Source organism: Silene latifolia, chromosome 5 (assembly GCF_048544455.1).
Source record: "Silene latifolia isolate original U9 population chromosome 5, ASM4854445v1, whole genome shotgun sequence".
NCBI lineage: Eukaryota > Viridiplantae > Streptophyta > Magnoliopsida > Caryophyllales > Caryophyllaceae > Silene > Silene latifolia.
This window is the reverse complement of record NC_133530.1, coordinates 19,461,164-19,532,353: the sequence shown is the minus strand read 5'-3', so window position 1 is coordinate 19,532,353 and position 71,190 is coordinate 19,461,164. Positions and strand designations below refer to the sequence as shown.

The following is a 71,190-nucleotide window of genomic DNA, read 5'->3' as shown; positions in this document are numbered from 1 at the left end:
TCACTTCCCTGGCAGCGTCTTCGGCCAGATCCCGGAATTCGGCGCACATGTTAGGGAGCATGTCGGTTTGGAGCATCTCAATGTCGTCCTCCTTTTGCCTGATGATGGCCTCCTTGCTCCGAATCACCTTCCCCGGATCTCAAACCGTTCCCGAATTCATTCCTCTGCTGGAGATAAAGGTCGGCGTGCCTCGAACAAGGTCACACTTCGCCAAAGAAGCTTTTTCAATTCCGGCCGCAGCAGACTCGGCCTTGGCTCTCTCAAAGAAGGACCTCCTTTTCAGCGTCCTCCCCGAGCTTTCTCTCGGCCAAGAGCGCTTCTCGGCCTCCCCCTAAGCCTCTGCTCATTGAGAAGATCCAGCTTCGCCTTCGCGGCCACCTTCTTAGTGGCATTAAGCTCAAAAGCGGATTGAGCCACGGCCTTCTCCCGCTCCATGATACGAGCACCGGTCGCTCGTTCCACCTCGCCGATCTCTTGATCAACCTCGCTTTCCGCTAAAAGGCGGGAGGGGAAGCCTTCGGATGAAGAGCCGGTGGCGACGTTTCGATCACCAACTGCGGGACGGGAAAGGGAAACCTTCTGGATGAAGAGTCGATGGCGACGTTATGATCACCACTGCGCGGGTTCTCCTCCGTTTGTTTGCTCAACAAGAGCGGCGGCCGACAATGGGCGATCTACAAAATTTTAAAAAAAAAAAAAAAGGGGGCATCGGTATCAACATACATAGGCATGCAAGGGCTGTCATCGCAGCGCCCGATGAGCCGCTAAATCGAGCCACCGGATAGATCAATACCGTGCTTGGCCTTCTTGGCCGAAGGGCGCATTTTCGTCGGCCGAAGAAGCAACGGCGGCGGTAAAGGCTGTCGCTTTCTTTTTACGGACAAGGGGAGACCCCTCCTCCTCACCGGAGTCATCCCCATTGGAGATATAAACGACTTCCACCGTCTCCTTCGAACAGGGGGTGGAAGGCGGAGCCGATGTCGACGCCATCATCGCCGAAGGCTTTGTTTTTCCAGCGTCGGCGCGGCATGTTACTAACAACCTTCGCCTGGCCTCCACCACATTCAAGCTTTTCACCGCTGATCCATGAGATCATTCGGCGACGTCCCCGCGGTCATGAATCAGAGCCTTGGAATGCAAGTTAGCAACGGTTTTGTCTTTGTGCGGCCCGTCCTCCGGAGGATATCCTCAGACAAGTCCGGTCCAAAGTGGTCTGCGAAGGAAACAAAGCAAGAATTAGGTAGAAGAAATAAATCGAAGTTCGAAAAACAGGAACATTGAAAGCGGTGATAGGCCTCACACCGACCCCACTCACCCTGTGCTAGGGCCGGTATGAGGCCGACGTGGCAGAGCGGCTCATCCTGTAGAATAATCTGCGTTGGGGGAATCCATCTTTTCGGCACCCCACTCTTGTCCGCCTCAAAAAGCCTCATCGCCAGCTTCTCATCCTCTTTAAGAAGGACCTTGCTGGCATCCATCTTGAGCTTTTTCCGGGTGACCCATCTGTCATGTTCCGCCTTAGTCTCACACCGCAAATTCACCCGGTGCTGAAAAGAAAGGGGCAGCGGATAGTCATCCGGCACCTTAACATACACCCACCGATCCCTCCAGTCTTTGCAAGAAGTAAGTTTGTCAACAGAGACATAACCCTTCTCCATGTGCACACTGTACCAACCGACGCGGCCAGAGATTGACGGCTGGAGATAATGAAGCCGGCGGAATAAATTCACCGTCGGGGCCTCCCCCTTGAAGAGACAAAGCCACACAAAGCCGACTATCGTCCTCATGGCCAACGGATGCAGTTGGGCCACAACGACGTTCATAGCTTTGATGATAGCCATGACGTACTCGTTCAACGGAAACCGGAGCCCGTACTCCAAGTGTCGCATATATACACCGGTATGGCCCGGTGGAGGGCAACAGACGGCCTGACCTTCCTCAGGGATGACAATCTTGTATCCCCTGCCAAAGAAGAAGTGGCCCTCGAAAAATTTCTCACCGGAACAACTGGCCAACTTATGGGTCCAAGCTCGGTCAACGCGTACCTTACAGACGTCACCGTGATCCATAACGTACTGCCTCCCCTCTTTGGGACGAGCCTTTTCAGCATCATCACCAAAATCGTCTGCGTCATTATCGTCATCCTCCCATTCCTCCAAAATTCGAGGATCGACTTCAGGAGAAGGAGACCTAGGGCCCCCAGGCCTTATCAGGAGGGCGTCCAACTTCTCCTCCTCATCAAGACGCGACGGGGAACCCCCCGGCGCCGGTTTACTAGGCCCGGCATCAGTAGAAGACATGTTTACAATAAAAACTTACAAAGTTAAGAAATTGGGAAGTTTGTTTGTTTACCTTGAAGAAAAACACTCGCCGTAGTAACAACTCTGAAAATTAGAAGACAAAGAAGCCCTTGAAAGTTTAGAAAGAAGAAAATTTTGGAGAATGAAATTGGTGGCCAATTTCACGGAATAACTGCCCTATTTATAGGGAAAAGCCCATGAAGAAGGACCAATCAGAGAACAGCCCATGAAGCGTCATCCAATCAGCGAACAAACACGTGTCAGACATGCAACCACGGGATGTCAATCGTTGCAACAGTTGAACGTCAATCAATGCAACAGTGACCAAGCGTCTTCAACACGCCCATTCATATCTCTCCGCCTATTCACCTTCCTCAACAAATTCTCAAGCATCTGTTCTCCGCCGGCCACATGATTAACCAAGCTAAGTAGCGCTGGCCGGGGGCAATCAAAAACAACCGGCACTCTCAACCCTGGTCTCGGCAAGCGTCACTTTCTTTTCCACATCGGATGCCCTTTACACATCCATGTGGAGGGGGGATATGGTACGACCTAAGAAAGACCAGGCCGAGGTAAAAGAAGCCGCCGCAGAAGAAGCCGATCTGAAATTTTTTACAAATTACTTATGCAGAATATACGCTCAAACGTACATCGGAGCCCATACCACGGCATAGACTACGGCTGGGGGCAAATTGATGGGGCATATTCTCGCACCGCGACCAAGTCAACATATTAAGCAAGGTCAAAGATATCCACAAAGAAGTCAACGACTTAGGCGACCTAGCCGATCGACCCCATCGGCTCATCGTCCACAACCTGGGCCTCGGCATGGCAACCTGCCAGCCGGGACACATACCCGCGTACTCATATCCAAGACCCCTCGGCGGTGAGTCAACACGGCCCGCCGGCCTGCCATAGGTCCCTCGGCCAAGGGGTAGATCAGTCTTTCCACCTGCTAGCCACTTGGCCACTTGGCCACTACGTGACAAAAGGTGAAAGTCTATAAATACTCCTCAACCTTCATTGAGGAAAGGATCCACAACTTAACCTAAGAAACACTATTCATCTGGTATTATCTTCCTTATCTCTCTACATTATACATTCAGCCAAGTAACAACTTATCCCTTAAGTTTACTGACTTGAGCGTCCGAGTGGGTACGCTTGGCACAAAGCCAAGCCCTCAGTTCGTTCATTGTTGCAGGAGAGGCCGAGAGGAACGGTAAAGACAAGAAGGGTTCAACTCAAGACATTATTCTACAAGCCACGGGTGGTAACAATACTTGCTCTGGAATTACACCCGGAACAACCACCATAGGCACCATTCACCACCACAACTCACCTTCTACGTTACCACCACCGACACATGACCTCACCGAACTTCAATCTCCACTTCTTAGTTTTTTCCCCCTGAACCTTCCTCGTCCTCTGGCTCTCCTTCAACTCGACCTCCCACTCCCCCGTCGTACCGTCCTTGTCAACGAAAATCAACACGTTGCCTCATAACTGACATACTACAAATTCGATTGCCAGCCTCAAACCCCCAATTTTTCGACATCAAAGCCCATAAAATCGGATCAGACCTCTGTAAATACCAACCTCAAATTATATCGACTAACCAACGATTCGATGCCAATTATTTCACCCAAAATTGCCACTATCTCTTTCTCCATCTTTAAACATTTTCAGTCGCGTTTTAGGGTCGTGACCTTGATTTAGTATCGTGATTACTGATTAAGATGGATTGATTTGCAATTTTTTTGGTCAATATATTGATTGTAAGCAGAAGCTCAAGAACTCACTCTTCATAGTTGGGGGAGTTGGAACAAGTTTCTTTTTTTTTTAAAACTGTAGAAGATTATTATTCTTAGTAAAGCGGTAGAAATTAATGGAGAATTGAAATAGGGAGAAGAAGGAGATGGAGAAGTAAAGAGTAAGGACGCAGGGAAATTAATGGCGGGTGAAGAGGAAAAAGTAAGAAGTCAGGGGAGAATGAAAGGTAAGAAGGTGAATATGGGACCCACAGCTATGTTACCCTTTACATTACCCCTTGTCACCTGTTAAAAATTGGAGAAGTTCAATAAAAGAAAAATAAGCCCATAAGTCAGATTATTGTGAGTTAAATAGTAGTTTGGGTTAATATGAGAAGGGAGGTTATAGTTTGGATTATTTTCATCAATTAACCCTTTAAATAATACAATTAGAATTGTGTTAAAAAAATATTCTATCATTAGAGTATAGGTTCTTATCATTTGCACATATTTTAATTATGATAAAAAATAGAAAACAAACGTCCATGGTAGCATGTGTAATCTATCAAAGTTCAAGGTTACCATGAGAAATTTTCAATATTATAATGATATAGTTAATTAAATTTGCATTTAAAAGAGAGATATCCGTACCAATAAAACAATAAAGGGGGTATTATTTTTTAATTGTTATTTTATTGTCACGCCATCAAACATAACATCCATTTAACAGCCTTTACATTAGGGGGTACCATGGGCAAAAAAATGGAACCTCAAGGGTACCATAAGCAGATTTTTAAAAGTAAGGGTAACATGGAAAATCTAACAAAATTAAGGGGTACCACGAAAAATTTCCGTATCTCAATTATGTTAAATTTTTTTTGAATAAAAACAACGTACAAATATTAATGGAGAGTACTTGATCATATTATTAAATTTAAATATAACTATTAGATATAATGAGTAGCAATTGTCTGTATTCGGTATTCGAGATCTGGTTGGATGTCGAACTAAGTGCAAAAAAGATGGAGTAATTCTGAGTATGTTATTTGTCCACATTAAAAAATAATGCAGGTTTGATAAATATATATTACATATAAATATTAGAATTGTCCCACATCAGAAAAAAAATCCAATTTTTGTGAATATATTACTTATAAATAGTAGAATTGTCTCACATCGAAAGATTAGTATAAGGTGAGGTGATTATATGATTATAAATAAGAGTTAACCCCCGTATATATTAATCTTTTTTTTTTTTTTTGAAAGAGATATTTTAATAATATGTAAACAAATTATTAGACATATAATGTAAACATTAAACGCTTATAACGTTTTTTTTTTGCATTATAAATAAGCTAATTACCCCGTTGCAACGCACGGGCATTCAAACTAGTCAATATACTAATTTCATGTGTTTGATTTATGGCATGCTCAAATACCATATTAGCCGGAATCTACTATAGGCATTGTTTGGTAAACAATATATTCCGTATTTATTTTATACATAAAAATGGTATATTTGTCATAAAATTTGCTAATTACCAAATACATATTCTTAATTCTACTAATTTAATTTCATGGCAAACATGCTAAAAAAAATCTGTCAGCCGTATTTTGCTAACGTTATCTGCTATCGTAAATCTGCTTCAACCGTTTGTCAAACAGAGCCTATGTCGTTCTTTGCTTGGTCATTGTGCAAAAAAAAAAAAAAAAAAAAAAAACTCCAAAAAAAAACTCCATAATAGATAACTATTGATCGAGATGGGGAATAGTTACTTGTTATGTGTCTTGCTCAGGTCCCCTCCATTTTTATTGGTAGAACCAAGTAAGTCTTCGATTTTAGCTAGAGAACAAAGAAGATGAAAGCATAGCTTGAAATTGTGATGGCAGACGGAAGAGCATTTGTCAATGTTCACATTATAATTTCTTCCTTAATTATGGCTAAATAGAACCCTTGCAAAAGACAAATCACCCTTATTCAAGGACCTTTAGTAGTTACTCCGAAATTACGTATAATACGAAATTATTTGCAGAAACACGACTTTTATATTAAGGTTATGGAACGCTGAAGAAGACTCCCACCGCCGACCGCCGTGGAGCCTATTAAGCCCAATTTAGTGAAAATAAGGGAACATTTTACTATGTGCCAACAGTGCATATAATAGTAAAATGATGGGAATCATGAGGATTTACGATTCCGAGCTTTCTTTGGCGTTAACTAGCACTATTACACGACAGGAGATGAAATCTAGGACCTCTTCTATTCCTGGCCTATTGGATCAGGATTACAAGAATGCTCTAGATGGAAATTGGATTTCGTTTATTGGTTTTGCAGGATGCTGCTCGGAAAGACGATTGTAAAACAGGAATTCACTGGACTTTCTATTTGACGGATAATATTACTAACGAAGGATTCTCGGGAGACACAATGCATTGCACCCTTCTTTCTGAATCAGCAGAACAAGCAGAGGCCATAGGAATTAAGCAGGTACTCCTTTGGGCGCTTCATAAGAGCTCCCTTCATGTTAGTATCTCCTCCGACTGTCTCCAAGTTATCTTGCAGATCAATGGGATCGTTTCAAGAGGTCATCTGCTGCATTCAGTTATGACTGACATTATCGAATTAGGAAAATATTTTCATTGTTTTAATCTTCGTTATGTTCCTAGGTCTTTCAATTTTCTGGCACATGATGTTGCTAGGAAAGCTCGATCATTATAGGAACGATATATTTATCCAACTGTCAAAAAAAAAAAAAACGTACTCCGTATTTTGTTAGAAGTAACAAATTTATAGTCCCTCTATTTCAGTGACTTATTTACATTTATTTTATTTTATTTTATGAGGAAAATAAAATAAATGTAAACTAATAACTGAGATGAAGAGAGTACAAAATCAATAACAAAACAATAGAAAATTTGACAAATTTAAACTAGAAATGTGGGGTGGTGAGATCAGGAGTTCAGGTTTAAGGCTGGATGAGTGAACCTTTGGAAGATATGGTAATTAGAGGGAAAAAAAAAAATTCTTATCGTGTGTCCTTAGGACACACATCCGTATTTTAGATAATGTTTATACAAAATCGTTGTAGACAAGTATATTAGAAATAAAATTGTATTACAAAGATTGCAATTTCAATTTAAAAAAAAAAAAAAAAAAAAGGAAATGTACTATTCTATTGGCTTCCCCTATCCTAGCCTTTAGCAGCTCTGTTTTCAGTTGCGCTTAACTAGTGCGCCAGTAGAAAAACCTTAATTTGCGGCTCCTTATTTGAGGCGTTTTTGTCAAACTTAATTTGTTCATTCTTCATTCAGTATCTATTTCGCTCTTAAAACGCAGCCCCTTCAAATTCAAGGCCTATAAGCCTACACTTTGGCGGACTCTCTCGAACAAAGTCCGTGTATTCTCCTCTTTGGCGGACTCTTTCGACTCCTTGTTCAGACATTTCAATGCATCATTCTCTGAAGTCACACTCTTTATAGCGACTCTTAATGCAAAATTCTCAGAAGTTAAGCTTTTCTGAAGAGCTATTAATGCATCAACTTTCGATGTCAAGCTCCTAATCATAGCTTTTAGCTCCTTATTCTCAGAAATCAATGGATTTACGGGTTGAACCCGAGGTTGGCGTGGGGGTGGCGAATATCCTTCTTCGTCATCCTGTTCAAAAAATTGCGGTCAATTTTGCATGAAATTAATTTTCATATCATTCTACGGAACATCATTTGTAAAATTTGGCATCATAGTCATAGACTCATAGCAAACTTACGTAGTTTAAGTAGTCTGCTTCAACGCGATCTTCATATTCTGGCTGATCATAGGCATTATGGGACTCGTCGATTGAACCACCAGAGTTATAGCCATCTTCGCTTGGGTTGTAGTCTTGATTAGGCTCATCAGCCATTGAACCACAAGAGTCATAGCCACCCTTGCGTGTGCAATAGGCTTTATGGGACTCGGCACATGTACCACAAGAGTCATTGTCACCGATTGAACCAGATTGTCCTTTGCCTAACCGGCGGGGGCAATAGGCTTTTTGGGACTCGGCACATGTACCACAAGAGTCATCGTCTGCTATTGAACCAGATTGTCCTTTGCCTACCCGGCGGGGGCAATAGGCTTTCTGGGACTCGGCACATGTACCACAAGAGTCATTGTCATCGATTGAACGAAATTGTCCATTGCCTACCCGGCGTGGGCAATAGGCTTTTTGGGACTCGGCACATGTACCGCATGAGTCATAGCCATCTTGGTTCGAGTATTGAAGCTTTGCCGTAGATTCCCTAGGATCAACTGTAGCATTATAAATCTGCATCATAAACAATTAAACATCATATGTATATGAAATTGAGTCATGCTCAACAAAAATATACTCGGTAGTCCGTAGATGGTTTGAATGTACCTAAGGCTGTCAATTATATGAGCCGGCTCGTCGAGCCATTGGATTCGGCTCGGTCAAAGCTCGGCTCGTGCTCGGTCAAACCGAGCTCGAGCTCGAACTCGAACCGAGCTCAGTAAGGCTCGGCTTGAAAGCTCGTTTTTAATTTTTTTGTATAATCTTTATATTGTAATATTATTATTATTTCAAATTATATTTTATATAGACATTTATATAAGTATGTTAGAATATAAAAATTTTTAGTAATTTATAATTTTATTTGTTTTTTTAAAATATTTATATTTAGTTAGATTTAAAAGGTGAGAAAGTGAAAATATATAATGACAAAACGAGCTTGAGCCGAGTTCGAGTTTCAATTTTTTAGGCTCGACGAGCTTCGAGCCGAGCCCGAGATAAAAAATTCGAGCCGAGCTCGAGCTCGAGCTCGGCTCGTTTACACCCCTTGTACCACATGCTAAGGCCCTGTTTGGCAAACGACAGAAGCAAATTCACGATAGCGGATAACGTTAGCAGATTTTACTAGTAGGTTTGACTATCGAATACTAAGCGCCTGAAATGGCATATTAGGACTCTTTCTAATACTAATTTACAGATCGTAATTACTCACATATCTTGTTTTGAACTTAAGACAACCGCTATTTAAAGTAGCGGCTTTAATTTTGAATTGGATAAAATAAAATAAGATTTGATCCTACCTGCACTCATTGACGAGAGAAAATTTGAAATGACCACTAATACGAGAATTAATTTGTCAGATTAAAATGGAAAAGCAATCTAAGTACATAATGCTTTGCTATAGAAACTTACGTGGTTCAATTCATCCTCGTCAGAGCCATAGCCGTGTTGGCGTTGGTTGTAGTATGGATGAGAGCCGTAGATTGAACCATCGGTTTCATGATACTCATCTCGACTCGGACTACCACCTCTGCTCATATTTAGGTATACACAATACACGTATAGTTTGTTGTTATGGTCTTTGATAAATTTATCCTACGTACCACTTGGCTAATTTTATAGGCGGGATGATGAAATATCGCACTACTCTCCTGTCTCAGTCAATTGTTAACTATTTCGATTTTGAGGTGTATTAGTTAACTGTTTTTCTTCAAAAGAGCCTTTGCAAGTTGTTACAATATCGTTCTTAACTTGGTCTTTGTGAAAAAAAAAAAAAACAAATAACGTATTTCATAATAGATAACTATTGATTCAGATGAAGAATAGTTACTTGTTACGTGTCTTGCTCAGGTCCCCTCCATTATTATTGGTGGAACCAAGCCAGTCTTCGAAACTAGGTAGAGAACAAAAAAGATAAAAGTAGGAGAGACTTAATGTAGAGCTTCAAGATTATCATGGCAAAATTTATGGCAAGAGGCCAAGAGGATTTGACAAAATAGGATCATTGCAAAAGACAAATCACCCTTAGCTTAAGGAGTTAACTACAATGGAAGGACCCAAACTATTCAACATAGTAGCAATGAGGACCTAATGTATTATTAGGTAGCTTTAAGGACCTACCGTGACTTGCCGTTAGTCATTTTACTCTTGCTTCTTGTTTCACACATGCTTTTTTTTTGTCTTTCATCTGCTAATAGAGATCGCTAAGACCACCTCCAAGCAAGGTCACCAACTAAGTCACTTGGGGGTGGGTCTCCTTAATCATGAATTAATGAAAAAATTAAGAAGACCTTCTATGTAAAAAGGTCACTCCATGTCTTGGGTGGGTTGCCTTGTGACCTTCCACATGTCAATGAGGTATTTGTTGGGCACAAATATTGAGAACACAAATAAAGAGGAAAAAAATGAAATGAATGTTTGTCTTCACTTCACGCATAAATGCCACATGCAACACAAATATTAAGAGATGTTTTGGTGGGATAGAGAATGTGGGAAATGATTGGAAATGTTGGAAAGTGGGAAATGATTGGATTGGTAACCTAGGTCGCGATTTTCTGCGTGGGAGTGTAAAAGTGGGTCAAGATAAATAGGGTGAGATTAAGAATAAAATGGGGTAGTGACCTAGTTAAGGTGACCTTTGCTTGGGGGTGGTCTAAATACAGATAGATACTCATACTCCACTAGTATTATTTAGCACTATTCTTTCAATTGTAATTCAGAGTACAAGAGAATTGTACGGGTTGTCGGTTTGGGTTCGGATTATATTATTAGGGTCATGATTCAAATTACGTTAATATGTATATTTGGTCCTTTTTTTTTTCCGCTTGTCTTCCTTAAACTGAAATATTCGTCTTAATTATAAAACAGGTTTTCTCTAATAAAACCCTAGCCTCCATCATTTTATACAGGGGGCTCCCATCGATTATCAATCGATCGATGGTAAGCCCCAAAATTGTTTTAAATTTCAATCAAATAATATGCCCTGGTGAGAGCTCAAGGCCATCTACGTCTGGCTTTCGTTTGGTGATTGCTGATGATGATTTGATTGTCTCCAGTGCTGAATATGATGATCCTGGACATGGATCTGATGATGGTGTTGCGGGGGTTGAACCTAATCAACCCTCATGTGCACCATGAGATGCATTTCTTGGAATTGTAGGGGACTAAATGATTCGCTCGCCCCTACAATTTTTAAGTTAAGAGCGATGACCTATAATAACCATATGTATGATATTATCTTTCTGTCTGAAACCAAATGTAGTACGATGCATGTATCTTCTATTTTTCGCTTTTATGGGTTTACTCATCATGTAGGGGTTGATGCAGATGGTTCTAAAGGAGGTTTGTGGGTTGGCTGGAAGCCCTCCTGGAACATTGAATGCATTACTAAGTGTCCTAACTTTATTATTATTAAGATTAATGAATGTGGAGGACGTTTCTGGTATGTTTTTTGCATTTATGGATCACCAGAACGAGAAAACCGAGAATCTGTATGGCTTCATATAGAACACTGGATTTCACGTATGGACTCTCATTTTATATTACTTGGTGATTTTAATCAAGTGGAATTTCGAGAGGATAAATTGGGAGGTAACACGGGTTCTATTTTTGGAGCACAACTTTTTTCAGAATGGAAAGTTCGTAATTCGTTGTCTGACATTGCTTACAAAGGACCGAAATTCACTTGGTGCAATAACATGAAAGGTTATAAGCGTATTTACGAACGTATTGATAAAGGATTAGCATCTCCTTTGTGGTATTCTTTGTTTCCTAACTCTGGCATTAAACACCTTCCTATTCAATGCTCTGATCATGCGCCGATTATTTTTGATACGGGTTTTTTTGAACCTCATAAACGGAAATTGTTTCGAATGGAAGCATGGGCCTTTGAATATGAAGATTCATTGCGACTCCTTCAACAAGAATGGTTCATTTATGATAGAGGTTCTCCGGTTACTAGGCTATCCAAAAAACTTCAAAGAACTCGATCTATTTTTAAGGAATGGACGCTTGCAAAACGGAAATCGTGGAATGAAAAATGGTCTTGAGTTTGATGAAAAATTAGAAGATGAACTGCAAAATTTTTTTGAAGGACATAATGAAGAAGGGTATAAGAAATGGCATGCAAATTATCTAGAATTCAACAAAGCTGCTACTATCTATTGGAAACAACGGGCGAAAATGCATTGGAGAAAAGATGGAGATGCTAGTACTCGTTTCTTTTTTAACTCTGTCAAACATAGGCATAACCGAAATCTTATCATAGGGATCAAGAAGGTGGACTCTTCTTGGACTTTTGATAAACAAGAGCTCTCTGATATTTTTAATGACCATTTCAAAGGTATTTATGGTCTCCATGATGCTCACGAGTCCTTTCAACAATATCAAGCTTCACATCAGCCGCTTTTTGGAGCTATTAAAACCGTGTTATCCAGTGATCAACATGATTACTTTTCCTCTGTCTTTACTCGTAAGGAAATACGAACGACCGTTTTTCAACTTGGGCCAACAAAGTCACCAGGACCGGATGGTGTTCCAGCTATTTTTTATCAGAAATTTTGGTGTCATATTAAGACTGAGGTGGAAGATGCTGTTCTCTTTATGCTTAATACTAGGACCATTTCCAGTGACTTCAATCGCACTGCTATTGCTCTCATTCCTAAAATTAATAGTCCGGAGACGGTCGAAAATTTTCGTCCTATCAGTCTTTGTAATGTTATCATAAAGATTGTTACAAAGTGTATCTCTAATAGGTTGAAGAAGGTGATGCCTTTTCTTGTGGGAGATTATCAAAATGGTTTTGTTCCTGGTCGTAATATTGGAGATAATATTTTATTATCTCATGAACTACTGCATCATATCACTAAGAAACGCTTTGGGAAGCGATGCCTTCTCGCTGTCAAAGTGGATATGAGCAAAGCTTATGATCGCTTAAACTGGAATTTTGTGAAATGCACGTTACTTTCCATGAACTTTCCCAGCAAATTTGTTCAACTCATCATGAATTGTATATCTTCGGTTTCCTATGAAGTTTTAATCAATGGTTCTCCGGGGAAAAGTTTTAGGCCAAAGACTGGTATTCGTCAAGGGGATCCAATGTCTCCCTATATTTTTGCATTATGTACTGAAGTCTTGTCCCAATTATTGTGTGATGCACAAGACAAAAAACTCCTGAATGGTATTCAACTTTCACGCAATGCTCCCCCGATTTCTCACTTGCTTTTTGCTGATGATTCTATTTTCTTCATGGATGCTAAAATCTCTCACTGTGAAACACTTATGGGCCTTTTAAAACTTTATGGAGATGATTCTGGCCAACGTATTAATGACGCTAAAACCACTATTACTATAAGCCCTAATTGTACTCTTCGGAATTATCGCAAATGTCTTAAAGTTTTGAAGGCACCTGGTAATAAAAGTATGGGCAAATATTTGGGATTACCTACGGATTTTGGTTCTTCAAAGAAGGAAAATTTTGCTACGATTTATGATAAGGTCCGCTCTAGAATTCTAAGCTGGAATAATAATTACTTATCATCTGCTAGACGACTTACTCTTATTAATTCAGTTCTGTCTTCGCTTTCTCTTTTCTCTCTATCGGTATTTCAAATACCGGTAAGTGTGAGTTCGAAGATTAATACTCTTCTCTCGCAGTTTTGGTGGGGTGGAACTGTAATGAGACAAAGTCTTCATTGGTGTAGTAATCTTTTTATTAATGCTTCGAAGTCTGCTGGCGGACTTGGCATTCGTAATATTAGGTGCCTGAATCAAAGTCTTTTGGCAAAAATTGGATGGAAAATTCTGTTTTCTCCTAATAGTTTAACTGCAAGAGTTCTTGGACCCAAATATAAGATATCTTCCTGCACTGTTTTGAATTCTTCTTTTGTTAAGCAAGGAACTCAATCTTGGGGTGAACGTGGAGTTCATTGGGGTCTTTGCTTGTTACGTAACCATTTGTCTTGGCAGGTTGGTTGTCCATCGTTTCTTGATATTTGGAAAGATAAATGGATCTAAGGGTTATCTTTGGGACAACTTTTAGGCCTCTCCGATCATGAAATTTGTATGAAGCCAGTTCTTAATGTTTGCCATTTACAAAATGCTGATGGTACTTGGAAGGCTGATGCGGTTTACTCTCTTTGTGGTGAAAATATGGCCCCTTATATTCTATCAATTCCCCTTTCTTCTGACGACTTTGATGACAGTCTTTTTTGGGATTTAAATAAAAATGGCCGTTACTCGGTTAAAAGTGGATATGCTGTTGCTTTTTCTTATCTTTGGTCATCAAAGGCTGCAATGAAAGATCGTAATCGTATGGATGCTGCTTCTATAGCATTTTGTAAAAAAAGACTATGGGTGCTTCCCATTCAGGGCAAATGGAAAACTTTTATATGGAAATTACTATCTAACTCTTTACCTATTGGCACTGAAGCTAGTAAGAGGAATCTGCCCTGGAACTATCACTGTAAGTTGTGTGCTACTTTTGACAATCAAATTGAATCTCTTGAACATTTGTTTCGTGACTGTTCGATAGCCTCGCATTTTTGGGCTGGGTCTCCATTGGGTATCCGCAGTTCTATTGGTGCTAACGTTTCTATCCAAACATGGGTGATCAACTGGATTACTTTTCTTATCAAGGATTCTTCACCCATTTCCTGTACTCTCTTTGTTAGTACCTTGTGGAGAATATGGTGTTTAAGAAATGAGTAGCTTTATCGATCAGATTTGGTTATGGATTTCTCTTCGCAAATCAAAATGCTTACGACGGATGCTATCTATAACTCAACTGCTACTAAATGTCGTCTTATCTCTTCTGCTGACATCTTTGTCCCAACAAATATGGACATTGCCTCAATTAGAAACCATTCACCTTTCCTTCTCATTGGGGATTCCCTATGTCCTTGTTCTATTCGTTTAAAGTGTGATGCTTCTTGGCGTTTGGATTTTTGGGCTTCTGCAGGTTGGGTTTTTCTGGATTCTAATGGAAGTGTCATTCAGTCTGAACAGTCTCGGTTTTGGGCGGGTTCGGCTCTTCAAGCTGAAGCTACGGCCTTCTTACACGCTCTTTTGGATGCAGTTAATCAGGGTTTTTATCACATTGACGCACAAACTGACGGCTTATCCCTTGCTCTTCAACTAACGGAGTGTCTTGATGTTCATCAGGAGCTTAAATCAACCCTCTGTTCTATTTCTTCTTTGATTTCTTCTTGTCATTGTTGTTCAATTAGTCATTGTCCTAGAGCTACAAATAGGATTGCTCATCGCCTAGCGGCTAATGCTATGTGTTGATTAATCCTAACTCTCTGTCAAAAAAAAAAAAAAAGTCTCCCTTTTGGTGAGAATCGTTTTTCCGTCCCTTATTTCGGGGTTTTTCCATTTATTCATGGGTTAGTTTCATCAGTAATATAGTCAAGAGTAGTTCGTTGATGGTTTGCAGCGTGTTCTTTCAAAGGGTAAAAGTGATTTGTCAACGATCTTTGGAACCAATCAGAGGTAAATTTTATCTCATAAATCAAACGAAGGATCCCCTCAAAAGCTACATGAAGATAGCGATAATAGGGACGGTACGAATTGTCGATGATCTTTGTTTTGAGATCCCTAGTTTATAAGAAAATTATTTTTCTTTGGTTTCCATTAGATTTGTTTTCGATTATAATTATTCTTTGTAAGTGCCGTATGACGTTCTATTAATGAATTGTTCTTTTCTCTCAAAAAAATAAAACGGTTAAATATTATCCCACATGAGTATATATGACAAATCTTTTGCTTTTCTCTATACTCTGTTTTTGTCTTATTCTTTCCACATGGACATATTTGACCCATCTTAAACTTAAGACGGGTCAAATACTATCCACACGGAATCTATTATTCACCTTCAATTAACTCAATAAAATGGATAGACCGGGGTCTCGGGTCGGGTTTTGCAGACTTATAGCTCAGAATACTGATTGAGTCGATTATGGGTCAAAAAAAATTCTAGGTGTCTTTGGTTCTATAATGTATTTTAACCGAGAAAAACATACTTCGTATGTCTTAAAATTATATTATATACTTATTACTAAACGTACTTAATTAAAGATTTTATAAAATTAATTATTAAAATAATTGATTTTTAATTACTTGAAATAAGTAATATTTTAAAATATTCTTGATCTGATTTAGGGGTGTAATCGAGTCGATTTGAGCTTGAACTTGAGTGAGTTTCGAATCGGCTTGGAAACTTGAGCTTGAGTTCGGAATCGGCTCAGAATTTTCCGAGCTTAAAAGACAAAGCTCGGAATGAGCTCAGATTTGGCTCGAGCGCTCGAGTTCGGTTAAATAGTTATTTTCTTTATTTATTGAACTTCTAAATCAAATTAAAAATATACTTGTATATTTTAAGAAATATGCATAAATAAAATACTTATCAAATATAACAAAAATATAAATATAAATGCTAAAATAGCATTCTATTAAGAACAAAACCAATTGTAAAATGCCAAAATAAATAATAAGTAAAAGAAAAACGAGCCTAAACGAGTTTCCGATTACTCTCAACTAAGCTCATAATCGGTTCGGATTTGGCCACCTCGGCTCAAAATCAGTTTTGAACGATTTCGACCCGAGCTTTGATCGAACTGATTCTGAGTGCTCTACGAACCGACTCAAATTATTTACAACCCTAGTCTAATTCAAGGATCGGGTGGAGTTTTGACTCTAAAATAACATATCACTTCAGACTTTGTATAATAATAGTTTTATTGAGTTAACACATTAGAAACTTGAAATAAAAATAAAGCTTAATTTGGAAGACTTTAAAGTTAATAAGAATAAGAAAAACAAAACGAAGACAACTTGTCCAAAGAAAGCAAAGTTAGCCACATCAGTTAGTAACGGAATATGGAAATTGGGGTCCTTAAAGCTTTGCTCTAATACTTTAGGTCCTTAAAGCTAGTTTTATGTGAAGTTTAGGTCCTTATAGTCCACTTTACTCTTAGCTTAAGCCTTGACTTTGAGTAATTACTCCGAAAGTACACGTGTTACAAAATTATTTGCAGAAAGACGACTTTTATATAATTAATAAGAGTATGGAAGAAGTGAAGATATCGAGAAGGCCCGTTGCGAATCAAGATCGGTTTGGTGAATATAGGGGAGTTGATATAGGTTGACATTTTATTACGCATCGTCAATATTAATACTCCGGGTTTTCGAGTTTTGTTTTAAAAATTATGAGTTTTATTATAAAGTTTATGAGTTCATTAACATAAATATTAAATTCAAAAAATTACAATATAACTCAACAAACATTATATATAAGCTTAGAAAAATTTGAGCTTTGACGTCAAAAAGTTAAAATGTAATTAATAAACTTTTTAAAATTCGGTAAAAGTACACATAAACTCGGTTATATATTAAGTTGATGATGTATAATGTTAGGGTGCAAACCCTTGTCCCACATCGGTAGAATAAAGATGGAAGATCATCTTTATAAGTGTCGAGAAAATATAATAGTACGAGGCCTTTTGGGAAGGAGCCCAAAAGTAAATCCGTGAGGTCTTGGCCCAAAGCGGACAATATCGTACTATTATGGGTTGTGGACACAGATGCAGCAGAGGCCCAACACGGGATATTCACGCTTCCGCACAACATATAATCCTTTTTTTTTACTTTAACAACTCACCTTCCCTTTCATTTATTCACTTTTTAAATAAAAAACTACAAATTAAACAACAAAAAAATGAAAAATTTAAATTAGAAATGTGGGGCAGCGAGATCAGGAGTTATGGTAAAAATTTCAGATTGAGCGCCCTACTAGTCCCCTCGCTCCACAACCGAATTTGCAGCTCCTTGTTTGAGACGTTTTGTCAAACCTTACTTGATTCATTCATTATTCCGTATATATTCCACTCCTAAAACACAGGCCCTTCAACAAAATACAACCCGAGTGAGAACCTCGCGTCTTTCAACTCGTTAGGGTTTTCGTTGTCAAGAATAACGTCACAATTTTCCGAACTTAACAGAAGTTAGATAACTTAGATTGAACTAAAATAAATTAAGGTCGTATTCTTTTCAGCATAACTTTAGTTCTCCTTTAGCTCAGTTAGCTTAGCTCACTTGAGTTTAACTCAGCTCACTCCAACCCAATTCAATTCAGTTCAGCTCACTCGAGTTCAGTCCAGTTTAACTCAGCTCACTCCAGCTCAATTCAATTCAGTTCAGCTCACTCCTCCAGCTCAGTTCAGTTCAACTTCATATTATTAGGTACTTTATTCCATTTTAATTGTTTTATACTTTTATTCACGTCGAATCCATAATTTGTTATTTTATCCCTTTTTCTTTAAACATCTCGAAATAGAAAGTAAAGTACTTAGTATAACATCGTAAATATGATGTTGGGAGTACAAGTTTACGCACAAATAGAAACAACTTTAGTTTTATTCTTAAGACGGATATAAAACATCATTAACAAACAGTTACTCTCTGAACTTTTGCTTCATTCTCTGTTTATTCCCTGTTTCTCTGTTCAAGCGGAAATTTACGCCATAGGCTCCAAGATTGAACGAAGTCTTCGCATTCTCCTCTCTGAATCTCTATCGGACTCTCTTAATTCCTCGTTCATTTGAATCAATGCATCGTTTTTCAAAGAAAAACTTCTTAAAGTGTCTTTTAATTCATCAACCTTGGAAGTTAAGTTTTTCTGAATGACTTTTAATTCAGAAACCTTATATATCAACTTCTTGTTCATATCTTTTAGCTCCTTATTATCCGAAATCAATGGAAGTATGAGTTCATCCGGAGGCTGACGTCCTTGTATCGCATATCTTTCAATATTGTACTCGCGTCCCTAATACACAAATTGAATTATAATTAAAATATTAAGAGAAAATTGTTAATTACAGCCTTTTATAAACCACTTTTTGAAAATTACAGCTTTATAGAAATTTGTTTGAAAACTATATCCAGAATTTTACTTTTCATTAAATGGTTTATAAAAGGCTGTAATTAAATATGTTGTTTACCTAAATTATACCCTGTAAATAACATCCGCTTGTTTGTGTTCATGTAAATAGAATCACGTGTATTTTATATCGTAAATAAACTCTAGAGGATTCGAGTTTTGAATCTTAATAATCGATTAATTTGTCCTAATAACTTTGTATCGATATTTTAATCCCAAACATCAAATTTGGGTTGTGTCATTGGAATCACGCGCTAATCTATGATCCTGTGATCGTGAATTCGTGATATATATGGGGCTTTCTAATAGAAACTTACGTGGAGGTTCGAGTCTTCTTCTTCTTCCTCTTCTTCTTGAGAGCCATAGGATTTCTGGTACTCATCGACTGAACCATCGGATTCATAGCTAGCTCGCCCTGGACTATAATTGCTCATATTTTGGTAATACAGGTATTGTTTGTTGTTATGGTTTTTCATAAATATATCCTATCATTTGGCTTTTTATAAGCGGGATGACGAAATAATGTACTTCGTACTAGTGTATTACTCTCCCCGTCTCAGTCAATTGTGAATTATTTTGATTTTGGGTTTAGAGGTGGTAATCGGCTCACTCGAGTTGTAGGCACGGAAAATTTATTAATGTGCCGAATAAATAAAATAAATTAATTATTTTGCGTTAATACCAAATTTTAATTTAATTTAATTAATTTTGTTCCGATTGAATATAATATGGGTCAATTCGAATTACAAAGGAAGCTATTCGGATCACTGAACCCAGAAATAAGCAAACTTGGGCCAAGTTCACAAGTTAACCCACAAATGGGCTTGTGACCACCAAAGTCCAACAAGGGGGGTTTGAAACTCTATAAATAGAGATCTCCTCCTATTGGTGATCTGCAATAATCCATCTTATTGGTGATCTGCAATAATCACTCCATCCTATCAATAATCCCAATTAAATTCAACCTAAGCACCATACCTTCTAATAAAGAACCAGTTGATATTTTTTTATGTTTATGTGTATCAAATAAACCAAGTACTTGATTCATCACTTGAAAATATTACACATAAACATCACATATACCATCTAGGTTATCCAAAAACTATCAAATATTCCAACATAAACTAAAAAAAAATATCAGCTGGTTCGTTATTAGAAGGTACGGTGCTTATGTTGGATTTAATTGGGATTATTGATAGGATGGAGTGATTATTGCATACTACCAATAGGATGGATTATTGTTATGAAATAACCCTTCATTTAAAGGGTTGGAAATTTATAATTGCAAAGGAGTAAGAAAGAACAAGATACAAGTTTCTACAAATCCTCTCTATCAAAATCATTGCAAGCAGTCAACAAACACATCAAATCGTACTGCCTGCGTTGAAGATTCAATCACAAATTCAAACTTTCAAGAGAGATTCAAGTCATCATGACCTTCTCAAGAAATCAAATCAATATCACGCATAGAGTAATTAAAGTTATCTGCAGCGCACCTCTCACGTGTACCCCGTACACGTACCCCCTACGACATTTAGAATCAGAGAGATTGTACACGTAACTTTTGATATTTAATAATAAAATGTACTCCCTCCATTTATCTATTTTCTTCCCATTTGCTTTATTGCGGTCTCCAAGACGGAACTTTGACTGCATTTTTTTACATCTATATGTTACTTTTTTTTGTCGGGATTTTTTTAAGTGAAAGATGCATTGACAATAAGTGTAAATGTTTTTGTTTTACAAATTTATATATTTTATTCCCCAACTTATCTGCGGTCAAAGTTCGAAAACTTTGACCTTCAAAAAGCAAATGGGAAGAAAATAGGTAAATGGAGGGAGTACTTGTTTCCTTGTTTTGTATTTCAGTTATCGCAACACAAAATTTGCTGTTACAAATTTTGGTGAACCCGACGTGAAAGTCTCTACCTCTCATCTCTACTGCCGTTTTAATCAAGTCTACTACAACAAGAAGATGTCTACAAGTAGAGCATCTCCTCCAGTCCATCCAAGAAGACCACGCAGATATCCTGCAGGATACCCCAAGTGTTGTTACCTCCTCAGCTGCGCAGTCATTTGGCATCTGCATAAGAAGAATGGCGAAGAAGGCTGCTGTCAACGCTGCTGCTGGCAGTCTACGCTCTGAAAGTGTCCCTACTAGGCCACGCAAGATCTCTGTCGCCTCCATAGCTGCTGCCGCTACAACGCTCCTGGCCTCCCTTTCTCCTTCACGTGAGGAGACTAGAAGTGTTAAGGTTGACAAAAAAGCTTCCCCTTGCTAACCGAAGGCGTCGCCAAAGAAGAAAGAAACCACAACTCCTAACGATGCTTCAGTCATGGTGATAAGTGGCGATACTCTTGAGGAGCAGGTCCAAAACATGAATAAACTCCTTGAAAAGATGATAAAGGAGAGAATGAAGAAAAGAACAAGAAAATTGATGAACTCCAAAAAGAGGTGGTGGCACTCCGTAATAGGAAGGCCGACAGCGAGCATGGTGAGACCGACAAGGATGTTAACAATGATAAAGAAGTTGGCGAGGATGACATTGGAAAGCGAAACAATGAGATCAGCGCCTTCACTAAAGAGAAGCTACATGAGTTAATAGCCAAGATGATCAAGTGTTAATTAGATGATAGCTCGACAAGCAGTGGACGCTACATCAAGCCTTGCACTAAGAGGATTGACAGTTTGTACATGCCATCTGGCTACCAGCCTCCAAAATTTCAACAGTTCGACGGGATGGGGAACCAAAAGCAACACATCGCCCACTTCGTCGAGACATGCAACAATGCTGGGACAGAGGGTGATCGTTTGGTGAAGCAGTTTGTGCGCTCGCTCAAAGGGATCGTGTTCGACTGGTACACAGATCTGTACTCTGAGTCAATTGACAGCCGGGGTCGCATGGAAGATGAATTCCTCAACAGATTCTATAGCACCAGACGCGTCGTCAGCATGAGCGAGTTGACAAAAACAACTCAATGGCAGGATGAGCCTGTCGTCGATTATATCAACATATGGCGTGCGCTGAGTCTGGAATGCAAGGATCGATTAAGTGAAGCGTCAACAGTTGAAATGTGCGTCAACGGGATGAACTGGGATATTCTTTACATCCTGAAAGAGATCATGGCGAAGAGCTTCAAAGATTTGGCTATCCGCGCCCATGACACGGAGATCATAATTAAAGAATATGGCAATGCTCGACCAACTTCTTCTAAGGTGCCAAGTGAAAACAAAGAGTTCAAGAAAAATGATAAGAGCTCCAAATCATCGACGAAGGAAACGATGGTCGTCGAAACCAGCAGTGCACCTGTGAAAATCTTGTCAAAGCCTAAATATGAAAAGAATAAAGAGCCATACTCTTACAACTACCAAAGAGACAGGCCTACATTGAAAGAGTTGCAGGCTAAGAAATATCCATTCCCAGATTCTCACTTGTCCAGAATGCTCGATGACCTCTTGGAAAAGTAGGTTATACAATTGCCAGAGTACAAGCGCCCTGAGCAAGCAAACAAGACAAATGATCCCAATTACTGTCGTTATCACAGGCTAGCGAGTCATCCTATTGAAAAGTGTATTAACACTCAAGGAAAAGATCATGAAGCTCTCCAAGGAAGGGAAGATCATTCTTGACTTGGATGACACAATAACCACAAATCAAACTACTGTAGTCCTTGAGCAACCTGATGAGCTAGCTATACAACAAAGATGATGTGTGTTATGTTGCAGTTCGGAAGTCTTGAACCTGTGGCATTACAGATCCAAAGGTCATGGCATTCGCTGTCTCCAACATCACTAAAAGGAAAGCTGACTCCTCAAGAGAAGAATGAAGTTAAGAAAGACGAAGATGATGATGAAGGCTCGACTTTGGTGACGCGCAAGAAATCAAATCAATATTGCGCGTAAAGTAATTAAAGTTGTCTGCAGTGCACCCCTCACGTGTACCCCGTACACGTACCCCGGCCCCTACGACATTTAGAATCAGAGGATATTTATTAATAAAATGTACTTGTTTCCTTGTTTTGTATTTCAGTTATCGCAATACAAAATTTGTTGTTACAAATTTTGGTGAACCCGACGTGAACCATAGAAATTTCCAAACCTGCAATAAACAATGAAGAGGCAAGAAAATAATATGGAAACAAGAATATTTTTGAAAGATTGAGGGCTACAATTTTCGGGACTATCTTGATTCCATTCAAAAGGGTAGGGTTTTGATAGTGCTACGATGGTCTTATCGACGTAATCTCGTCGAGAGATGATGAGGTCGTTTATTGACTTATTCTATCCTACCTATTTGGTATTTGGAAGACGAGATTGTTTGACTTAATCCATCTGTTCTCCTGAAACCTAGAGAAGAGGTCTATATTTATAGTAAAATAGTTTGGAGGGTAAGGCAAACCTTCTAGAATATTCTAAGATATTATCACATTATTTTCTGATAATTATCTCTAAAATACTAAAGATATTATAAAATAAATAGATACCAAAAATGTAAAATTTCTACAGATGCCCCCTCGAGACTGGTTGTAGAGACTTGATGTCGGTTGCAACTTGGTCTCGAACCTCTTCTAGTGAATTTGATCCCTTGAAAATGGAGATGAAGAGCGAAAATTACCCCATCGAGCGTGCCAATTTGTAAACCATAAAAATTTCCAAATTTGCAATAAACAATAAAGAGGCACGAAAATAATATGGAAACAAGAAGTTATTTTTGAAAGATTGAGGGTTACAATTTTCGGCTTGATTCCATTCAAAAGGCTAGGGTTTTGATAGTGCTACGATGGTCTTATCGACTTAATCGCGTAGGGAGATGATGTGGTCGTTTTGTGATTTATTCAATTCTACCTATTTGGTAGTAGGAAAACGGGGTCGTTTAACTTAGTCCATCTGCTCTCCTCAAACCTAGAGAAGAGGTCTACATTTATAGTAAAATAGCTTGGAGGGTAAGACAAACCTTCTAGAATATTCTAAGATATTATCACATTATTTTCTGATAATTATCTCTAAAATACTAAAGATATTATAAAATAAATAGATACCAAAAATGTAAAATTTTGGTGTTTACACGAGTAAGTTAAAGGTCGGGGTAAAACGGATCGGGTCATATCGGGTTCGGGTTGTATCAGGTCAATGACGGGCTCGGTCGGTTCGGTTCATGTCGGGTCATCTTCGGGTCGGGTCATCAATGGGTGGCAAGTCGGGTCGGGTCATTAGCAGGTTAGTGTCGGGTGAGATTATTAGCATATATTTTATCTAATATATTAAATTATTAGATGGTAATTTTATGTCACAAACGATAGGTGTATTAATTGTAGTTTTAAGTGAAAATAATTAAGATGAATGTCAATTTTATTTTATTTAAACCATTCTAGTTCATTATCGGGTCATCTATCAGGTTGAGAAATTATCGGGTCACGGGTCGGGTCGATTCAGGTCGGTTTCGAGCTGGAAAAAGTAAGGCTGCTATCGGTTATCGGGTTGGTTCGAATCAGGTCAGGTCGGTTTCGATTCACCCAATTTTTGGGTTGTATCAGGCCGGGTTTTGGGTCGAGTTCTTCGAATCGGGCCGACTTTTGCTAGCTTTACGTATACTGTGTAATAGTTATCTACGATATTTCTGTTTGTATTAAGTTTTTCTTTGAAAGAGCATTTGCTAGTTGTTATCGAGTATATTGTTATTTCGTTGCTCTTTGTGAAAAAAAAAAGAAAAAATAGATAATTATTGATCAAGACGGAGAATGATTGTTACATGTCTTCCTCAGGTCCCCTCTATTATTGTTGGAAGAGCCAAGTAAGTCTTCGATACTAGCTAGACAACAAAAGAAATAAATATAGGAGAATAATTATAGCTTAAAGTTTTAATTGTCATGGCCATATCCATGGGAATTGGGAAGAGCATTTGTCAATCTAATCGGCTGTTCACACGTTATAATTTCTTCCTAGTGACAAAAATAGGACCCTTGCAAAAGACACATCACTTTTTTTGAAGAGTTAAGAATGATTAACATTTTAGAAGAAGAGGGGGTAAATTAGGTGTACTTTTCAAAAATTTATACTTAGCTAGGTTATTTGATAACACAAGTAAGAATTATTAAGCACAATACTTAAGAAACTCAATCAAATTTAAGTTCACAAGGAACATTTTTACGTAAAGTATCTAGCAATGATTCATTAGAGACTACCCATGAAAGGAACCTGGAAAGTCCTCGTTCTAGGTCTACTCCTAATGATTAATTTCTTAATGCATCTGAAGAATCTTATCGCGCTCGAAATGTGGCAGATAACATAGATAATGCAAATAAGGGTTATCTACGTAAAGTATATAAGAAATATGTAGGATCTTTAAACAATATGTTGATTGAGGTTAGGAAAGCTATGAGAAATGATAAAAGTAAGTCTTAACTCTTAAGTATGCTTAAAATTGTGATGGCCAAAATAATGGGAAGAGCATTTGTCAATGTTCAAACATTATAATTTCTTCCTAGACAAAATAGGACCCTTGCAAAAGACAAATAACCTTTAGCTTAAGGACTATTAGTAGTTACTCCGAAAGTCGATATATTATGAAATTATTTGTAGAAAGACGACTTTTATATAATATATAAGATATAAGATTATCGCCAAATTGGACATGCTAAGAAGGTCAAGAAATGAAGAGATAAAGAAGGCCCGTTGCGAAGCAAGACCAATCTAAATAGTATAAAAGATGGATTTTTTAGAGCTCTCCCATTGGTTGCTACTTTTTAGGGAATGGAAAACTGTTTTTTTGGTGTACCACCCCCACCTTCTTTTTTTGTAATTTAATTACTCTCTTTCTTGTGCATTTCATCTCATTGAGAAAACATTACAATATACATTTAATAACAATATACATTAAAACTATACATTATACAATTCTTAACATTAGATATTATACATTTCTATATTAAAATTTGTATTCTGTTAAAAAAAAAAGAGCATTTTATTAGATTCATACTCAGTAAAAAAAAAAAAATCCCACCATTTTAAATTTAGTAAATCTGATTATTTTCTTTTGTGAATTTTTTAACAACGAAATAAATTGTTGAATAAGAACTGAGATATCCGTAAATCTGAACATCAATATTTTAAAATACAATTCGTACTCCTTAATTTAATGCGTAATTAAAATTTATACCACTTAAAAAAAAATCAGTAATGGTTAAATTTACATTGGTATGATAACTTAAATTCAGGGGGGAAAATTGTCATTTAAAAAATACAGTATATCAAAATCATTATAACCAGATTAAATACAAATCCGGTTCAAAAAAATAAACCTTAGATTGAACAATTTAAATAAATATTTATAAATGCATGTGGTAAGTCTTAACGAAACAATTGTGTGATGATTAGTACTAGAGTTTCAATAAAAAACTATACCTGTAGAATCAAAAAATCATGAAACAAGTAAGAGATCTACACCAGAAATAAATTAAAATTGTAGAATAAAAAAAATCATGAAACAAGAAAGAGAGCCTTTTGAAGGATGAGAATATGAGATTGTTTTAAAGGGGCTGTGTATATGGAAAAGTTTCTTTTCATAAATATGTGTTTAGTTAGGAGTATGTCAAGGAAATTAGGTTTAGTAATTAATGATGGGTTGGGCTTAGTATACTTGGTATTAATATTTCTTTTTCTTTTTTTTTTTGGAAAAGTTTCTTTTCATAAATATTTTTTTTTTGGTACATAAGAAGATGTAAAAACTTAATATGTTGGGGTGGGTACATTATTATAATTTTCAAATATCACATTAAAAAAGCAAGCCATGACTTATAGAGTTAATAGTCATAATATTCTACGGTTTTTCATAGAGCATAATGAAAATATCATCTTCCAAAAAAAAAAAACAGTAGTAGGTCTCTTGAGAGACCGTCTTCTACTAAATTAGTGGGAGACATAACATGAAAATAGAATTAAATAACTATCTCCCCCTCACCATGTTAGAGGTCTCTCAATAACGCTATTGAGAAACCGTTTCTTTAAAGTTTTTGTGACCTGATATTTAATAAAACGAGTTTGCATATTTTAAAAAATATGTATCATTATAAAGTACTCCTTTCTACTTTATGAAATTATAACATTAGTTGATTATATATTTATATGTCAAAAGTATTTTAATTAAATGTTGCAATGACACTAAATAGGAGGAAGTCAGATATTGTAAAAATGTACTTCCTAATTATCTATTCATAGTATAAAAGTAAGGTTCTTTGAAGAGTTTCTATTGATTCCATATTTTACAGGGGTTATTTTTTTTGTAGGGTCCACCACTTTCTTTGGTTGATTTAATTTCTCTGCTGATTAAATAGTTGTTCTAAATTTCATTGAGCAAATATTTATCATATATTCCCTCCTATTCTTAATAAATGTCCCATTTGGAGGAGGGCACAAATATTAAGGAATATTGATAAACAATGAAATGTTAAAGGTTGGGGTAAGATTATAGGAGAGATGATGTTATAATTAAGAGGGGTAATTTGATAATGAAGATGCTAATGATTCCCTCCTTTTTTACACAGCAACTCGTTTCCTACCATAATGAACCAAACTTAGCTGAAACTTTGTTTTTTCATTACACGGTTGCGATATACAGACGGTTTCTCTTACAAATAAAATGACAGTATAATTATTACACATTCTATTTTCTAATTAAATTACATAATAAAATTACATTACCTTGAAATAAAATTACAGCCCACTTACAAATAAAAATACATTAACTCGGGAAAAAAAATTACAGCTCTAACTTGAAATATCGAACGAGAAAATTGGACTTCAGATTAACGTACTTCAACTTATCTTGATTGACGTGTTTGAGTTGTTCCATAAGCCAAGTAAAGTCAAATTGTCAGTCCAAATGTTACATATCCAACTCACCAAGATTGAAAATTGGCACCAAAATTGAAATATGGAGCAAAAATACAAACGGGGAAATATTTGCGCCAAAACTGAAATTTCAAAAGAGTGCAAAGTTCTTTTGTCTATAAATAGAAGGTGTATTTATTAGACTTCATTTACTAACTTCAATCCAAACAACATCTTTCAAATATAGAGTTATCAAACAAAAAATTCACCAACATTCAATGAAGAATCTGACCAACTTAGAAAGATAAAAAATAAATGAAACACTATTGAATAACAACATAAATGGAAAACCAAGACATGGTATTATCAATGAAGTGGCAGCAAGGTTTTCAGTCGACAGGAAAACAATAACAAGGTTATGGGTGGAAGCACAAAAACAGAGAGCTCCATCCTTACCAGTCAATGTGAGCAGTAAAAAGAAAGACAACAAAAAAGTGGGAAGAGCAATTTTAGATGAGGAGAAGCTCAAATCAATTGACCTACTGGAAAGGACAACACAACACTCATTAGCCACGCACTTGGGTGTAAGCCAATCAACCGTTTCAAGATGGGTGATGTCAAAACAAATCAGGTTACACACAAATGCACTCAAACCAGGTTTGATCGATAAAAACAAACTTGCTAGATTAATTTTCAGTCTACAACATTTAGTATATCATGAACACACTAAAAGAATTGTTTTCAAAGATCAAAGCAATATTATTCACATGGATGAGAAATGGTTTTCTAAAACTAAACCTACTACAAGGTTTTACTTGGCTAAAGGTGAAACAGACCCACATAGATGTGTACAATCAAAGAGTTTCATAGAAAATGTGAAGTTCATGTGTGCAGTAGGTAGACCATTATATGGGTCAAATGGTGAATTAATTTTTGATGGCAAAATAGGAATATGGCCATTTGTTATTGAAATACCAGCACAACGAAACTAAAAAAACAGAGTAGCAGGAACAATGGAAACCAAGTGTATTGAGTCTATAAACAAGCAAGTAACAAAAGACATGATAATAAATCGTGTGTTGCCAGCTATAAAGGCTAAATGGCCTTCTAATGTTAGTAAACGCATAATCATTCAACAAGATAATGCTCGTCCCCATTTTAGCAATGATGATCTTGATTTTAAAAGGACAGCAACATCAGATGGATGGGAGATTGAATTGGCCTATCAAACACCCAATTCACCAGATTTGAATGTCTTGGATTTGGGGTTTTTTAGGTCAATACAATCTCTCCAACAAAAAAAAAGGCAATCAAATTGGATGAGCTAATCAACAACATAATCAAGGCATATGAAGAACAAGATGCACTAAAGCTCAAGTACGTCTGGATAACATTGCAAGCATGTATGCTAGAAGTAATGAAAAAAAAAGGTGGCATAGACTACCCAATTCCACATATGCATAAGTCAAAACTAGCAGCAGAAGGTTTATTGCCTGAATATCTTGATGCTAACATTGATTTAGTGAAAGAATGCATACAATATGTACAGAATGTTGGTGATCCAAGCACTATAAGTGAATTAGTTAATTCACTAAACAGTTTGACAAAGAATCCTGAAAATCAAGCAAGTACCAGTGGCACCAGTAATGAACCAACAGGGGACATTGAACCTGTTGGCACCATTACTGAAGCAGGTGAAGGTAGTAATGACCCAACATTGGACAATCCCCATGTTGACAATAATACCCTTATTTCCTCCTTATATTTACGTAAATATCAACTTGTGCCTCACACACCAACCCAATACTACAAGCTTCCTTTCCTCTTTTGCCCCAACTTTTACCCTCTTTTCTTGGTTTCCCCAATTTTTACCATGTTACCTTTGGATTGGTACAGAGGGAGTATCAGAAGAGTTGAGGATAAAATACGAAAATAGAGGGAATACGGAGTATTATTTCACAATATCGTTTATTCCTTTTACACAAGTACGCGTATATTAGAATTAAAATTGTACTCCCTATTATAGAGATTTCAATTGCAATTAAAAAAAAAAAAAAAAAGAAATGTACAACTATATCTTGGTCTTAGCCCTACGCAGCCCTGTTTTCAGTTACTCTCGGCTCATGCACGGGGACTCCTGATTTGCGCAGTGAGGAGCCACTGAGCCAGGGTTCCCGTTAGGGTGGAAAAGTTCTAAAATTTAACTAAAATTTTCGAATTTTTCTATTTTCTGCGGGGAGGGGGCCGAGCGTCTCTACTAGCCCTCCTTTGTTCCACCACTAAATTTGGGGCTCCCTATTTGAGACATTTTGTCAAACCTTAATTGGTTCATTCATTACTCCGTATATGTTTCTCTCCTAAAACACAAGCCCTTCAATCGGAAGAGAACATTATTCTTTTCGAACTCTTCAAAATTCAACAAAATACAACTCGACCGATAACGTCGCATCTTTTGGAACTCGTTAAGCCTGTCGTTGTCAAGAATGTCGCAAATTTTCAAACTTGACAGATGTTAGATAACTTAGATTGAACTAAAATAAACTAAGATCTTGTTCTTTTAAGCTTAATTTTAGCTCTCATTTAGCTCACTTTATCTTAGCTCACTCCAGCTCAATTCAATTCACTTAAGCACACCCCAACTCAATTTAATTCAGTTCAGCTCACTCCAACTCAGTTCAGTTCAACTTCATATTCTTACATACTTCATCCCTTCCATTTTTACTGTTTTATTCACATCGAGTCCATCTTTTGTTATTTTATCCCTTTTTCTTTAAACATTCCAAAATCAAAAGTATAGTACAAAGTATAACATTCTAAATATGATGTTGGGAGTACAAGCTAAGTTTACACAAACGATTATAACGAAATTGCATATTACAGAGGTTGCAATTTTAATCATAGGAAATCAAAACAACTTTAGTTTTATTCTTGAGACGGATATAAAACACCATTAACAAACTCCCTTTTACATTTGCTTAGTTCTTTGTTTGTTCCCTGTTTCTCTGTTCAAGCGGAATTTTACTCTATAGACTCCAAGATTGAAAAAAGTCTCGCATTCTCCCCTCTAGCGGACTCTCTTAATTCCTCGTTCATTCGAATCAATGCACAGTTATCCATAGACAAGTTTATTAATTCGTCTGTTAATTCATTAATCTCGGAAGTTAAGTTTTTCTGAATGACTTTTAATGCACAAGCCTTATATATCAATTTCTTGTTTATATCTCTTAGCGCCTTATTCTCCGAAAGCAATGGAAGTATGAGTTCACCGGGAGGCTGACGTCGTTGTAGCGCATATCTTTCAATGTTGTACTCGCGTCCCTGAAACACAAATTGGGTTACAATTGGGTACCAAGTACAAAGTTGCAAACCTCAAGAGTACCACGTGAATTTTCCGAAAAATTAAATATGTTGTTTGCCTGAATTATATGTAGATAATATCCGCTTTTTTGTGTTCATGTAAATAGTTTCGCATGTATTCTCTATTGTAAATAAACTCTAGAATTACTTTGTCTAGCTTCATAATCGATTAATTTGTCCTAATAACTTTGTATCATATTTTACTCGTAAACATCAAATTCGGGTTGTTTCATTGGAATGAAGGTCTAATATATGATCCTGTGATCGTGAATTCGTGGTATATATGGTGCTTTCTAATAGAAACTTACGTGGAGGTTCGAGTCTTCTTCTTCCTCTTCTTCTTGAGAGCCATAGGATTTCTGGTACTCATCCACTGAACCATCGGATTCATAGCTAGCTCGCCCTGGACTATAATTGCTCATATTTTGGTAATACTGGTATTGTTTCTTGTTATGGTTTTTCATAAATATATCCTATCACTTATTCACTTGGCTTTTTATAAGCGGGATGACGAAATAATGTACTAGTGTATTACTCTCCCAGTCACAGTCAATTGTGAATTATTTTGATTTTGGGTTTAGAGGTGGCAATCGGCTCACTCGAGTCGGTTACGGGTCAGGTCATATTAGGTTTGGGTTTTATTAGATCAATGACGGGCTCGGGTCGCTTCGATTCACGCCGGGTCATCTTCAGGTCAGGTCATCAACGGGTGGGAAGTCGCGTCAGGTCATTAGCAGGTCAATGTCGAGTGAGGGTATTAATATATTATCTTATATATTAACTTGTCAGATGGTAATTTTATGTTCAAACAAACGGTAGGTATATTAATTGTAGTTTTAAGTGAAAATGATTAAGATGAATGTCGATTTGGTTTTTACTTAAACCATTATTATGCTAGTTTATTATCGAGTCATCCATCAGGTTAAGAAAGTATCGGGTTAAGGATCGGGTCGGTTTTAGGTTGGAAAAAATAAGATCGCTATCGGTTATCGAGCCAGGTCAGGACAGGTCGATTTCGGGTCACCTAGTTTTCAGGTTGTATCGGGTCGGGTTTCGATCGGGTCGGGTCGGATCAGCTTTTGCCATATGTTATTTCTTTGGTTTTTGTGTAAAATAAAAGATACTCCCTCCATTCAACTCCAAATGGTACTTATCACTTTTTCACGTTTGTCAACGCGAGTTTTACTCTGTAAATATCTTTAGTTACACATTTGTAAAAATTATAAAAGTTTGATATTTTAAATGTAATTCTAAAGACGAATAAAACAAGATCCCACATGAATATATTTTATCTTATATATTGGAAGGAAATGAGAAGATTTTTCTTACTTGTGAATAGTGTACAAAAAAGATAACTACCATTTGGAGTTGAATGGAGGGAGTAATAAATAACTATTGACCGATCCGGAAAATGGTTGTTACATGTCTTCCTCAAGTCCCCTCCATTATTGTTGGAAGAGCCAGGTAAGTCTTCCATACTAGCTAGATAACAAAAGAAATAAATATAGGAGAATATTTATAGCTTAAAGATTGTCATGGGCCTCATGGCCATCTCCATGGGAACTGGGAAGAGCATTTGTCAATCTAATCGGCTGTTCACACGTTATAATTTGAGTAGGTCTTGCTTAAGACGGGTCGAATCTTGAGACGGGTAGTTACACTCACAAAACAAATATGGGGGACAAGGTGGGGGCACCCCCATGTGCCTCCCACTATCCTCTATTTGGACATTTTGTCTCACAAAATGGTATCCGTCTACAACTTAAGACGGATAGTGCCCGTCTTAAGTAAGAATTTGTGTAATTTCTTAGGATATTTTACATGATACCTCTCAAATTTTTTGACTTTTTATATGTTATCCCCTAGATTGCACGGACACGCCTAGTTTTGAGCGTTCCCGTGTCGGACACCGTATCGGACACCGACACTCGTAGGACACGCCTGAAAACGTTCTGGACACGCCTTAAACCGTGTCCCCGGTTTTTATGTTAAAAGAAAACGTGTCGGACACGGTCCAACATGGTTGGACACGGCCCGTGTCCGCTGGACACACCAAATAAGCAGCTTTGAAATCATAATCTCACTTTATCAATTATCACGACATCTCACTTTTCCATTTTCCTCTTACATCTCACTTATCCTTTTTCTTCTCTTGCATTGTGACGCCTTCCCGCCTCCCCTCGCCTCAGTCCGGCCGCCGTGAGCCTCCCCTTCCCCGCCGTCAGCCTCTGCTCGCTACGTAGCTCGCTTTTTCATTTTTTTCCTAATTTCTCAATCTATATTTTATTTTTATATTAATCTCTATATATATTACACATAATAATAAGTTTATAAATAATCAAATTAATCAAAATCAATCGTTATAATGATTATTATTTTTGTTGTTATTAAATTTGGGGGTTTTAAATTTGGAGAATGTTGATTTTTCGGAAGCTAGGGTTTGTTTGATTTAGGTATAATTTTCGAAAGCGAATAACTGGGTTGTTATTCCCACTTATTGAAAGAAGTTTAATGAATAATTACAATGGTGCAAAGGATGATCCGTGAACTCCCTTTTTTTAGCTTTTGGTGAGCATTGTTGGTCCAACTTATTTCTGGTGCCTTTTAATGTTAAATATATTTTGCGGAAAATATTTGGTTTGATGACTATGGTGAATAGTATTGTAAGACTCGAATTTGGGTTTGTAGTTTGGAACCTTTGATACTTTTTATTAAATTTTGTAAGACTTGAATGCTTATTTAAATTTGGGTTTGTAATTTGGAAATTTGTAGCTTTTAAAACATGTTGATTTTAACGTATAAGACATTAATATTGGTTATCATTTTACGATTTTGTGGCTTTAAAAAGTTTAAATGACCAAAGTTTAGATGTTGCTTATAATGTTCTTCAAATTCCCTTTATTTTAATATGTATATTGATATTTTTTTGCCGTGTCCGTGTCCTGAAAATTTTGAAGTGCCGTGTCGCGTGTCCGTGTCGTGTCCGTGTCCGTGTCCGTGTCCGTTTTCGTGCAACCTAGAGTTATCCCTATACTTTTTAAAACATACATAATATCCCTAATTGTTCTTATTATTACTCCTAAACTTTATTTTGCATCAATTAAACTTAGTTTTAGGCGTTAGGTAATGACTTGGACGCGTAACCAAACTTGTCATTTATTATCTCATGACATAAGGACTCTATTAGACTCAATATCCATCTCGATCCTAATATTTATTGATATGTATGGGCAGTGGCGAAGCCAGGAATGTAAGTCAGCGGGGGCGAAACGGTAATATTATAAGGGTTCCTCAAAAATATTCGAAAATTTTAACTAAAAAATTCGAAATTTTCAAACGTTAGCCCCTCCCTGGCTCCACCACTGTGTATGCCTGTATGGGGTAAATAAAATTTGACGGAAATTTTTTTGATTCTTTGCCAAATTATCACGTCCAAATATGGATATCTAGCCTAATAGAGTCTTTATGTCATGTGATGATAAATGACAAGGTTGGTTATACGTCTAAGTAATCACTTAACGCCTGAAATTGAGTTTAATTGACGGAAAATAAAGTTTAGGGATACACTTAGTGATAATGACAACAATTAGGAGTATCATGCATGTTTTAACAAGTGTAGGGGTACCATGTAAAGTCAAAAAATTAAGGGGTACCATGTAGAATATTCCTAATTTCTTCCTAGTGACAAAAATAGGACCCTTGCAAAAGACACATCACCCTTATCTTAAGGACTTTTAGTAGTTTTTACTCCGAAAGTCGATATATTATGAAATTATTTGAAGAAGGACGACTTTTATTTCACAAATTCTCATTTGCAACATCTTACAACCGACTTAATTAATACGAGTATTAAAAAGAAATGGCAGTTATAAGATGTAATCACTAATTAGTAATCAGTCACTTCTCGCACAAGCAAGAATAACTGCTTTTATATGAAGTATATTGAGATTATCGACTTGCCCGAGTGGGTTAAGAAATGAAGAGATAGAGAAGTCCCCGTTGCGAAAATTTAGTAAGGAAGATCAAATTGCTCATCAAAAGTATTCTCAAAATAGCAATGTAAACAATTAACTAAGACACCCAAAATGGGTAGGTAAACTGTTGTGCGGAAGCGTGAGTATCTCGTGTTGGGTCTCTGCTGCATATGTGTTCGTAATCCATAATAGTACGATATTGTCCGCTTTGGGGCCAAGCCCTCACGGATTTACTCTTAGGCTTCTCCCAAAAGCTTTCTTACTATTATATTTTGTGGATACTTATACAGATGAGTTTCCATCTTTATTTTATCGATATGGAACATGAGTTTGCACCTAACATAAACAAATGACAGAGGTTTAGGACAGAGGGACTGAGGGAGTAGTTTATTACGTAGTTTGGTAACAAAACTTCGATTAAATTATTTGCCATAAAAGGAATGAAAAAGAAGCAGCTTGAAAAATTAAAATTATCAGACATGGAAAGTGAGAATCAAATAGGAAAATAGAAGGAATACTCACTAAATGTAAACAAATGACCGAAAATTATTTTACATTGACGTCTATACAGAATCCATTTACACAAGTATATTAGAAAGAAAATTGTATTACATAGATTGTAATTTCAATTACTAATTGACTAATTGTCTTAGGCTCTTAGTAGCCTCAACTCTTGCTTCCTTCTTTATTCCGTATCTGTTCCGCTCTTAAAACACCGGCCCTTCAAACTTACCACGCTTAGGCGAACTCTCTCGAACAAAGTATGTGTATTCCCCTCTCAGGCGGACTCTTTCGGCCGAGTCCTTGTTCAGATATTTCAATTCATCATTCTCTGAAGTCAAGTTTTTTACAGTAACCCTTAAACCATCATTCTCCGAAGTCAAGCTGTTTACAGTAACTCTCAATGTATCATTCTCCGAAGTTAACCGTTTCTGAACAAATCTTAATACTTCAACTTCAGCTGTCAAGCTCCTATTCATAGCTTTTAGCTCTTTGATAGTAATGTATTGTGTCGGTCTAAGAGGGTGATTTTATTACCCTCGTGTCTTTTAATATGGGTCTTTTGGTACACTTTTCCTAACATTTGGCAATTGGTTATGTGGTGGTAACTTGTGCATTTTAACTCGGTTGGGCACTCAATCCTTAATGCATGGAACCCGAGCGGCAATAGAGCACCTTTCAAAGGTCAAGACAAGGCACAAGAGGATCACTTGTAACCCGGAAACCAGTTGGGAGAAGTAGGAATGAAGACTAGAAGAAATGAAGGCAATTGAAGAGGTCTAGCTCGTGGAAAATAGAAGTCCAAAAATGCGAGCTCAGTGCATAGCCCTCGCGCAAACAAAGTGCGCAGTGCGCACTTTTGCGCAGCAAGAATGTGAGTTGCGCAACTCTTGCAGCTCTTTTACGGGTTTTCTAATCTTCTTTGTGGGCTTCTTAAGTGGAAATCTTTCTAGGTTTTCGTGAAGCCCTATAAATACCCGAGAGTTTGAAGACCTAATTCATATAACCTACCATCATATCATCTCATCTAATCTCATTCTTAGGGGTTTAAGCTTGTAATAATTTAGAAGACAATTTCCATTGAAAGTTGTAATCTTTCTTTATTTCTTTGGGTTTTGAAGACTATGGAAGGCTAAATCCTTCCCTTCTTGGTGTAATTCATCCAAAGTCTCCAACTTTGGTATTGTAAGACTCTTTTAATCTCTTCTTATTTATCTAATGATCTTTCCTTATGCTTAATCTTCATGTTGAATGAGTTTATGTTTGGGTTGGCCATCCATGCTTGATATTTGTTCAACTAATGCAAATTCTAGAGAAATGGTTTAATCTATCTCGAATTAATTGGAGCAAGCTTGTTGTATGTTGATTTGGTTTAAAGGATTCATGCAATAAGTAGGAAATTTCATGTCTTTTCTCATTTGTATGGTTTAATCTTGTGAGAATTGATCCTAGCTTCTTGTCTTGGCATAACTTTAATGCTCATGCTTAACTTGCACTCATGGTTTAATGAATTGTTGGTTAAACTTGAAGAATATACATAGATGGTTTAATTTGTGTATGTTAACATCTTGACTTGAAAGTATTGGGTAGAAATTAAGAGGAGAATTATTAAAGAGTTGAACTTTACCATTGTTGGTTACAAAGGAAGAATTGCACCAAGTTTCTCTTAATTATTGAATAATCTTACTCACCAAGTGTTTGTTATATTGCTTGTTAGACTAAGATTGCAAATTTTACTTTGTTTCATGTCACCAATCAACTCAAAAAACCCCCTTTTCATGTCTCTCTATTGTTTGTCATTGTGAATAACCATTGTTTGTTTATAATCTTGTCTTTAGTAGTCAATAGTTTACAATTCAAGTATTTAGCTTAAAAGACCTTCTCTTGGGTTCGACTCTTACTCCCCTTTACTACTATTCTTAATTGCATAGTGTAGAGTTGAGTTTGGTTTATAAATTGTTAATTTGATAGGTTAATTCTAGCATATTACGACACCTAGTTTTGTCTTACCACTCTTTATTCTCTGAAATCAATGGATCTACGGGTTCAGGCGGGTAAAAGAAATAATTCCACGTACCGTCCTATAACACAAATTTGGACAAATAATTATGCTTTAATTTTGCATGAAATTAGGCGCAAACTTACTCCGTGGCGATCTTCATTTTTTGGTTGGTTACAGACACTCTGGGATTCGTCGATTGAAGCACAAGAGTTATTGCCATTTCGGTCTGGGTTGTAGTCTTGATGAGGTTCGTCGACCATTGAATCACAAGAGTCGTCGTCATAGCTACCACACCAGCTACTGACGTATGTAATTGGATTATTATTGTTCATGATTGAAAATATATAATTTGATATATATATATATATATATATATATATATATATATATATATATATATTATGTTTTTTGATAAATGGTTTTTTGAGTTTAATTATATATGCAATCTTATTATTGTCATGTTATAACAAATGGCTGTTACTTGTGACATGTCTTGCTCAGGTGACATAATCCATCTTAAATTATAACGGGCGAACTATATACCAGATTATATGACAAATTGCCTAGAACAATACAAAAGGCTATTTACGCGTTATTATTGTTTTGTAGTGATAATAATAGGAATATTTATAATGGTTGAGAATATTTATAATGGTTGAGGCCTCAACCATTATAAATATTCCTATTAATAGTTGAGGCCCAACTATTATAAATATTCCTATTAAGCGACATGACACGAATTGATGGGTGGAGTATTTGTCAAATTATAAGACTATTTACGCGTTATTATTGTTTTGTAGTGATAATATAGGACAATGCAAATTAAAAAGCTAATCAATTTCCAACTTAAGGACTTGTATACTAGGTTGCACCAAAACGGATACGGACATGGACACGTGACACGGCATCCCATGAAATTTAGAACATGGGACATGTCATTTAAATTTAATAAAATATATATTTTATAGTTATAACTCCGCCTGTGAGTGTTTTCGGGCATTCACTGCCGGTCTCAAGCCCGGATAAAGGAGAAGGGTTGCGGTAGGTCTGTGGCAGCCATCATAAAAAACTTAGTCACATTTTATGGACATGAATCGGAATTTGAACATCGTTGGGGCGTCTCCTCAGAAGCGACGCGCTGCACTTCTTAGACCCGGCTGTAGTGAAAAGTATGCGAGGGTTGCTAGGTCGTCGCCCTGAAGCGACGCGCCATCTTTACATCTGGGGGTGGTATCAAATAGGCAAGGGTGCGCTACATCTTCTAGACCCGGGTGTAGTGAAAAATATGCAAGGGTTGTTAGGTCGTCGCCCAAAAGCGGCGCGCCACCTTGAAGTATGGGTGTGGTGTCAAATAGGTTTGGATCTAGGAAGCATGGTCAAGAGCGGGTAAAGAAATCAGGACATGACTTTAGGAAGGGTAGTAGGTTACCTTTTGGTACTTGGAATGTTGGCTCTTTGACAGGGAGATTAGCTGAGGTAGGGGAGGTTATGAAAAGGAGGAGAGTGCATATAATGTGTCTACAAGAGACAAAGTGGGTCGGAGATAAAGCAAGGGTGATAGCGCCTTGGGGTTATAAGCTTTGGTACACGGGTAAAGACAAAAGTCGTAATGGAGTGGGTATTGTCATTGATAAAGATTACATTGATGATGTGGTAGAATTATCGAGAAAGAGTGATAGGATTATGAGCATTAAGCTTGTAGTCGGGGATGAGGTGGTGACGGTTATAAGTGCTTACGCACCTCAAGTAGGTTTGGATGCTTCTTTTCGACGAGCCTTCTGGGAAGATTTGAAAGAGGTTGTAGAACGAGTCCCTATTGGAGAGAAATTGATCATTGGTGGTGATCTCAATGGGCATGTGGGTACTAGTCGAGTTGGCTTTGAGAACATTCATGGGGGTTTTGGGTTCGGGGAGAGAAATGAAGCAGGAAGTGACATATTGGATTTTGCTTTGGCATATGACTTGGGTGTAATGAACACTTGGTTCGAAAAAAGACATTCTCATTTGGTGACTTATAGAAGTGGAGGTAATGCTAGTCAGATTGACTTTCTTTTGGTAAGGAATGTGTGGAGGAAAGAGTACACCGATTGCAAGGTCATACCCGGGGAAAGTGCCGCAACACAACATAGACTAGTGGTTCTTGATTTTCGGGGTAAGAGAGACTTGAGGAAGAGAAAGATAATTGGTGAGGCACAGATCAAGTGGTGGAAGCTACAAGGGGGAAACCAACAAGCGTTTTTGGATAAGGTTGAAAGGAGCGATATTTGGTCGGATTGCGAGGAGAAAGATATTGATGCAACGTGGGATAAATTGGAGCATGTTGTAAAGGATTTGGCGATGGAGGTGTTAGGGGAATCTAAAGGGAATAGACCATCAAGTAAGGACACATCTTGGTGGAATGATGTGGTGAGACAAGCGATAAAGACTAAACGTGAATGCTATAAGGTTCTGGGGAAATGCATGAGTGATGAGAACTTTGAAAAGTACAAGGAGGCTAGACGAGCCGCTAAAAAGGCCGTACGGGATACGAGGGCAAAAGTTAACCAAGAAGTGTATGCCAGGTTGGACACGAGAGAAGGAGAGAAGGATATCTATAAACTGGCTCGCATAAGAGACCGAAAGACGAGAGATATTGGGAGAGTTAGGTGTGTGAAAGATATGGACGACAAGGTTCTCGTTCAGGATAACGAAATAAAGGCTACATGGAGTTCGTACTTTGATAATTTATTCAATGGACATCAGGAAGAAGGTTTTGGGGATGTAGAGGTAACACCAAGCATGGTGAATCGGGAATTTGTGCGTAGAATACAAAAGAGTGAAGTTAGAAAGGCGTTAAAGAAGATGGGGTCAAAGAAAGCAGAGGGATCGGATGGTATACTCATAGAAGTCTGGAGGTGCTTCGGGGAGAAAGGGATCGAATGGGTAACCATGCTCTTCAACAAGATTTGGAGGAGCAACAAGATGTCATCGGCTTGGAGGAGAAGCACTCTTGTCCCTTTGTACAAGAACAAAGGTGATGTTCAAGAGTGTTCCAACTATCGGGGAATTAAACTTATGAGTCATACGATGAAGTTATGGGAGCGGGTTATCGAGCAAAGGCTTAGGAGATGTGTAGACATCTCGGAAAACCAATTTGGATTTATGCCCGGAAGATCGACTATGGATGCGATTTTTATCATGAGACAGTTGATGGAATACCATCGGGACAAGAAGAAGGACTTACATATGATTTTTATTGACTTGGAAAAGGCATATGATAGGGTACCAAGAGAAGTACTTTGGTGGGCTTTGGCGAGAAAGGGTGTGTTGCGAAAATATATTGACCTCATAAAGGACATGTATAAGGGGGCTAGTGCAAGTGTTCGCACTAATGTTGGGAGAACGGAAGAATTTCCTATTACCATCGGGGTGCATCAAGGTTCCGCACTTAGTCCTTTTCTCTTTGCTATAGTTATGAATGAGTTGACAAGGGATATTCAGGACGACATCCCTTGGTGTATGATGTTTGCTGATGATATTGTGTTGATTGATGAGACAAAAGAGGGGGTGGAGAGAAAGTTGGAATTGTGGAGGCAGACTTTAGAGACTCGTGGGTATTTGAGGTGTCAGTTCACTAAGGTGGCGGGGTTGAGATCGACAGAGGCAGGGAGTATTATTTTCGATGGGAATGTTGTTGAGGGTTCGAATTTCTTCAGATATCTAGGATCTATTATTCAAAAAGATGGGGAGTTAGACGGAGATGTAGCTCACAAAATTAAAGCGGGATGGTTGAAATGGAAGAGTGCTTCAGGGTTTCTTTGCGATAAAGATATGCCCCAAAGATTAAAGGAAAAATTTTATCGCACGGCAATTAGGCCTGCCCTACTTTACGGCTCCGAGTGTTGGGCCGTGAAGCATTGTCACATTCAAAAGATGAGTGTGGCGGAGATGCGCATGTTGAGGTGGATGTGCGGACATATAAGGAAAGATCGGTTAAGGAATGAGGTGATTAGGGAAAAGGTAAAAGTGGCGCCAATAGAGGACAAGATGATGGAAAACCGACTAAGATGGTTTGGCCATGTGAGAAGGAGACCTATGGACGCACCCGGCCAGGAGGCCGGAGACTTGGAGAACAGAAAAGGTCCCTAGAGGCAGAGGAAGACCGAGACAGACATGGTTGATAGTGATACAGCACGATATGAGAGTTTTGGGGCTTGAGGAGAGTATGGTGACGGAGAGGGCACAATGGAGGGAAATGATACATGTGGATTTTTAGTATTTGATGTTTTTTTGACAGATTTAATGTTTTTTTATTTATTTAAAAAAAATTAAATTATTTATTTTTCTCTCCTTTATTACACTTTTTCACCAACCACTTTCTTATAGATTTTACCTGGTTCATTCCGAATCCTTAACTCTATTTCGGTTTTTAAAAATCGTTTTAATCTTTTCTCTCGATTTAAATTTGAAGTTTTTATAAAAGAAAGACGGAATTCGATTTTAAAACCCCTAAGTTTACCTTGACTTTCCATTACATTTTCGTTCTTCCTTTTTGTTTTTCATCTTCCCTTTTTTTTTATTCGCATTTTGAGGTGTGCGTTCACGCATGGACGGTTCGAAAGGATGATTCATGTCAGCCGACCCCAAATCACTTTGGGATTAAGGCTCTGATGTTGTATATATTTTATAGTTATATATGTGTGATTTTATTTTTGAAAAAGTATTGAATATTAAATTTAAATAAGTGAAAGTAAAACTTACGTTAATTATAACTCACTATCATTTCCAAAACCAAAACCAACTTATAATCAATCTATTTTGACATTTCATTACTAGTCTAAAGAACATCATTTGTTTCCAATTCAGCTTATTTCCTCACCAAATTCAACCATATAACAACTCTCGCCATTTACCTTAAATTCAACTTGATTCCGTTTGGATGCGTGTCCAAATACCATGGTCACGGCTCAAAATACCATGGACACGTGCCCAAATAAAAGATGAAAGTCGTTAGACAGGGCTTTACAAGTGTCCGACACATTTTGACGTGTGTCCGACAAGTGTCGTGTCTGACACGAGTGTCCGACACGGAAACGCTGATTAGGAGGGGTGTCCGTGCAACCTAACTTGTATATAGGCCGAGAAAGAGATCTCAATAAATAATAATATGTCATGTGTTTAAATCACTCGTTTTCAATGTTCCCATGAGGCCATGAGATTCTCTCTGGATCTCTTGGAAAAAATAATAATGCATCGAGTACAACTATGCATGGTTATTATGGAGAAATTATATACCCAAATGATGGGGGTACTTTTTTTTTTTTTTGCAAGCAAGGGAAATAACTTCGCGACAGCACGGAAAGCCGGCACCCCGTTTAACAGACCCAAAGGGCCACCGTGCAATACCTCAGTGCTCCCGTCTAGGACGTCGAACCCGGGACCTCAAGATGAGGTGTTTATACCTTACGGTACCCCCGAGACACCACTAGACCCAAGCCACTTCGGTATGATGGGGGTACTTTAGTTACGCTTATATATGATAATCGAGGTTTGATGACTTAATAACTACTCCCGTAATTGATAACTTTAATGTTTTCAGGCTGCTCTATTAGGATTTTTTTTTTATTAAATGATGCTTCGAAGCAAACAAATTAACAAAAAGAGACTAAGCTAATATCGAAAATGGGCCCACGTATGAAAGGAAGACCCACGCACGTCGACTTTAGAGCCAAGTCACCCCCTGGGCTAAGAGACTTGGCCACAAACCACAATTTTTTTTTTGAGGCTACAAATCACAACTTTTGGGTTAAGCAAATACTTGCAATAAGGCTCACGTAGCTCTTTGGCTGAGCGACCTTCTTTTTGTCGTTCGCGGACCCATTTTTGATAATCACAAAATCTCATTTGTGACGGTACGTATCCGTCACTTTGAAGTGACGGATATCATTTTCCCTCACAAATGACCCAAATAGAGGAGAGAGGGAAACACATGGGGATGCCGCCACCTTATCCCCCTATTCGTTTTGTGAGTGGCGGTATCCGTCACTTGCTTCAACCCGTCTTCAGCAAGACTAATTGTTTCATAATTTGTTTCAATCCGTTTCCCTTTTCTTTCTTTGTTTCCCTCTCAACACCATTTAAGGGTTGAAGATTTTGCCAGCATTTTTTTGCATGTTCTTTAATGTTTTCTTAAATTATAACTTGCATTTATCACTATTTAATACTCCCTTCGTCCCAGACCGATGGTAACACTTACTTAATACGACCGTACCATATCAATGATAATAGACCTGGCAAATCGGGTTAACGGGTCGGGTTCGGGTCAGACCATTTCGGGTCGGGCCATTTCAGGTTTCTCAAATTTTCGGGTTAGCTCGGATCGGGCCGGGTCATTTCGGATTCCGGGTCTGTTTCGGGTTTGTTTGTCGGGTCTATTTCGGGTCAAGCGGGTCGGGTTATTTTGGGTCATGTCATTTTCGGGTTAATAATTAAGAGAGAAAAAAACATTTCAAGTCTTTTGGGGTCAATTAGAGTCATATTTTGTCGAGTCATTTTCGGGTTGAGTGGTTTCGGGTCGGGCATTTCGGGTCGGGTCAGTTACGTGTCCATGAAAGCTTGGGTCATTTTCGGGTCGGGTCGGGTCAATTCGGACTTCGGGTGTCATTCGGGTGCGGCAGTTCGGGTCTCGGGTCAACCTTTTCGGGTCGGGTCAATCGGGCCGGGTTGATTTTGCCAGGTCTAAAGGATAACATTCCTTATTTGGCCTACAATATTACCAAATTATCCATTAAATTTACATAAAATTACCAAATTATCCTTATAGCTATTTGATATTTACATAAAATGTCACTACATACCCCACCTACCAACTCACAATTAAACCCACAATTACATACCCCGCCTATTTTCTTCCCTCTTTATCCCATTTTTTACCACGGTACCATTTGTATGATATGGAGGGAGTACTCCATAAAATAGTCACTTATTAAAAACTGCTTTTATAGACAGATTCTCGTGATCTAATCAGACCACATGGGTCATGTACTCAGTACTCATGTTTTAATTGAACCATTAAATTTAATAATTTAATTTTTGTCATTTATTGGTATTATTTTAACTAATCCATCTATAATTTGTTGACTTTATTTACATTAAAACTTAAGTTCAAGCAAAGATTTGACACATTTCATTTTCCAATGGCAACATCACTAACAGATTTACAAAAACAACTACTACTAATAATTTGCACAATTGGATTCTTTACATTTACAAAACAAATCTTAAAATTCATAAAATGGGTTTGGGTAATGTTCATTAGATCACCCAAAAAACTAACCAACTATGGTTCATGGGCTCTAATCACTGGTTGCACTGATGGTATTGGAAAAGCCCTTGCCTCTGATCTCGCTTCAGACGGTCTTAACTTAACCTTAGTTGGTAGAAACCAACTTAAACTCGAAGCCATTTCAAATGAGATATTGGAGAAACATGGCAAGGAAAACATCGAGACAAAGATTATTGTTATTGATTTTGCGAAGATTGTCGGGGAAGAAGTTGAAATGAAAATTAAGGAAGAAATTGAAGGATTAGATGTTGGTGTTTTGGTTAATAATGTGGGGATGTTAAATTCAAAACCAAAGTTTTTTCATGAGGTTGATTTTGAAGAAATACATGATTTGATTAATGTTAATTTGAATAGTTTAACTTGGGTTACTAGAGCTGTTCTTCCTTGCATGTTGAAGAAGAAAAAGGGTGCTATTGTTAATATTGGTTCTGGGTCGACTTGTGCGGTTCCTTCTTTTCCTCTTTTTGCCTTATATGCCGCTACTAAAGGGTAAGTAAACACTTGCGGTTTTACTTAAGACGAGAAAAAATGTCATTGTTTTATAATAAAAAATGATCATTTAATGATAAAATGTTTATAACTAAAATTGTCACTTTCTAATAATAAATAGGTAGTATTATCAGGAAATGTTTACATTTTATCGTAAAATGAACTTAAGATGGTTACCACCCGTCTGAAATATGACTTCTTGTTTGTAGTTTTTAGTTGAATCTTAGATATGATACATGATACATGATACTCAAGTTATGTCCGTGGTATTAATTTGGGATAAGGAATGATTGGTTCCGAGATCAAGTCTCAATTCAACATGGTTATATCATGTTATTTTTCTCATCATCGGTTGACTTTTTTTTGACAAGTATCATTGATTGACTTGTTTGGTGCATTTACTCAAGTGATGTAACAGTGGCAGATTTAGGCGGGGCTAGCAGGGGCGGTTGCCCCTGCTGTATATTGGAAAATTTGATATTTAGTTGAAATTTTCGATTTTTTCTTCTAGTTAAATATCGCACAATGTTTGCATTGTGCTCGATTTAGTAGAAGATGCAAGCCTTTTACTACAGTATCATTACGTATAATTTGTCGCACAATGTTTGCATTTTGCTCGATTTAATTGGGAATATAGATGTTACAATTCGACTGAAGATTGTCTTTGGACTAATGTTTTTAATTAAGTTCAGGTATCTTGCAATGTTCTCAAGAAGCCTAAGCGTAGAGTATCAGCAGCACGGAATTGATGTACAATGTCAGGTAACATGTCAAAAACTCGAAATCATTTCAAATTTGAATAATACATCTAAGTTAATTTATTTTTTGGTGATTCCTTGAACATTATTTTGTTACTTCTCAGATACCATTTCTGGTAGCAACGAAGATGGCATTGATGATAAGAATATTGCCCGTACCGCCCTTCTTTATTCCATCACCGGAGCAGTACAGCAAAGCGAGTATACGATGTATTGGCTTTGAACCCCTCTGTGTTCCTTACTGGACTCATGCTTTTCAATGGTGTCTCTCGAGTTTACTGCCGGAATCCGTCGTGAATTGGGTTCTTTTCAAATACTTCGTTGGTTTGCGAAGGAAAATGATTCAGAAGGAATGAAGGCAGAGACAGTAGCATAATTTTTTGAATTATGTTGCGATAAAAAAAGGTTTTAGTAGTCCTCTCCTGTTCAATAAAAAAAGAAAAAAAAAGTTTTTTTTACATTTAGTATTTAGATTTTTTCGCAAGCGATATTTTTTAACAAGCATTTGTGATGCAACAGTAAGTCTCCTGAGAAACCGTCTCTATTAAAAATTTGTGTTACGGTTGAGGGAGGTCTAGACTCTAGACGTCTAGTGAATGTTAATAGTTTTCTTTTTTTGTGTGTTGTAAATTTTATCTATGAGCATGTAATATGTAACATTCTTTTTAGGACAGTTTATTATGGAATTATGGTAATATTATGGTAAATTATTTGCAAGAAAATTTTTACACTAAAAATTACTAACACAGTTGGTCTTCCTTAAAACGGTTGTATTCATTTTAAGTGTTTGTCTTATTCATCTGTTTGACCCCTTTAAATATTTAAGACGAATATTATCTTAAATAAGATATATGTTACCGACAAGCTAAGCGGATTAAGAAATGACGAGATAAGAAGGCTCACCGTGAATCAACCCAGTTTTAGCCTTTGCAAACGGGAGTATGTGGGCCAATTTTAGTCCCATTGCTTCAAGATGGCCTATAGCTTACAACAAGTAATGGGCTGATTTTTCATTTGAAGGAAGACACCGAATCGAACCCAAATCGAACAGAAAGAAAAACCCGATCCAAACCCAATTTTAAAATACCCATACTTTATCCACTATTTAATTATCCATATCCAAATCCACAATTGAAAAATCCGATCATATCCAAACCCGATCCATTTATACACGAACCTGATAATAAAAATTTATATTATCTATTCCGTATTAAACCTTTGAAGTACCATCAAACCGATCTTTCTCGTTGAAAATAGAAAAGCACGGAGTATTGTTCACCAATCACTAGGGATGTCAGTGGGGCGGGTTTTGGCGGGTCTCGCCCCGCACCCGCCCCACTTGGGGCGGGCGCGGGTAATGATTTGACGGGTCATGGGGCGGGGATGGGTTTCAAAAGTATCATTCGTCGCGGGTCGTGGGGCGGGGATGGGTATCACATGAAACCCGCCCCATACCCACCCCGCCCCACACCCACCCCGCCCGCCCCGCTCCACATGTCCCCGCTCCGCTTATACCCGCCTCACTCATCTCCAAATCACCAACCCACCTATAATAAGTAGTAGTAATTATACTATAATAATAAAAGAAAATTATAACAAGAGGATAAAAAGCCCAAACCAATGATACTTGGTAAGAATGCTAACGGAGCTTTAGATGATTTGAGGGAACAATGAGTGAAGCTCTGTTAATTTGATCAAGCAGCTTTGTTTACTTTGGACATGCGTTTCATTGTTTGTAAAACTCTTTCATGGTTTGAAAAACTTGTGTACTAGTTAATTGAATGTATATTTTGCGAAAACTTATTTGTATAAGTAGTACGACTAGTATATTTTAGATTTTAGATTTATATTTTTAAAAATTGTTTATGAGGAGATAGGTAATTTGGCGGGTCAACTTGGTCCCAGCGGGGGACGGGTTTGAAAAGTTCAACCCGCCGCGGGTCGCGGGGCGGGTGTGGGTACGCATTATAGACTCGCGGGGCGGGTGCGGGTTACCCCTCCTCCGCACCCACCCCGCCCCATTGACATCCCTACCAATCACCACTGCCGATCTATTTTGTAGTTGCCATTACCAAGTTGGGTGAGGAATAAAGGTTTGATCTTTTTTGACGTCTTAATTCTCAAACAAATTGTCCATTCTTTAGAGCTGCCAAAAAAGGTACAGCCCACCCAAAAAAAAACCGATCCGATACAACTTGAAAATTGGATGAACAAATACGTCCTGCCTTAAAGTTAAACCTATAACCGATAACCCCTTTATTTGTCTCAATTCGAACTCCACTTGAAAAGACACGAACTAATTTATGGTTTGATTTGGAACCAATCCAATAAGAAATTAGCTTAATTATAGTCCAAATAAGATCATTTTGACATTTATCAATAAATGCACTTATTTATAAAATATATGAAGGGTGTTGATAACTTAACTAGGTACGGACACGGTGACACTTAAACAAAACCAAACCAGATCTGACTTAACGATGACTTGACATGAAACTAAAGTCAACCCGAACAAGTTATTGACCGTACGTACACAAACCGAATCAAATACAAAAAGACTTGTTTAAATCCGATTCATAACCAACTCGAGTAACCCGATTATTGACTCTTAAGTCTAAAAATTATAGTCATCCCATTTTCTCTGAATACTCCTTAAAATATCTTATCTTTGCTACTATTAGTCTTCTAATACTGAGGAGGTGCTAATCACAGTTCATTCTCCACTAATCTCAGTTTAATTATTCCAAATTTTGAAACTTTATTCTTCTTCTACTTCCATTACTACTTGTTTCTGGAATCAAGCAAAAACCCATAAAAAAAATCCAATCTTTGAGCTCAGCACTTACCTCAATTTTTTTGTTACTGTTCTAAATAAAGATATCAACTTTGACTTTTCCACTTCTAGAATTTAAAGGTAATAACTTTAAATTCCTCTTTTTATTTTCTTTGCATAATAAATTCTTGGTTTATATTCTGCATTTATTGCCTTTTGTTTCTGTTGAATTATTGGTTAATTCCCTAAAATTGTCAACTTTTGTGGGGTTTTGTTTGGTTTCTAGTTTTTTATCAGTAAGTTGGAGCTGAATTGCTGAATTGTTTAGGTATGTGGAATTAATTTTTTTGGTCTAATTGATGTTATCATTTCTATAATTATTACTTGTGGTTAGTTAGGTATGTGGAATTCGATTGTTTTGCGCAATTTTCATCTTGGGTCATTCGGAAACAGCCTTCTGTGATGCATACATCCGACTCCCCTTACCCTGCAATTTGCGGGAGCCATTTAGGCACTCGGGTAATATTGTTGTTGCTATTAGTTAGTTAGTTAGTTAATTCATGATTAGGTTTTTGATAGAAGAAAGTTTATTTTTTATTTAAGGTTTGGGCATTTTTTGAGGATATTGAGATTTGATAATGATTTGTATTAGTTGTATTGTATATATAATTAATGGGTTTTTATTCTGTGGGCGAAATTGAGATTATATTGGGTTCATAGTTTGTTGAAAGCTCGTCATTAATTAGCTAAATTAAGGATATTGCAGTGCAATTAGTCTTCGTGTAAGTCGGTTTTGCACAAGGAAACGTGATCATATTAGTGCAAAAGTAGTTACCAAAGAACCCATTTTACGATATACTCCGTACTTCTTTAAGGCTGCCTTACATAAGTATTTGTGATTGTCGTGTGGGCATTATTGCTTGATTTCAGGTTTAAGGTGAGGCTGTTAGTTAAGATTTAGTTTGCTGTGTTTTAGACTATAGAGAATTTTTTTTGCCAATTTAGATTTTGTGGATTACCATAATTTAGCTAATTTTAGTTTGTGGGATTGTTGGGTTTTTGCTTGATCTGAAGAATTAGGAAGTTTTCGAAATATTAATGTGATGTGGCAATAATTGAGCTTTGGGAGTGTGGTTAGGTGACAATGTGCACAAGTTCTTCCTATAATTGCTCTTCATTTAGTTCACTTTTTAGATATAATTATGCATCTTGTTTGAAATTAGTGGGATATTGCTTGTTTGATTGTCTTTATTTCTGCATAAAAGTCTAAAGTTTGCGCAAGTGAGCTTTGTCAATATGATGTAATTATGCTATAGGACATTTTCCAATTAGTCATGATAGAAAGCTTTGATCTTTCCGCAACCAGGATTTGTCCTTAGCTTTGCGATGGCTGATTCATATCATTCTTTCCAAGAATGAGTCTTAAATGTAGTGGACAAGGAGGGGTCCTTAGATGTTCAATTTGTGAATCAAAGATGTCCTTAGATGTGGCTTAATCTGAATGTGCTTATTAATGTCGTTACTCTTTAAATGTTCAGTTTGTGAATCATAGAAACTTAATCTGAATGTGCAATAATTTGTTTCTGTATCATTTTGAGTTCATTTGGCTTACACGAAAATAGCCTCTTTGACGGCGAGGGAAGTTCGCATACGTTCGATCCTCTTACCCTAACTTTCTGGCACTTGGATAATGTGTCCTTGGCTCACATTTAATGTGTCTTTTGTTTATGATTTCTCATTCAACTTCACGGATATTTGATTTTCCAACGATTCCAGGTGTGAAACATTTCCAGTAGAATGGACTCCCCACAATCTGTTGTTTCACCATTCAAAAACCTCAGTGTTAGTGGTGCCGAGCCAGAGAAACAGAGATCTGATGTTTTTGGCCGGGGCTCTGATCAGATATCTAACCGAACTGACAAGCCAGGGACTAATGGTCATAAACCAGAAGACTTTATTGGTGTCCTTGAAGTTTACGTGCATCATGCCCGAGACATTCAGAACATATGTATTTACCACAAGCAAGATGTTTATGCCAAGCTTTGCCTGACCAGCGATCCCGATAATACTGTGTCTACTCATACTGTCAATGGGGGTGGGAAAAATCCGGTCTTCAACGACAAAGTTCGAATCAATGTTAGGACCATTGAGACTTCCGTAAAATGTGAAATTTGGATGCTTAGCCGTGTTAAAAACTACCTCGAAGACCAGCTTCTCGGGTTTGCTCTTGTGCCATTGTCGGAAATCCTCTTGAAGAATGGGAAGGTAGAAAGGGAATTCTCTCTCTCATCAACGGATCTCTTCCATTCTCCAGCTGGGTTTGTCCAATTATCTCTTGCTTACTCTGGGTCTGTACCAGAAGTGATGACGATCCCGAAGCTCCCGTCTTGTTCTGATAATATAGTGGAAGCAAGTGACTTTGATCAGATCGAGTTTCCGGACCCTAAGATGTTGACTGAAAATGAAATGATGGTATCGGAGTATGTCGGGATGGAGTGTGACCGGGATTCTCAAACCACCGAGAATTTGGTTTCTTCAGAGAAAGAGAGTCATGAACTCGGTGTTCGAGTTGTCGAGAGCTTCTCCGCTAATAGTGAAGAGTCCAATCCCCTTTCACATGTTGAGTCTCCTCCTAGGAGTGAGTCAAGCTATGGCTCACAATCTGTTAGCCTTCCCGCTAGCTCTCAAACTTCTGAAACTCAAGTTACTTCGAAAAGTGAGGTAAAAGACTCGGTTGAAGGAGAGGGTGAGTCCTCCAATGGCCATGCACCATCGAAAGAGACATTGGTGAAGCCACTTTTGACTGTCAATATCGAGCCTGAGGCGACGATGGTGCAGCAAGACATTGTGGATATGTACATGAAGAGCATGCAGCAGTTTACGGAGTCTTTAGCCAAAATGAAGCTTCCAATGGATCTTACTCCAGAATCATCCAAATCGGAGAATTCAAGCTCCGATCAGACAACGGAGACTCCAAAGAGTACTGGATCCCGCGTCTTCTACGGTAGCAGAGCTTTCTTCTGAGATTTATGAGCAACTGTCTGTGGTGAAACTGTAACATGTGACTTCTAAATTTTAGAACTAGAGGTCATACATAGCAAACTGATTTCTCGATTTCCAAAATAGAGCCGATTACCGTTGTTCTATGGCATTGTAACATGATGGAATAAAACAAAATGACTATTTGGCTACACTTTTTATTAAATTTCTTTGATTGATGGAACAGTGACCAAACGCTGCAATTGTCATTATTGGTCTTCCAAGAATTTATGTGTTTGCTAACACAGGGTCACTGATACGAATATTCGAACCTTCTTTCCCTGTCTTAGGCGGGAGCCTTTGAGGAACTATATTGGCATCGGAGCTAGTCAAGCTACCATGCTAGTAAACCCATTCTTTGATGAACTTCAGCTTCCAAGCATTACTCCTAATAATGAAATTTACATTAGACACTAATTTTCAATTTAGTTTTGAGACGGTCTCTCGCAAGTACTAGCTCATTTGAAAAAAGTGCGTACAACAGTACAAGTATATAAATATGGATTCGTTTATCCATTTTTCTAATATACTTCTTCCCTTCAGAAGAATTGTTTACGTTTGCTTTTAGAACAAAGTCCTCGACAAAGGACTGAGGAAGTATCTTTTTGAAATATAAAAAGCAAAACAACTTCACAAAAACACAGAGTAAACAAATAACCAAGACAACAAATAAAACGTAAACAATTCAGCGGTGCCAAGAGAGTAGGACACAAATGAAGTGTGAACTTTGTGCAATGCTGCCATGAGCGATGAGCTACTACGATTCTACTAATAGTCAAAGGAGAGTACAACTCTTACGCTGTTTGCTCACCACCTTGTAAGTTGTAAGCTACCAAAATTCTCTCCAAATACTTCAATTTTCTCGCAATTAATTTTGTTATTTAATTGATTGAACAATCTAATCATTTTAGTAGCTGAAAATTATATCAAAAAATCCACAATTACAACAACAAATATCATGTTTTCTTCATCTTTTAATTATTCAATTAGGGCACAAATTCCCACATCAATTAATCCAAATCAAACAATATATTCAAAATCAAAACCCAACCCATTTCATCAAATTCAATCTTCAACAAAACCCAGTTCCAGATTTCAAATCCATTGTTGTAGCATTAAAAAACTCAGAGAAAGAATCAGTACAGTTAAAAACACCCAAAAAATTGCAGAAGCAATGAAACTTGTTTCTGCAGCAAAAGTTCGAAGAGCTCAGGAAGCTGTTATTACTGGCAGACCTTTTGCAGAAGCATTAGTTGAAATGTTGTATCATATTAATGAAACCCTTCAATTAGAGGATGTTGATATTCCTTTAGCTAGTGTTAGAACTGTTAGGAAAGTTGCCCTTGTGGTTATAACCGGGGAACGTGGGCTTTGTGGCGGGTTTAATAACGCGGTTATTAGAAAAGCCGAGGCTAGGATTGAGGAATTGAGGAAACTTGGTTTGGGTTTTACTGTTATAAGTGTTGGGAAAAAGGGTAATTCTTATTTTTCTAGGCGGTTGGATGATGTGCCAGTGGACCGGTTTGTCGAGGGGGAAGGGTTTCCGACTGTTAAACAGGCGCAGGCGATTGCTGACGAGGTTTTTTCTTTGTTTGTGAGTGAAGAGGTTGATAAAGTAGAACTCTTGTATACAAAGTTTGTTTCTTTAGTGAAGTCTGATCCTGTTATTCATACTTTACTACCTATTTCACCGAAGGGGAAGGTTGTTGATGCGTATGGAAATAGTGTTGATGCGTTGGAGGACGAGTTTTTTAGGTTGACTACTAAGGAAGGGAAGTTGGCAATGGAGAGACTAAAGGTGGGGAAAAAGAAGGAGGTGTTGCAGCCGTTGTTGGAGTTTGAGCAGGATCCGGTTCAGATCCTTGATGCAATGATGCCTCTTTATCTCAACAGTCAGATATTGAGAGCCTTGCAGGAGTCATTAGCGAGTGAGCTTGCAGCGAGGATGAATGCAATGAGCAATGCGACTGATAATGCTGCAGAATTAAAGAAGGATCTATCTATGGCTTATAATCGTGCTCGACAGACTAAAATTACAACTGAAATCTTGGAGATTGTTGCTGGTGCTGAAGCTCTTAGACCATATGACTAGTTTTTTTTATATTCCCGGAGTTTTTTTCCTAGATTGGCTAACGCTAGTAATGTAAACGGTATTACAGTAATCCAACTTTGTTTTCTAAGGCTACAATTTTGGAAGATTACTCCAATGCCGAGTTCTGAGAAGTTTTCTGCCATATGTTTGGAACTGTTGAACAATTACATTGTTTCTCTTCTACCCCATAACATATTCGCTTGCTTAAGTAACCGATTGTCTCTTTGAATTGCTTATCGTTTACATCATAGCAAATTTGCTTGCATATTACAGTTAATACCTTATGTTCTCTTTAAATTGACTCTCTTTTACATCATACAGACTATGGAGTAGTTTTATGTGCTTGCGTTTTATGAAGTACCTGATATGCCCATTCCTTTTGCGCAATACCACCAGTATCTTTGACAGTCTGCAGACTAAAGACAATGTCCTCCTCCGAAAGTACAAGACATCGACAATGAACACCGTTATTGACAAAAAAGCTGGATCAACTCCCACGAGATAAGCCAAGGCAAAAATTAATCGAGCAAATGATCACATAACCGGACAAACCTACTGTTTAAGCTGATAGTAAGAATCTTAAGTGAATACCCGACCTGTATTCGACAGTTAAAAGAAGTACAATTACGAAAGTAGCGTTCAAAAGTCACGATGTCCTGCATACCAGTTGTTTACTTCCTCCTCCTTACACAATATGATGCTAATATGACAGACAAGAAATCTGAAAAATAAAAAATAAAATATTGCAAAAACGCGTCAGGTAGGGGTCGAACCTACGACCTTCTGCTTAGGAAACAGACGCTCTATCCACTGAGCTACAGACGCTTCTTGATAAGACTTGCACTTCCTACATATAATAGGATAAAATATAAAAATTGGGCATATATTTTTGAGAGCTGCTTTTTATCGCCCGTGTTTTTCTTAGTATCACCCGAATTTGGCATTGACTTTCTAATTTTACCCTTATTTATCGGGGTGTGTTTTTTGTCGCCCAAGTTTTACTAATTACGCATCCATCACATAATTATCTCCAATTTTTTTGAAATCCGAAAGGTTTATCAAATAACTAAAACTATTTCAATCATAACCATCGACGATTTACACACAGAAAACAAGTTAAAACAAATGGGTTTGATTGATATACTCTATTAGTTTTTTGATTAATACATGTTATTAATTTTTTTATTGCTACAATTTATTGGATTTACTATCCCAACAAATTATTGGATTTAAAATTAACTTACACGGAATTGGAATTCCGACACAATAACCGAATAACGCTCGAAAGATGATGTGAGGACCTGCGAGACCGGAGCTGTTCGTGTGAATGGGACGAACTTGCAATGGTTGTGCCAGGTGAAATGCGCAAACGAGCCATAGTAACTGCGTGTAAATTACACGAACGAGGTTAGGTATAGCTAGTCATGTGTTCGACACGTCCATTCCTCAAACGCAAAAACTAGAGTACACCACTGTCACTATAGCAGCTTTTCAGATTTCCAAAATTTGGTACAACTTTTAACACTTTATTAATTTCCAGAATTTACTCTATACCAAACGATACTCTTATTATTAAAATATATTAATTGCATCTTATTAATCAAGATTAATTAACAACAATACATCAATTGAAAATTAAAGAGAAAACGAGTAATCGTTTATCTTGACTTATCACTAATTAATTAGTTTTGGAGCCCGTGAAAATCACGGGATCGTTAATAATTTATTATTTTAATCAGCTTAAAGATTATGGACTATAAATGTTTATCTTCTAACAAAAATTTAGGCGTTATTTTAAGTTCTCTTTATTGATTGAATGAATTAGAATGTTTAAGCCGACAAAATAAAATCTCAAAGGTGTTTAAGGTAGACAAGTAGAGATATTGTCATAACACAAGAGATGATAGGTATGAAGATAAGAAGAAACTAAAAAGTTTATTACATTTACATTCTTTTGTCACATTAAAATTTGTCATTTTAGGTGCCATTTAATTGAATTGTATAGATTTATTTATAAATGAGTGAATGAAATCAATGTCATATAACTATAAATTGATAATCCACATCACATTAAAATTTCCATGTTACATTTAATTAAATTTGTCATTTTAAGTACCCATTTAATTAGATTGTATAGATTATAGATGGAATTTTAGGGTCGGCGCATGAAACTTCATAGTGAAAAGAGTTGCATATTCAACTAATAAAAAGTTGCTTAAGGTAATATTTTTAAATTATGTGAGTATGTATCATCCTCTGAAAACACAAAAATAATAAAAAATAAGATTCTAGTTAATTTAATAATATACAATAAAGAAAAAAAGTAAAAAAATATTCTAGTTATCTATGTAAACTTTACATACCAATTTTTGGAATTAAATGGAAATTTTGATTGTTATATAATGGGGAGGGGAAAGAAAAAAGATCATCATTAAATAAAAGTAATAAAGTTAAATAAATAGGGTAAATTGATGACTAAAGTTATGAGAGGGAGATACAAAGTTTGAATCATTTTTTTTAATTTATTTTGTATGTTTGAGACTTTATATTTTTTAATTTTTTTTTTACTAATAAGCATGTGACACATGATAATAAAAAATGAATTTTTTAGTGAGATGACTTAGTGAAATATTTAGTCTTGCCTTTTTATAATATTGTACTTTACATACCAATTTTTTGAATAACATGGAAGTTATGATTATTATTATATAATGTTGAGGGGAAAGCAAAAAAATCATCATTAAGAAGATAATAAAGTTAAATAAATAGGGTAAATTGATAACCAAAGTTATGGGAGGGAGATAAAAAGTTTGCATCAATTTTTTTTTTTGTGTGTGTTTGCAACTTATATTTTTTATTTTTAAAAAAAAAATTATGAATGAGGTAAAATATAAGGTTTTGTTTGTCATATTGAACTCAAAGCTGGTAAGAATAGAAACTATACATATATGAAAATTAAAGGGTTAAACAAATAAAAAAATGGAAAAATAAAACAATAGGCGAAAGTAGTAACTTACAACATAACAATAAAGCATTCACATCAATGAAGATCATGACATTGAATCCTATAAAACACAACAAAATAAAACCATAAAAAAAAAAAATCAATATCATGATATACACAAAAGATATGTAATTTCACTTAAAGAGATGAAGTATATATATTTATAAAAAAAAATGCTATAATATTCATTAAGATTAAGAATTGAAGAGTAAGATGAAAGGTTGAAATTAGGTTACGAACTTACAATGAATGGGAGAAGAGGAAAAACAAAAGTGGAGTAAATGGATAATAAAACATCTTGAATGTGTTATTGTTATTATTATTATTATTATTATTATTATTATTATTATTATTATTATTATTATTATCATTATCATTATCATTATCATTATTATTAGAACTTAATTAGACATGAAATATTATATCATATTAGGAGATTTTTTAGAGTTGTCACATGACAATTAAATCCTACTCAAGTTAGTCTTGTAATGGTATTTTATAGATAGAAATATATTTTAACGCGGACATCGGCAATCCAAAGACATTTTGGCAAACAAATTGGGGAAGATGATATTTTGAAATTTGTATATGTAGTTGATTCATATGTGAGTGAGTAAAAGAACGGGGATTATTAATCCGATTTTGGTTTTTTCTTTAAAAAAAGAAAAAAAAAAAAAGTGGATTAAAAAATAATTTATTGCTAGGTGGCTTTTAGTCGATGTCTACGTGACATTTATAATTCTAGGTGGCTTTTAGTCGATATCTACGTGACATTTAATAGGTGTTTCAAGTAGCCTTTTAATAAAATTTTATAGATTCAAATTACACGCGGATTAAGATGTGACATTGTAAATGCATACGTGGCTTTTCCTTATCCTACGTGGCATTCTCTGCGTGGCCTTTTGAGGGTAACATTTTAATAAGATTTTTTAGATATTGTTCCGGGTGTAATTTCCAGAGCAGTTATTAGTTACCACCCGTGGCTTGTAGAATAATGTCTTGAGTTGAACCCTTCTTGCTTCTATCGTCTCTCTCGGCCTCTCCTGCAACAATGAACGAACTGAGGGCTTGGCTGTGTGCCAGCGTACTCACTCCGACGCTCAAGTCGAAACTTAAAGGGTTAAGTCAGACATTACTTGGCTAGATACGTATTGTAGAGAGATAAGGGAGATATTACCAGATGAATAGTGTATTTAGGTTTTAGTTGTGGGATCCTTTCCTCAATGAAGGTTGAGGAGTATTTATAGGCTTTCACCTTTTGTCACGTAGTGGCCAAGTGGCCAAGTGGCTAGCAGTGGAAAGATCGATCTACCCCCTCGGCCGAGGGACCTATGGCAGGCCGGCGGGCCATGTTGACTCACCGCCGAGGGGCCTTGGATATGAGTACGCGGTATGTGTCCCTTACTGGCGGGTTGTCACGCCGAGACCCGAGCTAACAGCCGATGGGCCGCATCGGCCAGCCGTATAAGTCGTCGACTTGTCTTGTGGATATCTTTGACCTTGCTCAATGTGTTGACTTGGTCGGCGGTGCGAAATATGCCCCATCAATTTGCCCCCAGCGTAGTCTATGCCGTGGTATGGGCTCCGATGTACGTTGAGCATATATTCGTCGCATAAGTATTTTCGTAAAATTTTTCAGACGGCTTCTTCTTCTCGCATCGGCGCGGCTCTTGTTAGGCCGTACCATATACCATATCCCCCTCCACATGGATGCGTAAAGGGCATCCGATGTGAAAAGAACATGACGCCGCCGAGACCAATGCCGAGAGTCTTAGGTTGATTTTGATTGCCCCGGCCGTGCTTCCCCGGCTTGGTTGATCGGGTGGCGGCGGTGACCGATACCTAGGAATTTGTTTGAGGAAGATGAATAGTCGAAGAGATGTGAATGGGCGTGTTGAAGACGCTTGGTCACGGTTGCATTGATTGACGTTTAACTGTTGCGACGATTGACATTCCGTGGTTGCATGCTCGACACGTGTCCGCTCTTTGATTGGGTTGTCGCTCCATGGGCTGTGCTCTGATTGGTCCTTCTTTATGGGCTTTTTTCCTATAAATAGGGCAGTTTTTCCGTGATTTTGGTCACTAATTTCATTTTCTCAAATTTTCCTAAAATCTTCATCTTTCTATACTCTCAAGGGCTTCCTTCATCTTCTTGATCTTTGGAGTATTTGATCCGGCGAGCACTTTTTCCTTTTAAGGTAAACAAACGAATTTTTCTTTTATCTTGCTAGTAATTTGCTGTGAACATGTCTTCTCAACGATCTTTGGACCTAGTGGGCCTGTGTCGGAGGGTCATAGGTCTCCTTCTCCTGAAGTTGATCCTCAAATTCTGGAGGAATGGGAGGATGAAGATTCTTGTGGTGATTTTGGTGATGATTTCGGTGAGGAGGAGGAAATATCTCGTCCTAGTGAGGGGAGACAGTACGTCATGGATCACGGCTATGTCTGTAAGATCGGTCTTGACCGTGCTTGGTCCCATAAGTTTGCCAGTTGTTCCGGCGAGAAACTTTTCGAGGGCCATTTTTTCTTTGGTAGGGGATATGAAATTGTTATCCCTGGGGAGGGTCAGTCCGTCTGTTGCCCTCCACCGGGCCACATCGGCGTGTACATGCGGCATTTGGAGTACGGGCTCCGGTTTCCGTTGAACGGGTATGTTATGGCCATAATTAGGGCTATGAACGTTGCCGTTGCCCAACTGCACCCGTTGGCCATGAGAACCATAATCGGTTTCGTCTGGCTTTGTCTCTTTAAGGGAGAGGCTCCGACGGTGAATTTATTCCGCCGACTTCATCATCTTAAACCATCGATCTCTGGCCGCGTCGGATGGTATAGTGCGCAAACGGAGCAGGGTTATGTCTCTGTCGACAAACTCTCTTCTTGCAAGGACTGGCAGGGTCGGTGGGTGTACGTTAAGGTGCCGGACGACTATCCGCTGCCCCGCTCCTTCCAGCACCAGGTTAATTTGCGGTGTGAGACTAGGGCGGAGCATGACAGATGGGTCACCCGGAAACATCTGAAAATGGATGCCGCCAGGTCCATCCGAAGGAGGACGAGAGGGTCGGGCGATGAGGCTCTTCGAGGTGGACAAGAGTGGGATGCCGAAAAGATGGATCCCCCCGACGCAGATCATTCTTCAGGATGAGCCGCTTTGCTATGTTGGCCTCATACCGGCCCTAGCGCAGGGTGAGTGGGGTCGGTGTGAGGCCCATCACCGCTCTCAATGTTCCTGTTTTCTCGGACCTCGATTTATTTCCTCTACTTGATTCTTGCTTCGTTTCTTTTGCAGACCACTTTGGACCGGACCTATCGGAGGGCCTTCTTCGGAGAATGGGGCTGCACAAAGATAAAACCGTTGCTAACTTGCATCCCAAGGCTCTAGCCCATGATCGCAGGACGTCGCCGAATGACCTTATGGAACAATGGTGAGAGGGCCTTGAGCAAGGAGGAGGCGCAGGCGAGGGTTGTTAGCGGCGTAGTGCGTCGGACGCGGAAAACGGCGTCGACAATGGTTCCGCTCCCATCCCTCCCTAAGAAGGTGGAGATTGTTGACATTCCCGATGAGGGGGATTCTGACGCGGAGGGATCTCCCCTTATCCGTAAGAGGAGAGGGACAGTTTCTACCGCTGGCAAGGAAGTGCCTCCTCCGGCCAAGAAGGCCAAACACGGTACCTATCTAGCTTGTGGCTTAAATTTAGCCGTGCCATTAGGTGTTTCGGTAAGTCAATGTTGATACGATGTTTTAATTGAATTTACGACCCGCACATGCAATGGCACGTTGCTCACGTCGGCGGTGGCGGTGGGGTCCTCTCGCGCTGGTTGGTGATCAAGGCACCGCCAAACCCCTATCCCGTAAGGCTTTCGTCTCCCGGTAGCGGGCTAGTGGTCAAATTGTGACCACCGTCCCTTCATCCCGAGAAGGCTTCCGTCTCCGAGAGCTTATAGAGGAGGGCACGAAGGCGATTAGGAGCCGGCGAGGTGGAACGTGGCTACCGGTGCTCGTCTCATGGAGCAAGAGAAGGCCGTGGCTCGGGCTCGTTCATGAGCGTAACGCCACTAAGCGTGGGTGCGTCGGCGAAGCTTGAGCTCCTCAATGAGCGAGAGGCTTAGGGGAGAAGCCGAGAAGGCGCTCCCGGAGAGAGAAACTTAGGGAGGACGCTGAAAAGGAGGTCCTTGCTGAGAGGGCTAAGGCAGAGTCTGCGGCGGCCGAGGCTGCGAAGCTGCTGGAGAAAAGTAGCCTTGCTCAGAGGCGTGCTGACCTCTGTCTCCAGCAGAGGGATGAATACAGGGGTCTGCATTAAGGCCCAAAGCGAGGTGATTCGGGGCAAAGAGGCCATCATCAAGCAAAAGGAGGTGGACATCAATATGCTCCAAACCGTCATGCTCCCCAAACTGTGCGCCGAGTTCCGGGACTTGGCCGAAGACGCTGCTAGGGAAGTTATTGGGGAGCTTTTCCCTCTTGATGGTTCCTTCCCGTGGGGCAGGTTCGACGTGCTGCTTGATGACAAGCTCGAGGCTAAGGAGAAAGCCGCGGTGGAGAAGGCCCAGGAGGCGGCGAAGGCGAAGATGGAGAGGGAGGCGGCCGCGGAGAAAGCAGCTCTTGCTGAGAAGGCTAGGATGGCTAAGGAAGAAGCTGAAAGGATGAGGGCAAAACGAGGATGCCGAGGCCAAAGCGAGGCCGCTAGAAAAGTCACTTTGGGTTGCCTACCGGGAAGATGCGGCTACCGATATCGATGGCGATGGCAACGAACAGGCTTAGGAGAGCAAGTTTACAGCGCAGATCTGTTTCACTCCTCACTACCATGTGCTGCTTGATGAGAACAAGTTTACAGCAGATCTGCTTCAGCTGTTCGAGGGCCAATTACTCAGCCCTTCCTCCCCGCTATCTCTTGGTATATGAACATAATTGTAGCTTTTGCTTTTTGTACAACTTTGGTAGGTTGTGTTTCGGCTTATCCCTGGGGGGACGGCCGTCGTCTGTATTCTTTCACTTGTAATCTTGTAACTTATCTAATAATAGTTCGTTTCTTTCGCCTTCGGCCTGGCCGAGGTCTTTATCTCATCTTCCTTTCCCTTGTGCTAATAGTTGAGCGTCTCAATCTGTACTTAGCGTTTTTTTTTTTTTTTTTTTTTTTGTTTCGCCTCGCTTGGCCGAGGCGGTTTTAGAGTGTGTTCCTCAACCGTGCGACGCTTCTAAGGCGTTTCGATCACTTTCGCGAGTCGATCGCTACTGGTAGAGTCCGTCGAGGTATTTATTTCTTGAGGATGATTGCCATTCTTGTCGGTGTGACGGTATCAGCCGGCAAGTACTCCTCGTTATTGACTGCCGCTCTTGTCGGTATGACAGTGTGAGCCGGCGTCGGTTTCTTGAAAGCGTGTTACGTGGCGTCTACCACTTAGGTAGACTGCGACAGAGTCTACCTCTTGGGGTGACTGCCGTGGCGTCTACTACTTGGGGTGACTGCGACGGCGCTGTATTTCTTCGCAACGACTGCCGCTCTTGTCGGTATGACAGTGTGAGCCGGCGTCGGTTTCTTGATAGCGTGTTACGTGGCGTCTACCACTTGGAGTGATCGCGACGGAGTCTACCTCTTGGGGTGATTCTTGTGGCGTCTACTACTTGGGGTGATAACGACGTGGCGTGTATTTCTTCGCAACGACCGCCGCTCTTGTCGGTATGACAGTGTGAGCCGGCGTCGGTTTCTTGATAGCGTGTTACGTGGCGTCTACCACTTGGAGTGACTGCGACGGAGTCTACCTCTTGGGGTGGACTGCCGTGCGTCTACTACTTGGGGTGACTGCGGCAATGCGCTTATTTCTTCGCAACGATGCCCGCTCTTGTCGGTATGACGGTGTGGCGGCGTCGGTTTCTTGATAGCGTGTTACGTGGCGTCTACCACTTGGGTGATCACGACGGAGTCTACCTCTTGGGGTGACTGCCGTGGCGTCTACTACTTGGGGTGACTGCGACGGCGCTGTATTTCTTCGCAACGACTGCCGCTCTTGTCGGTATGACAGTGTGAGCCGGCGTCGGTTTCTTGATAGATAACTGATGTGAAAATTTTGCTTTGATGGAAGGCTTGGATGGTTTTTCATTAGGTAAAAAACATGCGTTGGGGTGTCCACAGCTATTTTGGGCACCTCCGCAGCTACATAAATTTCTACGAGATTGCCAATGCCCTAATGGCTCATCACAGGTACCCCTCCCCAGTCAGCCACTAGTTGCATCCATGAGGTCGTCTTCCTGCTGTAAGGACGGGCTTTTTCCTTTTTCGGACTTCTTCGCCTCTTTGAGGGATTGCAGGTTGCATCCTCGGGCAGCTATCTGGATGTTGATCACCTCATCCTTCTCGTCTTTGGAGACGAGCTTACGCGCTTCCCCCCGGTCCGAGACGTACAGCAGTGTTAGGGCCCGGATGGACATCACTGCGTCGACCTCGCTCAGGGTGACTCGGCCTATGAGAACGTTGTAGGCGGACGAGCCGTCAATGACCACGAACTCAGCTAGGACGTTTTTAGCCGCGTTCTTTTCGCCGAACGTCACCGGGAGTCTGATTGATCCCCGCGGCACCAGGCCGGCTCCAGAGAAGCTCCTGGACAGTTTCTGCCGCTCTTGTCGGCGTGACAGTGTGAGCGGGCGTATTACTGATTAGGTCCAGGAGCATCTTCAGCTTTGCTACGTCAACCACCTGTCCCATGATTGTGACCTGGTTGGCTGGCACCGGTGTGTCGGGTATTATTGGCATCCCGAATTCCGGTTGAATTACTCCGCCGGTGGAGGGTTGCTCGACTCCAGATTTGTGGACGACATCATCGTGGTAAAATTCGGTTTCGTCCGTCACGAATACCTCTTGTTGTTTCGACATTTTCTTAGCTTCTTGGGTGGGTTTTTGTTGACTTGTTGTTTTTTTTGTTTGGGAATGAATGTGACTAGCTTCTAGTGTCTATCCCCACAGACGGCGCCAATTGTTCCGGGTGTAATTTCCAGAGCAGTTATTAGTTACCACCCGTGGCTTGTAGAATAATGTCTTGAGTTGAACCCTTCTTGCTTCTATCGTCTCTCTCGGCCTCTCCTGCAACAATGAACGAACGAGGGCTTGGCCGTGTGTGCCAAGCGTACTCACTCCGACGCTCAAGTCGAGAAACTTAAAGGGTTAAGCTGTATTACTTGGCTAGATACGTATTGTAGAGAGATAAGGGAGATATTACCAGATGAATAGTGTATTTAGGTTTTAGTTGTGGGATCCTTTCCTCAATGAAGGTTGAGGAGTATTTATAGGCTTTCACCTTTTGTCACGTAGTGGCCAAGTGGCCAAGTGGCTAGCAGGTGGAAAGACTGATCTACCCCTCGGCCGAGGGACCTATGGCAGGCCGGCGGGCCATGTTGACTCACCGCCGAGGGGCCTTGGATATGAGTACGCGGGTATGTGTCCCGGCTGGCAGGTTGTCACGCCGAGACCCAGGCTAACAGGCCGATGGGCTGCATCGGCCAGGCTGTATAAGTCGTCGACTTGCTGTGGATATCTTTGACCTTGCTCAATGTGTTGACTTGGTCAGCGGTGCAGAATATGCCCCATCAGATATGATAGATTCATAACCAAAGTTGTAAGTGGAAAACGAAAAGTTTATATTAATTTATTTTTTGTGTTTGTTGTATTAATTTATTTAAGAATAATGATGATAATAATGACCTTTTTGTTAGACATTTTAGTACATTTTATGCATATATATATCCTAAACTCTTAAAAAGTTTAAACTCCCTACTACTATTCATATGAATAGTACCGCTGAAATCCTCACCCTCCGTTGGTTCTTCCTTTTCGATCTACTCCCTCCATTTCTCTATTACTCCTAACCACTACTTTACGACACTCTTTCTATCCACTCTTTTCCATCTCAGTTATCTTCACTCCTCAACAGCTCGTCGATCTCTCTAACCCTTAATCTCCCTTTTCCTGATTCTCATTAATTGTTTCTGTTGATTTGCTTTTGGTGATTATTGCTATTTCTGTAGATCTAATTATTTTGTTGTTATTTGTGGTTCTGGTTACAGGGAGTTGATGTGACGGCGGTGATAGTGCTACATGTGTTGCTTGTAATTCTCCTAAAAGGTTAGCGAATTAGCTACTAAATTATTGGTTTTGTTAATGTGTTTGAGTTTCGTTTAGTTGAGAATTTAGTTATAATAGTCCATTTATTGGGTATTGATTGTTGTTGGTGTTGTCTGAAATGGTGGATACTTACCTTATCTTCGTCGTTTTTTTATTTTGGGGTTATCATTGTTAGATTGTTCAGTTGTTAATGTTGTTTTTGTGTTAGATCTGGGTTTATGAATTAGTGGTTCTGGACTCTTTCTTCCCGATACTGTTAGTTTTGTTCCTGCAACTATTGTTGGTGATTTCTGCTGTTATTATCACTGAGTTGTACATTTTTTTCATATAGGGTTTAAGAGTTCGATGCACCTGTGTCTTCAAAGGTGTGCCTTCTAATTAAATTTTGGACGATTTCTGCTGTTATTATCACTGAGTTGTACGTTTTTTTCATATAGGGTTTAAGAGTTCGATGCACCTGTGTCTTCAAAGGTGTGCCTTCTAATTAAATTTTGGACTCAAACATTTTTTAAACCTTAAAATGGGGTATTTGCTCCTGATGACTGACAGTGTTGTTATGGTCAGAGTTGTTGTTGTTGTTGCTGCTGGTGTTTCTTTTGTTTTTGATTTTTTCTGTTGTGAATTTTTTCATTGTTTCTGTTGTTTTGCGTATAGGTTTAAGGAGCTGGGAATATCTTTCAAGGTGTGGCTTATTAACCGAGGTATTGGTTGTTTATTCTTAATGTCTCACAGTGTTGTTGTCTTCAGTAGTGTTGTTATTGTTGTTGTGGATGGTGTTTCCATTGCTGTAGTCTTTACTGTTGTGATAACTTCACTGATTCCGTCGTTGTTTTGACGTAGGTCTAATGAGCTTGGAACATCTTTCAAGGTGCGACTCTTTTTTCCTTTTGGGTGTAAACCATTTGGGTTCATGGTGTGGCTTATTAACCGAAGTATTGGTTGTTTATTCTTAATGTCTAACAGTGTTGTTGTCGTCAGTGTTGTTGTTGTTGTTGTGGATGGTGTTTCCATTGCTATAGTTATTACTGTTGAGATAACTTCACTGATTCCGTCGTTGTTTTGACATAGGTCCAAGGAGCTTGGAACGTCTTTCAAGGTGTGGCTCTGTTTTCCTTTTGGGTGTAAACCATTTGGGTTCATGGTGTGGCTTATTAACCGAAGTATTGGTTGTTTATTCTTAATGTCTAACAGTGTTGTTGTCGTCAGTGTTGTTGTTGTTATTGCGGATGGTGTTTCCATTGCTATAGTTTTTACTGTTGTGATAACTTCACTGGTTCCGTCGTTGTTTTGACATAGGTCTAAGGAGCTTGGAACATCTTTCAAGGTGCGGCTCTTTTTTCCTTTTGGGTGTAAACCATTTTGGTAAATGATTATTTTGCGCTTTTGAGTTCGAGCTTGTCCAATTTTTAAAAGCTTTTTTATACGCTGCTAATGATGTTGCCGTTCTCACATGTATTACTAATTACTAATTTGGGTACTTTGAGAGTGCGGAATGCTTGTCTTATTATGGTTTGCTATCGAGCGTTGCGACTGTTTGGTGACTGCTACACATGATGCCGCAACTGGATGTGGCTTTTTTTTAATTTTTTTTTTTTGTTTTTTTTATGGGGGGTTTACTCTCTCGCTGTGTTGATACGTTTCCTTAATTACTTTAGGTAATCTTTTTCTAGAGTGTTTTTTAATGCGGTCCTTTTTAGTTACCCTTTAAAAAAAAAAAAATGATATTCTTGCCCTGGCTGTCACCAGAACCTTCCCCTGACTGATTGCAGAAGAACCATAATTACTATTTAGCGGTTCTGGAAAAAAATTTGGGGTTCGCTTGATCACGCTCAAACATCTCTATGTTGTGAAAGGAGTGCTGCCGGAATTGCCTAACAGTGGTGAGGCATCTTTTCTCAAGTTGAAAATAGACGAATAGTGTGAACCGTGTGCCCCCTCCACTTTCTGCGCACGCAGACTTCTAACCATAAGGTTGACAATACCGCAATGACGATTGCACTTATGCACGTCCCAATTCTAATTAGCTGCCCTTTTTCGGATATCGATTCTTCAAAAAAAAAATAATAGTAAAGCTTGCGTACATATGTAATTGCTCTGATTATAAGATGGGTAGACTGTTGTTGTGTTGGCATCTTTGTATGGGTGTTTAAATCTGAATACCCCTAAAGTGGGAATGTATTCCTATGCTTTTTAAATGTGAGAGTTTAATGGCTATCTTGCTAATAGTGTTGTAAAGTTCATAGTTTAAGTTAGTGGTTACTATATATGCTGGTAGATTTAAATCTGGCGTTCTAGATTTTCGCTGTTGACAGGCTTAAAAAGTACACCAAACTCTAAATGTCAGGCATGTGAAGTGCGTAAATGAGTTTTTTTTCTTTGTTTTACTCTTTGGGTGTGGGAGGAATGGTGTTGTGTGGACCAATGTGCTTCGCTTGTCGGCATGCATTATTAGTTTTCTGTCGTTCCTGAACGTCCCGTTAGGTCAATATACCTCACTGCTTTATTTGATATCAGAACCTGGTTATCTTAATTCCTAAGATTGTACCCTGCTTACATGCGGTGGTGCACATAACACATTAACTCCAATACGACTATGCGCGTCACTTAATGTGCTTTCTGCAACACTTTGGTAGGCTGTCGTCCGTCATTTAGCATCGCGTGCATAGAATGCCAACATGCAAATCGTGCTTGGCGTAGGGGTGCTAGATCTGTCTCTGACATTATTTTTTGTGAAATGTAATTAAGGAAACGTATCAACACAGCGATGATGGGACAGTGAACTACAGACCGTTGCTTGGTGATTTACAGGTCCACTTATGGGGAAGAACTTTACCAGCCAGGTATTTATAAACTCTCCTGCAAAAATTGAATTTAGGTATCCTAGCATCGACCTATTTCCATAAAACACAATGAACAGTCCAACTGCTGACAGCCTAAACACCTGCATGCCAGTCTTCCCCCCTCCTCCCACCCCACCCAACCCCTAACCAAACCCTAAACCCCCCTCCTTCTCCACAACACTTCCCTTTTGTAAAGGGGGTGAACGATTAAAATCCCAGATGGCCGCTTACTGGACCCTCAGCACCCTGATATGACTTCTCTGGTGTGACGGTAAACTGACACCCTCGACCATAGTTTCAGGATCTTCAATCGTACTTGTCATTTTGTCAATAGTCGTCCATGTCCTAACCCATGTGTGTTATTAACCTTTGCATGTTCAGTAAAGCCATAGTTAAGGCTACTTCCATGTTGCAAGGTCTGGAAGGTTGGAGACTAGGTTCGACAGGCTTGTGCACAATTGCAGCCCATCGGTACGCTGTGTTCCTCTATATGTGTTTTGAATTGCATGCAACTGCATGTGTTTTACGTGACCCATGCTATATGCTTTCACATCCAATGTGCCAAAACATACAACTGTTAGTCCTCCGAGATTTACTTTTTTTTATTACTTACACGTATGCTATCATATATAATGATTCATCAAGCACTTCCTAAAAACTGACTGCCTGCTTAGTTGCGCCCTCATTTAAATTAAAACGTAAATTTAAATTAGAAATAATTTGTGTTTAGATATTCGCAGTTAATTACTACGTGTTATAGTTTGAGTTTAAGAGTAGCTAGAACACACATTTATATATGTATAAATATATATTATGGCTTTTCCAATCGTGTAGATGTGCTGGTCAAATACCAACAAAAAAAACAAAAACAAAAAAACAAAAAAAAAGCGAGCGGGCAGCTGCAACTGAACATTCCGGACAAGAGGATATGCAGCCAGAGCTTCTATGGATGTCTGACACAGTGGTGGGGCTGCTAGCTTATGGCAACGCCCTGTTTGTAGAGCCGGCTACGTTTCAATTTCACAACAGTTGAAGTAACAGAAAAAATGAAAAAACACCTTTTACGAATATCATACCGTGTGTAAATCAAATACATGTGCAATATATTAGGCTTATGTTTATTGATTCCACGAGCCAAGGTGTTCCAATCTTTAATTTTGCAATATACATTCGGTAAAAAAAGAAAAAAAAAAACTTACTATAACGATAACGTGGAGTATACTTTGCCCCGCGTAGAAATGCCCGATGAGACTGCGATTCGTATAACGTGTATCATATTTAAAACCTTTTGTCTACTCGTGTTCACTAAGAATGAACCTAGCAAAGAGCGCGTTACACAAGTACTTCTAAACACTGGATGGAACCAACGATTAGCTAAAAACCATCAAAAAAATAATTAACTAAAAACCAATATCCATTAATAATGGTATACAAAAAAAAAAAAAGGTCTATAATGATGTGTTATAACAGAAAATTAAGTGCCTAATCATAAATGCAAAGCAAATTGACAAGACATAACTGTTCACCTTCCCTGTTTGATTTGAAAGCTGAAACGTCAAGTTGCTTGTTAATTTTCTACTATAAAACCGTAATAGAGTGCCAAACGGTTTACTCCTCATTACTACCTCCTCTTGATCACAAAACTGCAGTAAAAATAAAAAATAAAAGAAAGATCAAAACAAAAACACCAATACTATTTCACTAATATGGAAGAATTTGCATGCACTCGCCCTTTCTTCGAAGATCAACGGGACAAAGAAGACTTTATTGATCGATATGTTGGATGGAAGCAAGCAACCTTTACTTCTGGAAATATCTTTGTGCAAGCTGCTATAGAAAAGGCTATTCCGGAAAATGGTGAGACAGGGCACCATCAGATACTTGGTTTAGAGCTGGTGATGTCTAATATATTTAATAGGCTCTCAAAGCCTGATAAGAGAAGCCTTGCAGAAGTTTGCAAGCGTTGGGCAGAAATGTTCCTGGTGGGTACTGATACGTCCAAGGTCCTTGTGGATTATCAGAGGCACTGTTTTTAAAAATGTACGTGGTTTAATTACAGTTCAGAGGGGCCAAAAGGTGGTGAAGATGTTCTGTGTGTGCAGGGACTATCCTACTATAAAGGCAAAATATGAAGTGCACCGTCTTCTAGAAGAGGAACCAGCAGTTGAGGAGGAGTACCCTATGTGGTCTGAGGAAGAATCTGGTAGCGACGGTTACTACGATTCAGATTGTTAGGTTACTACTAACATCATTTTGGCGTGCCTAACAAGATCAAGTGTGGCTTTTGGGTCAAGAAGGAGGCTAATGGTGTATTTGCACTCTTACTATGGTGTATGTGCATTAGTACCACCTGTAAATTATGACAAGTATCTATAAGTGCAATAGGATGCACTTTCTATCTGTATTTTGTGTGTTTACATTTTGCAACTGGAATGACTTGGGTGAAAAAATAGCCTCCTTAAAAATGGTTGAAAACTGCTTGGCAATTTCCCAAATTATTGGTCACTTGATTGTCCCTTGTTGTTTACTTTTCTGTGTTGCAGTTTCTCTAATATGTTTTAAAGACCAAACCTAAGTGTTACCCCTATTACAAATGCCAACGTAAGTATGTGTGTTTCTCGATTAACAGGCATATAATAAGGTGTGGTGTTCTAGGCATACCAGCAGTCCAGTATTACGATCCTACATATTACAGGCAAATGTTAAGACCGCACATGTTTATGTTCCAAATGCTATGAAATGTGCGGCTTGCAAATTTCAGGTATGTTGTTAATCTCAGTTTAGAGGCCGTTGGGTTATTGTGTTTGGGTTGTTTAGGCTGCCTTTTGTTCTTATAGACACTTTATACGTGAACATTAGCGATTATTACAATATACCTTTTGAGTCCAACTTAATGGCGTGTTACACTTAGCGTTTGCATGTTTGGATTACTTGCGCATAGGGCTGATGTGCAGAGCATTGCGAGTGTATGGTTGGTATCCAATATGAGTTTGTCCTTTGAGCATTGTCTTAGCTGTCCCTTTACAACTGAATTAGAGAACAGCTGCTTGTGTTGGTTATTCTAAACATTACATACCCTTAACATATTAACGATGAAATCCTGTTAACAGCCTTAAGTACACTGAGAACATAGTACGCCTCGCTTAGTGTAATGCAGCTTAAGTAGATACCTCAGGCACATAGTTCAAATGCCATTGCCTACTAAGGTATGCGTCTTATAAATCTGACTAACTGCCATTAATCTAACCATGTTAATGCTGCGTATAATTACTGTCTTAAGTGTGCTGCAACACAAGCCCTATATGGGTGATTTTACAAGGTGTGCATGTC

The 71,190-nt window shown here is 38.5% G+C and overlaps 5 protein-coding genes, 2 long non-coding RNA genes and 1 other non-coding gene across 8 annotated transcripts; 4 read left to right on the top strand and 4 right to left on the bottom strand.

The window, feature by feature from the left end:
- Nucleotides 1–7,120: 7,120 nt before the first annotated feature.
- On the bottom strand, nt 7,121–9,439 carry LOC141655969 (uncharacterized). The gene is made up of 3 exons (XM_074462947.1): nt 9,250–9,439; nt 7,813–8,352; nt 7,121–7,703 (listed from the first exon to the last, which is right to left on the bottom strand). The coding sequence occupies exons 1-3, from the start codon at nt 9,373–9,375 to the stop codon at nt 7,404–7,406; spliced, it is 966 nt and encodes a 321-aa protein (XP_074319048.1). The 5' UTR covers nt 9,376–9,439; the 3' UTR covers nt 7,121–7,403.
- Nucleotides 9,440–10,773: 1,334 nt separating this feature from the next.
- LOC141654978 (uncharacterized) lies at nt 10,774–15,123 on the top strand. Its single transcript, XM_074462083.1, has 5 exons — nt 10,774–10,963; nt 11,152–11,673; nt 11,780–13,803; nt 13,906–14,491; nt 14,795–15,123. The coding sequence occupies exons 1-5, from the start codon at nt 10,774–10,776 to the stop codon at nt 15,121–15,123; spliced, it is 3,651 nt and encodes a 1,216-aa protein (XP_074318184.1).
- Nucleotides 15,124–18,166: 3,043 nt separating this feature from the next.
- LOC141656985 (uncharacterized) lies at nt 18,167–19,319 on the bottom strand. The gene is made up of 2 exons (XR_012548625.1): nt 19,090–19,319; nt 18,167–18,658 (listed from the first exon to the last, which is right to left on the bottom strand). It is a non-coding gene; the product is annotated as an uncharacterized LOC141656985 (long non-coding RNA).
- An 11,072-nt stretch (nt 19,320–30,391) lies between these two features.
- LOC141656984 (uncharacterized) lies at nt 30,392–31,477 on the bottom strand. The gene is made up of 2 exons (XR_012548624.1): nt 31,265–31,477; nt 30,392–30,917 (listed from the first exon to the last, which is right to left on the bottom strand). It is a non-coding gene; the product is annotated as an uncharacterized LOC141656984 (long non-coding RNA).
- Nucleotides 31,478–44,396: 12,919 nt separating this feature from the next.
- On the top strand, nt 44,397–46,440 carry LOC141655968 (very-long-chain 3-oxoacyl-CoA reductase 1-like). Its single transcript, XM_074462946.1, has 3 exons — nt 44,397–45,246; nt 45,939–46,008; nt 46,109–46,440. Exons 1-3 carry the CDS (start codon nt 44,609–44,611, stop codon nt 46,358–46,360), a joined length of 960 nt encoding a protein of 319 aa, XP_074319047.1. The 5' UTR covers nt 44,397–44,608; the 3' UTR covers nt 46,361–46,440.
- A 2,173-nt stretch (nt 46,441–48,613) lies between these two features.
- LOC141656983 (uncharacterized) lies at nt 48,614–51,992 on the top strand. The gene is made up of 2 exons (XM_074464082.1): nt 48,614–48,918; nt 50,554–51,992. Exon 2 carries the CDS (start codon nt 50,575–50,577, stop codon nt 51,799–51,801), a length of 1,227 nt encoding a protein of 408 aa, XP_074320183.1. The 5' UTR covers nt 48,614–48,918; nt 50,554–50,574; the 3' UTR covers nt 51,802–51,992.
- Nucleotides 51,993–52,446: 454 nt separating this feature from the next.
- Nucleotides 52,447–54,118, top strand: LOC141656982 (ATP synthase gamma chain, chloroplastic-like). The gene has a single exon (XM_074464080.1). The coding sequence runs from the start codon at nt 52,775–52,777 to the stop codon at nt 53,906–53,908; it is 1,134 nt and encodes a 377-aa protein (XP_074320181.1). The 5' UTR covers nt 52,447–52,774; the 3' UTR covers nt 53,909–54,118.
- A 542-nt stretch (nt 54,119–54,660) lies between these two features.
- Nucleotides 54,661–54,733, bottom strand: TRNAR-CCU (transfer RNA arginine (anticodon CCU)). The gene has a single exon. It is a non-coding gene; the product is annotated as a tRNA-Arg (tRNA).
- Between the last annotated feature and the right edge of the window lie 16,457 nt (nt 54,734–71,190).

Excerpts from the sequence above, each read along its gene's own strand:
- LOC141655969 (XM_074462947.1), bottom strand. The coding sequence starts at position 9,375 with ATGAGCAGAGGTGGTAGTCCGAGTCGAGATGAGTATCATGAAACCGAT. Across the intron at positions 8,353-9,249 it reads ACGAGGATGAATTGAACCAC|ATTTATAATGCTACAGTTGA; the intron begins GTAAGTTTCTAT and ends TTTATGATGCAG. Across the intron at positions 7,704-7,812 it reads AAGCAGACTACTTAAACTAC|GATGACGAAGAAGGATATTC; the intron begins GTAAGTTTGCTA and ends TTTTTTGAACAG.
- LOC141654978 (XM_074462083.1), top strand. The coding sequence starts at position 10,774 with ATGGTAAGCCCCAAAATTGTTTTAAATTTCAATCAAATAATATGCCCT. Across the intron at positions 11,674-11,779 it reads GCCGATTATTTTTGATACGG|AGGTTCTCCGGTTACTAGGC; the intron begins GTTTTTTTGAAC and ends CATTTATGATAG. Across the intron at positions 13,804-13,905 it reads GTAACCATTTGTCTTGGCAG|CCAGTTCTTAATGTTTGCCA; the intron begins GTTGGTTGTCCA and ends ATTTGTATGAAG.
- LOC141655968 (XM_074462946.1), top strand. The coding sequence starts at position 44,609 with ATGGCAACATCACTAACAGATTTACAAAAACAACTACTACTAATAATT. Across the intron at positions 45,247-45,938 it reads TTATATGCCGCTACTAAAGG|GTATCTTGCAATGTTCTCAA; the intron begins GTAAGTAAACAC and ends AATTAAGTTCAG. Across the intron at positions 46,009-46,108 it reads GAATTGATGTACAATGTCAG|ATACCATTTCTGGTAGCAAC; the intron begins GTAACATGTCAA and ends GTTACTTCTCAG.
- LOC141656983 (XM_074464082.1), top strand. The coding sequence starts at position 50,575 with ATGGACTCCCCACAATCTGTTGTTTCACCATTCAAAAACCTCAGTGTT.
- LOC141656982 (XM_074464080.1), top strand. The coding sequence starts at position 52,775 with ATGTTTTCTTCATCTTTTAATTATTCAATTAGGGCACAAATTCCCACA.